Consider the following 70431-nt stretch of genomic DNA (forward strand, 5'->3'; position numbering starts at 1 on the left):
TGTGGAGTTGTTGGCATGTGAAACCCGGCTGTGGCCTTCGTTTGTGTGGGATGCTCAGCAAGCTGAATTTCAGGACAATGCACTCAAACGGCATTAAGCATAGTGTGCGAAATCAGAGTTTAATTGAGAGCCGCCTGTCAGCCTGATGGTGTGTGAAGCCAGTGAGCCAAATGGAGTTGTGCTGCCACAAGAACCACTCGGCTGATTCTTCTTCAATATGCAATTCAGCAACATGCAGTGTTGCTTGATGGAATTAGCCCTTACAGCAACATTTGCGTCTAGCACCTATTTATTTATGGCTAGCTGAAAACGACTTTGGCTCCGAAGTGGTTTCTGAATGTGGAGTTGGTGGCATGTGATTCCTGCCTGTGGAGCCTTCGTTTGTGTGGGATGCTCACCAAGCTGCATTTCAGGACAATGCACTCAAACGGCATTAAGCATAGTGTGCGAAATCAGAGTTTAATTGAGAGCTGCCTGTCAGTCTGATGGTGTGTGAAGTCAGTGAGCCAAATTAAGTTGTGCTGCCACAAGAACCACTCGGCTGATTCTTCTTCAATATGCAATTCAGCAACATGCAGTGCTGCTTGATGGAATTAGCTCTTACAGCAACATTTGCGTCTAGAGCCTTTGTATTTAGGGCTAGCTGAAAACGGCTTTGGCGCTGAAGTGGTTTCTGAATGTGGAGTTGGTGGCATGTGAAAACCGGCTGTGGAGCCTTCGTTTGTGTGGGATGCTCAGCAAGCTGCATTTCAGGACAATGCACTCAAACGGCATTAAGCATAGTGTGCGAAATCTAAGTTTACTTGAGAGCTGCAGTCAGCCTGATGGTGTGTGAAGCCAGTGAGCCAAATGGAGTTGTGCTACCACAAGAACCACTTGGCTGATTCTTCTTCAATATGCAGTTCAGCAACATGCAGTGCTGCTTGATGGAATTAGCTCTTACAGCAACATTTGCGTCTAGAGCCTTAATATTTAGGGCTAGCTGAAAACGGCTTTGGCGCTGAAGTGGTTTCTGAATGTGGAGTTGGTGGCATGTGAAACCCGCCAGTGGAGGCTTCGTTTGTGTGGGATGCTCACCAAGCTGCATTTCAGAACAATGCACTCAAACGGCATTAAGCATAGTGTGCGAAATCAGAGTTTGCTTGAGAGCTGCCTGTCAGCCTGATGGCGTGTGAAGTCAGTGAGCCAAATGGAGTTGTGCTGCCACAAGAACCACTCGGCTGATTCTTCTTCAATATGCAATTCAGCAACATGCAGTGTTGCTTGATGGAATTAGCTCTTACAGCAACATTTGCGTCTATAGCCTTTGTATTTAGGGCTAGCTGAAAACGGCTTTGGCGCTGAAGTGGTTTCTGAATGTGGAGTTGGTGGCATGTGAAACCCGCCTGTGGAGCCTTCGTTTGTGTGGGATGCTCACCAAGCTGCATTTCAGGACAATGCACTCAAACGGCATTAAGCACACTTTGCGAAATCTGAGTTTGCTTGAGAGCTGCCTGTCAGCCTGATGGTGTGTGAAGCCACTGAGCCAAATGGAGTTGTGCTGCCACAAGAACTACTCGGCTGATTCTTCTTCAATATGCAATTCAGCAACATGCCGTGTTGCTTGATGGAATTAGCTCTTACAGCAACATTTGCGTCTAGCGCCTTTGTATTTAGGGCTAGCTGAAAACGGCTTTGGCGCTGAAGGGGTTTCTGAATGTGGAGTTGGTGGCATGTGAATCCCGCCTGTGGAGCCTTCGTTTGTGTGGGATGCTCACCAAGCTGCATTTCAGGACAATGCACTTAAACGGCATTAAGCATAGTGTGCGAAATCAGAGTTTAATTGAGAGCTGCCTGTCAGCCTGATGGTGTGTGAAGCCAGTGAGCCAAATGGAGTTGTGCTGCCACAAGAACCACTCGGCTGATTCTTCTTCAATATGCAATTCAGCAACATGCAGTGTTGCTTGATGGAATTAGCTCTTACAGCAACATTTGCGTCTAGGTCCTTTGTATTTATGGCTAGTTGAAAACGGCTTTGGCGCTGAAGTGGTTTCTGAAGGTGGAGTTGGTGGCATGTGAAACCCGGCTGTGGAGCCTTCGTTTGTGTGGGATGCTCACCAAGCTGCATTTCAGGACAATGCACTCAAACGGCATTAAGCATAGTGTGTGAACTCATAATTTGCTTGAGAGCTGCCGTCAGCCTGATGGTGTGTGAAGTCAGTGAGCCAAATGGAGTTGTGCTGCCACAAGAACCACTCGGCTGATTCTTCTTCAATATGCAATTCAGCAACATGCCGTGTTGCTTGATGGAATTAGCTCTTACAGCAACATTTGCGTCTAGCGCCTTTGTATTTAGGGCTAGCTGAAAACGGCTTTGGCGCTGAAGTGGTTTCTGAATGTGGAGTTGGTGGCATGTGAAACCCGCCTGTGGAGCCTTCGTTTGTGTGGGATGCTCACCAAGCTGCATTTCAGAACAATGCACTCAAACGGCATTAAACATAGTGTGCGAAATTTAAGTTTACTTGAGAGCTGCCTGTCAGCCTGATGGTGTGTGAAGTCAGTGAGCCAAATGGAGTTGTGCTGCCACAAGAACCACTCGGCTGATTCTTCTTCAATATGCAATTCAGCAACATGCAGTGTTGCTTGATGGAATTAGCTCTTAGAGGAACATTTGCGTCTAGCGCCTTTGTATTTAGGGCTAGCTGAAAACGGCTTTGGCGCTGAAGTGGTTTCTGAATGTGGAGTTGGTGGCATGTGAAACCCGGCTGTGGAGCCTTCGTTTGTGTGGGATGCTCACCAAGCTGCATTTCAGGACAATGCACTCAAACGGCATTAAGCATAGTGTGCGAAATCTGAGTTTGCTTGAGAGCTGCCTGTCAGCCTGATGGTGTGTGAAGCCAGTGAGCCAAATGGAGTTGTGCTGCCACAAGAACCACTCGGCTGATTCTTCTTCAATATGCAATTCAGCAACATGCAGTGTTGCTTGATGGAATTAGCTCTTACAGCAACATTTGCGTCTAGGTCCTTTGTATTTATGGCTAGTTGAAAACGGCTTTGGCGCTGAAGTGGTTTCTGAAGGTGGAGTTGGTGGCATGTGAAACCCGGCTGTGGAGCCTTCGTTTGTGTGGGATGCTCACCAAGCTGCATTTCAGGACAATGCACTCAAACGGCATTAAGCATAGTGTGTGAACTCATAATTTGCTTGAGAGCTGCCGTCAGCCTGATGGTGTGTGAAGTCAGTGAGCCAAATGGAGTTGTGCTGCCACAAGAACCACTCGGCTGATTCTTCTTCAATATGCAATTCAGCAACATGCCGTGTTGCTTGATGGAATTAGCTCTTACAGCAACATTTGCGTCTAGCGCCTTTGTATTTAGGGCTAGCTGAAAACGGCTTTGGCGCTGAAGTGGTTTCTGAATGTGGAGTTGGTGGCATGTGAAACCCGCCTGTGGAGCCTTCGTTTGTGTGGGATGCTCACCAAGCTGCATTTCAGAACAATGCACTCAAACGGCATTAAACATAGTGTGCGAAATTTAAGTTTACTTGAGAGCTGCCTGTCAGCCTGATGGTGTGTGAAGTCAGTGAGCCAAATGGAGTTGTGCTGCCACAAGAACCACTCGGCTGATTCTTCTTCAATATGCAATTCAGCAACATGCAGTGTTGCTTGATGGAATTAGCTCTTAGAGGAACATTTGCGTCTAGCGCCTTTGTATTTAGGGCTAGCTGAAAACGGCTTTGGCGCTGAAGTGGTTTCTGAATGTGGAGTTGGTGGCATGTGAAACCCGGCTGTGGAGCCTTCGTTTGTGTGGGATGCTCACCAAGCTGCATTTCAGGACAATGCACTCAAACGGCATTAAGCATAGTGTGCGAAATCTGAGTTTACTTGAGAGCTGCCTGTCAGCCTGATGGTGTGTGAAGTCAGTGAGCCAAATTAAGTTGTGCTGTCACAAGAACCACTCGGCTGATTCTTCTTCAATATGCAATTCAGCAACATGCCGTGTTGCTTGATGGAATTAGCTCTTACAGCAACATTTGCGTCTAGCGCCTTTGTATTTAGGGCTAGCTGAAAACGGCTTTGGCGCTGAAGTGGTTTCTGAATGTGGAGTTGGTGGCATGTGAAACCTGACTGTGGAGCCTTCGTTTGTGTGGGATGCTCACCAAGCTGCATTTCAGGACAATGCACTCAAACGGCATTAAGCATAGTGTGCGAAATCAGAGTTTAATTGAGAGCTGCCTGTCAGCCTGATGGTGTGTGAAGCCAGTGAGCCAAATGGAGTTGTGCTGCCACAAGAACCACTCGGCTGATTCTTCTTCAATATGCAATTCAGCAACATGCAGTGTTGCTTGATGGAATTAGCTCTTACAGCAACATTTGCGTCTAGAGCCTTTGTATTTAGGGCTAGCTGAAAACGGCTTTGGCGCTGAAGTGGTTTCTGAATGTGGAGTTGGTGGCATGTGAAACCTGACTGTGGAGCCTTCGTTTGTGTGGGATGCTCACCAAGCTGCATTTCAGGACAATGCACTCAAATGGCATTAAGTATAGTGTGCGAAATCAGAGTTCAATTGATAGCTGCTGTCAGCCTGATGGTGTGTGAAGCCAGTGAGCCAAATGGAGTTGTGCTACCACAAGAACCACTTGGCTGATTCTTCTTCAATATGCAATTCAGCAACATGCAGTGCTGCTTGATGGAATTAGCTCTTACAGCAACATTTGCGTCTAGAGCCTTAATATTTAGGGCTAGCTGAAAACGGCTTTGGCGCTGAAGTGGTTTCTGAATGTGGAGTTGGTGGCATGTGAAACCCGCCAGTGGTGACTTCGTTTGTGTGGGATGCTCACCAAGCTGCATTTCAGGACAATGCACTCAAACGGCATTAAGCATAGTGTGCGAAATCAAAGTTTGCTTGAGAGCTGCATGTCAGGCTGATGGTGTGTGAAGTCAGTGAGCCAAATGGAGTTGTGCTGCCAAAAGAACCATTCGGCTGATTCTTCTTCAATATGCAATTCAGCAACATGCAGTGCTGCTTGATGGAATTAGCTCTTACAGCAACATTTGCGTCTAGAGCCTTTGTATTTAGGGCTAGCTGAAAACGGCTTTGGCGCTGAAGGGGTTTCTGAATGTGGAGTTGGTGGCATGTGAAACCCGCCTGTGGAGCCTTCGTTTGTGTGGGATGCTCACCAAGCTGCATTTCAGGACAATGCACTTAAACGGCATTAAGCATAGTGTGCGAAATCAGAGTTTAATTGAGAGCTGCCTGTCAGCCTGATGGTGTGTGAAGCCAGTGAGCCAAATGGAGTTGTGCTGCCACAAGAACCACTCGGCTGATTCTTCTTCAATATGCAATTCAGCAACATGCAGTGTTGCTTGATGGAATTAGCTCTTACAGCAACATTTGCATGTAGCACCTATTTATTTAGGGCTAGCTGAAAACGACTTTGGCGCTGAAGTGGTTTCTGAATGTGGAGTTGGTGGCATGTGATTCCTGCCTGTGGAGCCTTCGTTTGTGTGGGATGCTCACCAAGCTGCATTTCAGGACAATGCACTCAAACGGCATTAAGCAAGTGTGCGAAATCTGAGTTTACTTGAGAGCTGCCTGTCAGCCTGATGGTGTGTGAAGTCAGTGAGCCAAATGGTGTTGTGCTGCCACAAGAACCATTTGGCTGATTCTTCTTCAATATGCAATTCAGCAACATGCAGTGTTGCTTGATGGAATTAGCTCTTACAGCAACATTTGCGTCTATGTCCTTCATATTTAGGGCTAGCTGAAAACGGCTTTGGTGCTGAAGTGGTTTCTGAATGTGGAGTTGTTGGCATGTGAAACCCGGCTGTGGCCTTCGTTTGTGTGGGATGCTCAGCAAGCTGAATTTCAGGACAATGCACTCAAACGGCATTAAGCATAGTGTGCGAAATCAGAGTTTAATTGAGAGCCGCCTGTCAGCCTGATGGTGTGTGAAGCCAGTGAGCCAAATGGAGTTGTGCTGCCACAAGAACCACTCGGCTGATTCTTCTTCAATATGCAATTCAGCAACATGCAGTGTTGCTTGATGGAATTAGCCCTTACAGCAACATTTGCGTCTAGCACCTATTTATTTATGGCTAGCTGAAAACGACTTTGGCTCCGAAGTGGTTTCTGAATGTGGAGTTGGTGGCATGTGATTCCTGCCTGTGGAGCCTTCGTTTGTGTGGGATGCTCACCAAGCTGCATTTCAGGACAATGCACTCAAACGGCATTAAGCATAGTGTGCGAAATCAGAGTTTAATTGAGAGCTGCCTGTCAGTCTGATGGTGTGTGAAGTCAGTGAGCCAAATTAAGTTGTGCTGCCACAAGAACCACTCGGCTGATTCTTCTTCAATATGCAATTCAGCAACATGCAGTGCTGCTTGATGGAATTAGCTCTTACAGCAACATTTGCGTCTAGAGCCTTTGTATTTAGGGCTAGCTGAAAACGGCTTTGGCGCTGAAGTGGTTTCTGAATGTGGAGTTGGTGGCATGTGAAACCCGGCTGTGGAGCCTTCGTTTGTGTGGGATGCTCAGCAAGCTGCATTTCAGGACAATGCACTCAAACGGCATTAAGCATAGTGTGCGAAATCTAAGTTTACTTGAGAGCTGCAGTCAGCCTGATGGTGTGTGAAGCCAGTGAGCCAAATGGAGTTGTGCTACCACAAGAACCACTTGGCTGATTCTTCTTCAATATGCAGTTCAGCAACATGCAGTGCTGCTTGATGGAATTAGCTCTTACAGCAACATTTGCGTCTAGAGCCTTAATATTTAGGGCTAGCTGAAAACGGCTTTGGCGCTGAAGTGGTTTCTGAATGTGGAGTTGGTGGCATGTGAAACCCGCCAGTGGAGGCTTCGTTTGTGTGGGATGCTCACCAAGCTGCATTTCAGAACAATGCACTCAAACGGCATTAAGCATAGTGTGCGAAATCAGAGTTTGCTTGAGAGCTGCCTGTCAGCCTGATGGCGTGTGAAGTCAGTGAGCCAAATGGAGTTGTGCTGCCACAAGAACCACTCGGCTGATTCTTCTTCAATATGCAATTCAGCAACATGCAGTGTTGCTTGATGGAATTAGCTCTTACAGCAACATTTGCGTCTATAGCCTTTGTATTTAGGGCTAGCTGAAAACGGCTTTGGCGCTGAAGTGGTTTCTGAATGTGGAGTTGGTGGCATGTGAAACCCGCCTGTGGAGCCTTCGTTTGTGTGGGATGCTCACCAAGCTGCATTTCAGGACAATGCACTCAAACGGCATTAAGCATAGTGTGCGAAATCTGAGTTTGCTTGAGAGCTGCCTGTCAGCCTGATGGTGTGTGAAGTCAGTGAGCCAAATGGAGTTGTGCTGCCACAAGAACCACTCAGCTGATTCTTCTTCAATATGCAATTCAGCAACATGCAGTGTTGCTTGATGGAATTAGCTCTTACAGGAACATTTGCGTCTAGCTCCTTTGTATTTAGGGCTAGCTGAAAACGGCTTTGGCGCTGAAGTGGTTTCTGAATGTGGAGTTGGTGGCATGTGAAACCCGGCTGTGGAGCCTTCGTTTGTGTGGGATGCTCACCAAGCTGCATTTCAGGACAATGCACTCAAACGGCATTAAGCATAGTGTGTGAACTCGTGGTTTGCTTGAGACCTGCCTGTCAGCCTGATGGTGTGTGAAGTCAGTGAGCCAAATGGAGTTGTGCTGCCACAAGAACCACTCGGCTGATTCTTCTTCAATATGCAATTCAGCAACATGCAGTGTTGCTTGATGAATTAGCTCCTACAGCAACATTTGCATCTAGAACCTTTGTATTTAGGGCTAGCTGAAAATGGCTTTGGCGCTGAAGTGGTTTCTGAATGTGGAGTTGGTGGCATGTGAAACCCGCCTGTGGAGCCTTCGTTTGTGTGGGATGCTCACCAAGCTGCATTTCAGGACAATGCACTCAAACGGCATTAAGCATAGTGTGCTAAATCAGAGTTTAATTGACAGGTGCTGTCAGCCTGATGGTTTGTGAAGTCAGTGAGCCAAATGGAGTTGTGCTGCCACTAGAACCACTCAGCTGATTCTTCTTCAATATGCAATTCAGCAACATGCAGTGTTGCTTGATGGAATTAGCTCTTACAGCAACATTTGCGTCTAGGTCCTTTGTATTTAGGGCTAGCTGAAAACGGCTTTGGCGCTGAAGTGGTTTCGGAATGTGGAGTTGGTGGCATGTGAAACCCGGCTGTGGAGCCTTCGTTTGTGTGGGATGCTCACCAAGCTGCATTTCAGAACAATGCACTCAAACGGCATTAAGCATACTTGTGCGAACTCGTAGTATACTTGAGAGCTGCCTGTTAGCCTGATGGTGTGTGAAGTCAGTGAGCCAAATGGAGTTGTGCTGCCACAAGAACCATTTGGCTGATTCTTCTTCAATATGCAATTCAGCAACATGCAGTGTTGCTTGATAAATTAGCTCCTACAGCAACATTTGCATCTAGAGCCTTTGTATTTAGGGCTAGCTGAAAACGGCTTTGGCGCTGAAGTGGTTTCTGAATGTGGAGTTGGTGGCATGTGAAACCCGCCAGTGGAGGCTTTGTTTGTGTGGGATGCTCACCAAGCTGCATTTCAGAACAATGCACTCAAACGGCATTAAGCATAGTGTGCGAAATCAGAGTTTGCTTGAGAGCTGCCTGTCAGCCTGATGGCGTGTCAAGTCAGTGAGCCAAATGGAGTTGTGCTGCCACAAGAACCACTCGGCTGATTCTTCTTCAATATGCAATTCAGCAACATGCAGTGTTGCTTGATGGAATTAGCTCTTACAGCAACATTTGCGTCTAGCGCCTTTGTATTTAGGGCTAGCTGAAAACGGCTTTGGCGCTGAAGTGGTTTCTGAATGTGGAGTTGGTGGCATGTGAAACCCGCCTGTGGAGCCTTCGTTTGTGTGGGATGCTCACCAAGCTGCATTTCAGGACAATGCACTCAAACGGCATTAAGCATAATGTGCGAAATCAAAGTTTGCTTGAGAGCTGCCTGTCAGCCTGATGGTGTGTGAAGTCAGTGAGCCAAATGGAGTTGTGCTGCCACAAGAACCACTCAGCTGATTCTTCTTCAATATGCAATTCAGCAACATGCAGTGTTGCTTGATGGAATTAGCTCTTACAGCAACATTTGCGTCTAGCTCCTTTGTATTTAGGGCTAGCTGAATACGGCTTTGGCGCTGAAGTGGTTTCTGAATGTGGAGTTGGTGGCATGTGAAACCCGGCTGTGGAGCCTTCGTTTGTGTGGGATGCTCACCAAGCTGCATTTCAGGACAATGCACTCAAACGGCATTAAGCAGAGTGTGTGAACTCGTAGTTTGCTTGAGAGCTGCCTGTCAGCCTGATGCTGTGTGAAGTCAGTGAGCCAAATGGAGTTGTGCTGCCACAAGAACCACTCGGCTGATTCTTCTTCAATATGCAATTCAGCAACATGCAGTGTTGCTTGATGAATTTGCTCCTACAGCAACATTTGCATCTAGAGCCTTTGTATTTATGGCTAGCTGAAAACGGCTTTGGCACTGAAGTGGTTTCTGAATGTGGAGTTGGTGGCATGTGAAACCCGCCTGCGGAGCATTCGTTTGTGTGGGATGCTCACCAAGCTGCATTTCAGGACAATGCACTCAAACGGCATTAAGCATAGTGTGTGAACTCGTAGTTTGCTTGAGAGCTGCCTGTCAGCCTGATGGTGTGTGAAGTCAGTGAGCCAAATGGAGTTGTGCTGCCACAAGAATCACTCGGCTGATTCTTCTTCAATATGCAATTCAGCAACATGCAGCGTTGCTTGATGGAATTAGCTCTTACAGCAACATTTGAGTCTAGGTCCTTTGTATTTAGGGCTAGCTGAAAACGGCTTTGGCGCTGAAGTGGTTTCTGAATGTGGAGTTGGTGGCATGTGAAACCCGCCTGTGGAGCCTTCGTTTGTGTGGGATGCTCACCAAGCTGCATTTCAGGACAATGCACTCAAACGGCATTAAGCATAGTGTGCGAAATCTAAGTTTACTTGAGAGCTGCAGTCAGCCTGATGGTGTTTAAGCCAGTGAGCCAAATGGAGTTGTGCTGCCACAAGAACCACTCGGCTGATTCTTCTTCAATATGCAATTCAGCAACATGCAGCGTTGCTTGATGGAATTAGCTCTTACAGCAACATTTGTGTCTAGCGCCTTTGTATTTATGGCTAGCTGAAAACGGCTTTGGCGCTGAAGTGGTTTCTGAATGTGGAGTTGGTGGCATGTGAAACCTGCCTGTGGAGCCTTCAATTGTGTGGGATGCTCACCAAGCTGCATTTCAGGACAATGCACTCAAACGGCATTAAGCATACTTTGTGAAATCTGAGTTTGCTTGAGAGCTGCCTGTCAGCCTGATGGTGTGTGAAGTCAGTGAGCCAAATGGAGTTGTGCTGCCACAAGAACCACTCGGCTGATTCTTCTTCAATATGCAATTCAGCAACATGCAGTGTTGTTTGATGGAATTAGCTCTTACAGCAACATTTGCGTCTAGAGCCTTTGTATTTAGGGCTAGCTGATAACGGCTTTGGCGCTGAAGTGGTTTCTGAATGTGGAGTTGGTGGCAAGTGAAACCCGGCTGTGGAGCCTTCGTTTGTGTGGGATGCTCACCAAGCTGCATTTCAGGACAATGCACTCAAACGGCATTAAGCATAGTGTGTGAACTCGTAGTTTGCTTGAGAGCTGCTGTCAGCCTGATGGTGTGTGAAGTCAGTGAGCCAAATGGAGTTGTTCTGCCACAAGAACCACTCGGCTGATTCTTCTTCAATATGCAGTTCAGCAACATGCAGTGTTGCTTGATGGAATTAGCTCTTACAGCAACATTTGCGTCTAGGTCTTTTGTATTTAGGGCTAGCTGAAAACGACTTTGGCGCTGAAGTGGTTTCTGAATGTGGAGTTGGTGGCATGTGATTCCTGCCTGTGGAGCCTTCGTTTGTGTGGGATGCTCACCAAGCTGCATTTCAGAACAATGCACTCAAACGGCATTAAGCATAGTGTGCGAAATCAGAGTTTGCTTGAGAGCTGCCTGTCAGCCTGATGGTGTGTGAAGTCAGTGAGCCAAATGGAGTTGTGCTGCCACAAGAACCACTCAGCTGATTCTTCTTCAATATGCAATTCAGCAACATGCAGTGTTGCTTGATGGAATTAGCTCTTACAGGAACATTTGCGTCTAGCTCCTTTGTATTTAGGGCTAGCTGAAAACGGCTTTGGCGCTGAAGTGGTTTCTGAATGTGGAGTTGGTGGCATGTGAAACCCGGCTGTGGAGCCTTCGTTTGTGTGGGATGCTCACCAAGCTGCATTTCAGGACAATGCACTCAAACAGCATTAAGCAGAGTGTGTGAACTCGTAGTTTGCTTGAGAGCTGCCTGTCAGCCTGATGCTGTGTGAAGTCAGTGAGCCAAATGGAGTTGTGCTGCCACAAGAACCACTCGGCTGATTCTTCTTCAATATGCAATTCAGCAACATGCAGTGTTGCTTGATGAATTAGCTCCTACAGCATCATTTGCATCTAGAGTCTTTGTATTTATGGCTAGCTGAAAACGGCTTTGGCGCTGAAGTGGTTTCTGAATGTGGAGTTGGTGGCATGTGAAACCCGCCTGTGGAGCCTTCGTTTGTGTGGGATGCTCACCAAGCTGCATTTCAGGACAATGCACTCAAACGGCATTAAGCATAGTGTGTGAACTCGTAGTTTGCTTGAGAGCTGCCTGTCAGCCTGATGGTGTGTGAAGTCAGTGAGCCAAATGGAGTTGTGCTGCCACAAGAATCACTCGGCTGATTCTTCTTCAATATGCAATTCAGCAACATGCAGCGTTGCTTGATGGAATTAGCTCTTACAGCAACATTTGAGTCTAGGTCCTTTGTATTTAGGGCTAGCTGAAAACGGCTTTGGCGCTGAAGTGGTTTCTGAATGTGGAGTTGGTGGCATGTGAAACCCGCCTGTGGAGCCTTCGTTTGTGTGGGATGCTCACCAAGCTGCATTTCAGGACAATGCACTCAAACGGCATTAAGCATAGTGTGCAAAATCTAAGTTTACTTGAGAGCTGCAGTCAGCCTGATGGTGTTTAAGCCAGTGAGCCAAATGGAGTTGTGCTGCCACAAGAACCACTCGGCTGATTCTTCTTCAATATGCAATTCAGCAACATGCAGCGTTGCTTGATGGAATTAGCTCTTACAGCAACCTTTGCATCTAGCGCCTTTGTATTTATGGCTAGCTGAAAACGGCTTTGGCGCTGAAGTGGTTTCTGAATGTGGAGTTGGTGGCATGTGAAACCTGCCTGTGGAGCCTTCATTTGTGTGGGATGCTCACCAAGCTGCATTTCAGGACAATGCACTCAAACGGCATTAAGCATAGTGTGTGAACTCGTAGTTTGCTTGAGAGCTGCCTGTCAGCCTGATGGTGTGTGAAGTCAGTGAGCCAAATGGAGTTGTGCTGCCACAAGAACCACTCGGCTGATTCTTCTTCAATATGCAATTCAGCAACATGCCGTGTTGCTTGATGGAATTAGCTCTTAGAGGAACATTTGCGTCTAGCGCCTTTGTATTTAGGGCTAGCTGAAAACGGCTTTGGCGCTGAAGTGGTTTCTGAATGTGGAGTTGGTGGCATGTGAAACACGGCTGTGGAGCCTTCGTTTGTGTGGGATGCTCACCAAGCTGCATTTCAGGACAATGCACTCAAACGGCATTAAGCAGAGTGTGTGAACTCGTAGTTTGCTTGAGAGGTGCTGTCAGCCTGATGGTGTGTGAAGTCAGTGAGCCAAATGGAGTTGTGCTGCCACAAGAACCATTCGGCTGATTCTTCTTCAATATGCAATTCAGCAACATGCCGTGTTGCTTGATGGAATTAGCTCTTACAGCAACATTTGCGTCTAGAGCCTTTGTATTTAGGGCTAGCTGAAAACGGCTTTGGCGCTGAAGTGGTTTCTGAATGTGGAGTTGGTGGCATGTGAAACCCGCCTGTGGAGCCTTCGTTTGTGTGGGATGCTCACCAAGCTGCATTTCAGGACAATGCACTCAAACGGCATTAAGCACACTTTGCGAAATCTGAGTTTGCTTGAGAGCTGCCTGTCAGCCTGATGGTGTGTGAAGCCACTGAGCCAAATGGAGTTGTGCTGCCACAAGAACTACTCGGCTGATTCTTCTTCAATATGCAATTCAGCAACATGCCGTGTTGCTTGATGGAATTAGCTCTTACAGCAACATTTGCGTCTAGAGCCTTTGTATTTAGGGCTAGCTGAAAACGGCTTTGGCGCTGAAGTGGTTTCTGAATGTGGAGTTGGTGGCATGTGAAACCCGCCTGTGGAGCCTTCGTTTGTGTGGGATGCTCACCAAGCTGCATTTCAGGACAATGCACTCAAACGGCATTAAGCACACTTTGCGAAATCTGAGTTTGCTTGAGAGCTGCCTGTCAGCCTGATGGTGTGTGAAGCCACTGAGCCAAATGGAGTTGTGCTGCCACAAGAACTACTCGGCTGATTCTTCTTCAATATGCAATTCAGCAACATGCCGTGTTGCTTGATGGAATTAGCTCTTACAGCAACATTTGCGTCTAGCGCCTTTGTATTTAGGGCTAGCTGAAAACGACTTTGGCGCTGAAGGGGTTTCTGAATGTGGAGTTGGTGGCATGTGAATCCCGCCTGTGGAGCCTTCGTTTGTGTGGGATGCTCACCAAGCTGCATTTCAGGACAATGCACTTAAACGGCATTAAGCATAGTGTGCGAAATCAGAGTTTAATTGAGAGCTGCCTGTCAGCCTGATGGTGTGTGAAGCCAGTGAGCCAAATGGAGTTGTGCTGCCACAAGAACCACTCGGCTGATTCTTCTTCAATATGCAATTCAGCAACATGCAGTGTTGCTTGATGGAATTAGCTCTTACAGCAACATTTGCGTCTAGGTCCTTTGTATTTATGGCTAGTTGAAAACGGCTTTGGCGCTGAAGTGGTTTCTGAAGGTGGAGTTGGTGGCATGTGAAACCCGGCTGTGGAGCCTTCGTTTGTGTGGGATGCTCACCAAGCTGCATTTCAGGACAATGCACTCAAACGGCATTAAGCATAGTGTGTGAACACATAATTTGCTTGAGAGCTGCCGTCAGCCTGATGGTGTGTGAAGTCAGTGAGCCAAATGGAGTTGTGCTGCCACAAGAACCACTCGGCTGATTCTTCTTCAATATGCAATTCAGCAACATGCCGTGTTGCTTGATGGAATTAGCTCTTACAGCAACATTTGCGTCTAGCGCCTTTGTATTTAGGGCTAGCTGAAAACGGCTTTGGCGCTGAAGTGGTTTCTGAATGTGGAGTTGGTGGCATGTGAAACCCGCCTGTGGAGCCTTCGTTTGTGTGGGATGCTCACCAAGCTGCATTTCAGAACAATGCACTCAAACGGCATTAAACATAGTGTGCGAAATTTAAGTTTACTTGAGAGCTGCCTGTCAGCCTGATGGTGTGTGAAGTCAGTGAGCCAAATGGAGTTGTGCTGCCACAAGAACCACTCGGCTGATTCTTCTTCAATATGCAATTCAGCAACATGCAGTGTTGCTTGATGGAATTAGCTCTTAGAGGAACATTTGCGTCTAGCGCCTTTGTATTTAGGGCTAGCTGAAAACGGCTTTGGCGCTGAAGTGGTTTCTGAATGTGGAGTTGGTGGCATGTGAAACCCGGCTGTGGAGCCTTCGTTTGTGTGGGATGCTCACCAAGCTGCATTTCAGGACAATGCACTCAAACGGCATTAAGCATAGTGTGCGAAATCTGAGTTTACTTGAGAGCTGCCTGTCAGCCTGATGGTGTGTGAAGTCAGTGAGCCAAATTAAGTTGTGCTGTCACAAGAACCACTCGGCTGATTCTTCTTCAATATGCAATTCAGCAACATGCCGTGTTGCTTGATGGAATTAGCTCTTACAGCAACATTTGCGTCTAGCGCCTTTGTATTTAGGGCTAGCTGAAAACGGCTTTGGCGCTGAAGTGGTTTCTGAATGTGGAGTTGGTGGCATGTGAAACCTGACTGTGGAGCCTTCGTTTGTGTGGGATGCTCACCAAGCTGCATTTCAGGACAATGCACTCAAACGGCATTAAGCATAGTGTGCGAAATCAGAGTTTAATTGAGAGCTGCCTGTCAGCCTGATGGTGTGTGAAGCCAGTGAGCCAAATGGAGTTGTGCTGCCACAAGAACCACTCGGCTGATTCTTCTTCAATATGCAATTCAGCAACATGCAGTGTTGCTTGATGGAATTAGCTCTTACAGCAACATTTGCGTCTAGAGCCTTTGTATTTAGGGCTAGCTGAAAACGGCTTTGGCGCTGAAGTGGTTTCTGAATGTGGAGTTGGTGGCATGTGAAACCTGACTGTGGAGCCTTCGTTTGTGTGGGATGCTCACCAAGCTGCATTTCAGGACAATGCACTCAAATGGCATTAAGTATAGTGTGCGAAATCAGAGTTCAATTGATAGCTGCTGTCAGCCTGATGGTGTGTGAAGCCAGTGAGCCAAATGGAGTTGTGCTACCACAAGAACCACTTGGCTGATTCTTCTTCAATATGCAATTCAGCAACATGCAGTGCTGCTTGATGGAATTAGCTCTTACAGCAACATTTGCGTCTAGAGCCTTAATATTTAGGGCTAGCTGAAAACGGCTTTGGCGCTGAAGTGGTTTCTGAATGTGGAGTTGGTGGCATGTGAAACCCGCCTGTGGTGACTTCGTTTGTGTGGGATGCTCACCAAGCTGCATTTCAGGACAATGCACTCAAACGGCATTAAGCATAGTGTGCGAAATCAAAGTTTGCTTGAGAGCTGCATGTCAGGCTGATGGTGTGTGAAGTCAGTGAGCCAAATGGAGTTGTGCTGCCAAAAGAACCATTCGGCTGATTCTTCTTCAATATGCAATTCAGCAACATGCAGTGCTGCTTGATGGAATTAGCTCTTACAGCAACATTTGCGTCTAGAGCCTTTGTATTTAGGGCTAGCTGAAAACGGCTTTGGCGCTGAAGGGGTTTCTGAATGTGGAGTTGGTGGCATGTGAATCCCGGCTGTGGAGCCTTCGTTTGTGTGGGATGCTCACCAAGCTGCATTTCAGGACAATGCACTTAAACGGCATTAAGCATAGTGTGCGAAATCAGAGTTTAATTGAGAGCTGCCTGTCAGCCTGATGGTGTGTGAAGCCAGTGAGCCAAATGGAGTTGTGCTGCCACAAGAACCACTCGGCTGATTCTTCTTCAATATGCAATTCAGCAACATGCAGTGTTGCTTGATGGAATTAGCTCTTACAGCAACATTTGCATGTAGCACCTATTTATTTAGGGCTAGCTGAAAACGACTTTGGCGCTGAAGTGGTTTCTGAATGTGGAGTTGGTGGCATGTGATTCCTGCCTGTGGAGCCATCGTTTGTGTGGGATGCTCACCAAGCTGCATTTCAGGACAATGCACTCAAACGGCATTAAGCAAGTGTGCGAAATCTGAGTTTACTTGAGAGCTGCCTGTCAGCCTGATGGTGTGTGAAGTCAGTGAGCCAAATGGTGTTGTGCTGCCACAAGAACCATTTGGCTGATTCTTCTTCAATATGCAATTCAGCAACATGCAGTGTTGCTTGATGGAATTAGCTCTTACAGCAACATTTGCGTCTATGTCCTTCATATTTAGGGCTAGCTGAAAACGGCTTTGGTGCTGAAGTGGTTTCTGAATGTGGAGTTGTTGGCATGTGAAACCCGGCTGTGGCCTTCGTTTGTGTGGGATGCTCAGCAAGCTGAATTTCAGGACAATGCACTCAAACGGCATTAAGCATAGTGTGCGAAATCAGAGTTTAATTGAGAGCCGCCTGTCAGCCTGATGGTGTGTGAAGCCAGTGAGCCAAATGGAGTTGTGCTGCCACAAGAACCACTCGGCTGATTCTTCTTCAATATGCAATTCAGCAACATGCAGTGTTGCTTGATGGAATTAGCCCTTACAGCAACATTTGCGTCTAGCACCTATTTATTTATGGCTAGCTGAAAACGACTTTGGCTCCGAAGTGGTTTCTGAATGTGGAGTTGGTGGCATGTGATTCCTGCCTGTGGAGCCTTCGTTTGTGTGGGATGCTCACCAAGCTGCATTTCAGGACAATGCACTCAAACGGCATTAAGCATAGTGTGCGAAATCAGAGTTTAATTGAGAGCTGCCTGTCAGTCTGATGGTGTGTGAAGTCAGTGAGCCAAATTAAGTTGTGCTGCCACAAGAACCACTCGGCTGATTCTTCTTCAATATGCAATTCAGCAACATGCAGTGCTGCTTGATGGAATTAGCTCTTACAGCAACATTTGCGTCTAGAGCCTTTGTATTTAGGGCTAGCTGAAAACGGCTTTGGCGCTGAAGTGGTTTCTGAATGTGGAGTTGGTGGCATGTGAAACCCGCCTGTGGAGCCTTCGTTTGTGTGGGATGCTCAGCAAGCTGCATTTCAGGACAATGCACTCAAACGGCATTAAGCATAGTGTGCGAAATCTAAGTTTACTTGAGAGCTGCAGTCAGCCTGATGGTGTGTGAAGCCAGTGAGCCAAATGGAGTTGTGCTACCACAAGAACCACTTGGCTGATTCTTCTTCAATATGCAGTTCAGCAACATGCAGTGCTGCTTGATGGAATTAGCTCTTACAGCAACATTTGCGTCTAGAGCCTTAATATTTAGGGCTAGCTGAAAACGGCTTTGGCGCTGAAGTGGTTTCTGAATGTGGAGTTGGTGGCATGTGAAACCCGCCTGTGGTGACTTCGTTTGTGTGGGATGCTCACCAAGCTGCATTTCACGACAATGCACTCAAACGGCATTAAGCATAGTGTGCGAAATCAAAGTTTGCTTGAGAGCTGCCTGTCAGCCTGATGGTGTGTGAAGTCAGTGAGCCAAATGGAGTTGTGCTGCCACAAGAACCACTCGGCTGATTCTTCTTCAATATGCAATTCAGCAACATGCAGTGCTGCTTGATGGAATTAGCTCTTACAGCAACATTTGCGTCTAGAGCCTTTGTATTTAGGGCTAGCTGAAAACGGCTTTGGCGCTGAAGGGTTTTCTGAATGTGGAGTTGGTGGCATGTGAATCCCGCCTGTGGAGCCTTCGTTTGTGTGGGATGCTCACCAAGCTGCATTTCAGGACAATGCACTTAAACGGCATTAAGCATAGTGTGCGAAATCAGAGTTTAATTGAGAGCTGCCTGTCAGCCTGATGGTGTGTGAAGCCAGAGAGCCAAATGGAGTTGTGCTGCCACAAGAACCACTCGGCTGATTCTTCTTCAATATGCAATTCAGCAACATGCAGTGTTGCTTGATGGAATTAGCTCTTACAGCAACATTTGCGTCTAGAGCCTTTGTATTTAGGGCTAGCTGAAAACGGCTTTGGCGCTGAAGTGGTTTCTGAATGTGGAGTTGGTGGCATGTGAAACCCGCCTGTGGAGCCTTCGTTTGTGTGGGATGCTCACCAAGCTGCATTTCAGGACAATGCACTCAAACGGCATTAAGCATAGTGTGCGAAATCAGAGTTCAATTGATAGCTGCTGTCAGCCTGATGGTGTGTGAAGCCAGTGAGCCAAATAGAGTTGTGCTACCACAAGAACCACTTGGCTGATTCTTCTTCAATATGAAGTTCAGCAACATGCAGTGCTGCTTGATGGAATTAGCTCTTACAGCAACATTTGCGTCTAGAGCCTTTGTATTTAGGGCTAGCTGAAAACGGCTTTGGCGCTGAAGTGGTTTCTGAATGTGGAGTTGGTGGCATGTGAAACCCGCCTGTGGTGACTTCGTTTGTGTGGGATGCTCACCAAGCTGCATTTCAGGACAATGCACTCAAACGGTATTAAGCATAGTGTGCGAAATCAAAGTTTGCTTGAGAGCTGCCTGTCAGCCTGATGGTGTGTGAAGTCAGTGAGCCAAATGGAGTTGTGCTGCCAGAAGAACCATTCAGCTGATTCTTCTTCAATATGCAATTCAGCAACATGCAGTGCTGCTTGATGGAATTAGCTCTTACAGCAACATTTGCGTCTAGAGCCTTTGTATTTAGGGCTAGCTGAAAACGGCTTTGGCGCTGAAGGGGTTTCTGAATGTGGAGTTGGTGGCATGTGAATCCCGGCTGTGGAGCCTTCGTTTGTGTGGGATGCTCACCAAGCTGCATTTCAGGACAATGCACTCAAACGGCATTAAGCATAGTGTGCGAAATCAGAGTTTAATTGAGAGCTGCCTGTCAGCCTGATGGTGTGTGAAGCCAGTGAGCCAAATGGAGTTGTGCTGCCACAAGAACCATTCGGCTGATTCTTCTTCAATATGCAATTCAGCAACATGCAGTGTTGCTTGATGGAATTAGCTCTTACAGCAACATTTGCATGTAGCAATTATTTATTTAGGGCTAGCTGAAAACGACTTTGGCGCTGAAGTGGTTTCTGAATGTGGAGTTGGTGGCATGTGATTCCTGCCTGTGGAGCCTTCGTTTGTGTGGGATGCTCACCAAGCTGCATTTCAGGACAATGCACTCAAACGGCATTAAGCATAGTGTGCGAAATCAGAGTTTAATTGAGAGCTGCCTGTCAGCCTGATGGTGTGTGAAGCCAGTGAGCCAAATGGAGTTGTGCTGCCACAAGAACCATTTGGCTGATTCTTCTTCAATATGCAATTCAGCAAATTGCAGTGCTGCTTGATGGAATTAGCTCTTACAGCAACATTTGCGTCTAGAGCCTTTGTATTTAGGGCTAGCTGAAAACGGCTTTGGCGCTGAAGTGGTTTCTGAATGTGGAGTTGGTGGCATGTGAAACCCGGCTGTGGAGCCTTCGTTTGTGTGGGATGCTCACCAAGCTGCATTTCAGGACAATGCACTCAAACGGCATTAAGCAGAGTGTGCGAAATCTAAGTTTACTTGAGGGCTGCAGAAAGCCTGATGGTGTGTGAAGCCAGTGAGCCAAATGGAGTTGTGCTACCACAAGAACCACTTGGCTGATTCTTCTTCAATATGCACTTCAGCAACATGCAGTGCTGCTTGATGGAATTAGCTCTTACAGCAACATTTGCGTCTAGAGCCTTAATATTTAGGGCTAGCTGAAAACGGCTTTGGCGCTGAAGTGGTTTCTGAATGTGGAGTTGGTGGCATGTGAAACCCGCCTGTGGTGACTTCGTTTGTGCGGGATGCTCACCAAGCTGCATTTCAGGACAATGCACTCAAACGGCATTAAGCATAGTGTGCGAAATCAAAGTTTGATTGAGAGCTGCCTGTCAGCCTGATGGTGTGTGAAGTCAGTGAGCCAAATGGAGTTGTGCTGCCAGAAGAACCACTCGGCTGATTCTTCTTCAATATGCAATTCAGCAACATGCAGTGCTGCTTGATGGAATTAGCTCTTACAGCAACATTTGCGTCTAGAGCCTTTGTATTTAGGGCTAGCTGAAAACGGCTTTGGCGCTGAAGGGGTTTCTGAATGTGGAGTTGGTGGCATGTGAAACCCGGCTGTGGAGCCTTCGTTTGTGTGGGATGCTCACCAAGCTGCATTTCAGGACAATGCACTTAAACGGCATTAAGCATAGTGTGCGAAATCAGAGTTTAATTGAGAGCTGCTTGTCAGCCTGATGGTGTGTGACGCTAGTGAGCCAAATGGAGTTGTGCTGCCACAAGAACCACTCGGCTGATTCTTCTTCAATATGCAATTCAGCAACATGCAGTGTTGCTTGATGGAATTAGCTCTTACAGCAACATTTGCGTGTAGCACCTATTTATTTAGGGCTAGCTGAAAACGACTTTGGCGCTGAAGTGGTTTCTGAATGTGGAGTTGGTGGCATGTGATTCCTGCCTGTGGATCCTTCGTTTGTGTGGGATGCTCACCAAGCTGCATTTCATTACAATGCACTCAAACGGCATTAAGCATAGTGTGCGAAATCTGAGTTTACTTGAGAGCTGCCTGTCAGCCTGATGGTGTGTGAAAGTCAGTGAGCCAAATGGAGTTGTGCTGCCACAAGAACCATTTGGCTGATTCTTCTTCAATATGCAATTCAGCAACATGCAGTGTTGCTTGATGGAATTAGCTCTCACAGCAACATTTGCGTCTATGTCCTTCATATTTAGGGCTAGCTGAAAACGGCTTTGGTGCTGAAGTGGTTTCTGAATGTGGAGTTGGTGGTATGTGAATCCCGGATGTGGAGCCTTCGTTTGTGTGGGATGCTCAGCAAGCTGCATTTCAGGACAATGCACTCAAACGGCATTAAGCATAGTGTGCGAAATCAGAGTTTAATTGAGAGCCGCCTGTAAGCCTGATGGTGTCTGAAGTCAGTGAGCCAAATGGAGTTGTGCTGCCACAAGAACCACTCGGCTGATTCTTCTTCAATATGCAATTCAGCAACATGCAGTGTTGCTTGATGGAATTAGCTCTTACAGCAACATTTGCGTCTAGCACCTATTTATTTATGGCTAGCTGAAAACGACTTTGGCTCCGAAGTGGTTTCTGAATGTGGAGTTGGTGGCATGTGATTCCTGCCTGTGGAGCCTTCGTTTGTGTGGGATGCTCACCAAGCTGCATTTCAGGACAATGCACTCAAACGGCATTAAGCATAGTGTGCGAAATCAGAGTTTAATTGAGAGCTGCCTGTCAGTCTGATGGTGTGTGAAGTCAGTGAGCCAAATGGATTTGTGCTGCCACAAGAACCACTCGGCTGATTCTTCTTCAATATGCAATTCAGCAACATGCAGTGTTGCTTGATGGAATTAGCTCTTACAGCAACATTTGCGTCTAGCGCCTTTTTATTTATGGCTAGCTGAAAACGGTTTTGGCGCTGAAGTGGTTTCTGAATGTGGAGTTGGTGGCATGTGAATCTAGCCTGTGGAGCCTTCGTTTGTGTGGGATGCTCACCAAGCTGCATTTCAGAACAATGCACTCAAACGGCATTAAACATAGTGTGCGAAATTTAAGTTGACTTGAGAGCTGCCTGTCAGCCTGATGGTGTGTGAAGCCAGTGAGCCAAATGGAGTTGTGCTGCCACAAGAACCACTCGGCTGATTCTTCTTCAATATGCAATTCAGCAACATGCAGTGTTGCTTGATGAAATTAGCTCTTACAGCAACATTTGCGTTTAGAGCCTTTGTATTTAGGGCTAGCTGAAAACGGCTTTGGCGCTGAAGTGGTTTCTGAATGTGGAGTTGGTGGCATGTGAAACCCGCCTGTGGAGCCTTCGTTTGTGTGGGATGCTCACCAAGCTGCATTTCAGGACAATGCACTCAAACGGCATTAAGCATACTTTGCGAAATCTGAGTTTGCTTGAGAGCTGCTGTCCGCCTGATGGTATGTGAAGTCACTGAGCCAAATGGAGTTGTGCTGCCACAAGAACCACTCGGCTGATTCTTCTTCAATATGCAATTCAGCAACATGCAGTGTTGCTTGATGGAATTAGCTCTTACAGCAACATTTGCGTCTAGAGCCTTTGTATTTATGGCTAGCTGAAAACGGCTATGGCGCTGAAGTGGTTTCTGAATGTGGAGTTGGTGGCATGTGAAACCCGGCTGTGGAGCCTTCGTTTGTGTGGGATGCTCACCAAGCTGCATTTCAGGACAATGCACTCAAACGGCATTAAGCATAGTGTGCGAAATCAGAGTTCAATTGATAGCTGCTGTCAGCCTGATGGTGTGTGAAGCCAGTGAGCCAAATGGAGTTGTGCTACCACAAGAGCCACTTGGCTGATTCTTCTTCAATATGCAGTTCAGCAACATGCAGTGCTGCTTGATGGAATTAGCTCTTACAGCAACATTTGCGTCTAGAGCCTTTGTATTTAGGGCTAGATGAAAACGGCTTTGGCGCTGAAGTGGTTTCTGAATGTGGAGTTGGTGGCATGTGAAACCCGCCTGTGGAGCCTTCGTTTGTGCGGGATGCTCACCAAGCTGCATTTCAGGACAATGCACTCAAACGGCATTAAGCATAGTGTGAGAAATCAAAGTTTGCTTGAGAGCTGCCTGTCAGCCTGATGGTGTGTGAAGTCAGTGAGCCAAATGGAGTTGTGCTGCCAGAAGAACCACTTGGCTGATTCTTCTTCAATATGCAATTCAGCAACATGCAGTGCTGCTTGATGGAATTAGCTCTTACAGCAACATTTGCGTCTAGAGCCTTTGTATTTAGGGCTAGCTGAAAACGGCTTTGGCGCTGAAGGGGTTTCTGAATGTGGAGTTGGTGGCATGTGAATCCCAGCTGTGGAGCCTTCGTTTGTGTGGGATGCTCACCAAGCTGCATTTCAGGACAATGCACTTAAACGGCATTAAGCATAGTGTGCGAAATCAGAGTTTAATTGAGAGCTGCCTGTCAGCCTGATGGTGTGTGAAGCCAGTGAGCCAAATGGAGTTGTGCTGCCACAAGAACCACTCGGCTGATTCTTCTTCAATATGCAATTCAGCAACATGCAGTGCTGCTTGATGGAATTAGCTCTTACAGCAACATTTGCGTCTAGAGCCTTTGTATTTAGGGCTAGCTGAAAATGGCTTTGGCGCTGAAGTGGTTTCTGAATGTGGAGTTGGTGGCATGTGAATCCCATCTGTGGAGCCTTCGTTTGTGTGGGATGCTCACCAAGCTGCATTTCAGGACAATGCACTTAAACGGCATTAAGCATAGTGTGCGAAATCAGAGATTAATTGAGAGCTGCCTGTCAGCCTGATGGTGTGTGAAGCCAGTGAGCAAAATGGAGTTGTGCTGCCACAAGAACCACTCGGCTGATTCTTCTTCAATATGCAATTCAGCAACATGCAGTGCTGCTTGATGGAATTAGCTCTTACAGCAACATTTGCATGTAGCACCTATTTATTTACGGCTAGCTGAAAACGACTTTGGCGCTGAAGTGGTTTCTGAATGTGGAGTTGGTGGCATGTGATTCCTGCCTGTGGAGCCTTCGTTTGTGTGGGATGCTCACCAAGCTGCATTTCAGGACAATGCACTCAAACGGCATTAAGCATAGTGTGCGAATTCTGAGTTTACTTGAGAGCTGCCTGTCAGCCTGATGGTGTGTGAAGTCAGTGAGCCAAATGGAGTTGTGCTGCCACAAGAACCATTTGGCTGATTCTTCTTCAATATGCAATTCAGCAACATGCAGTGTTGCTTGATGGAATTAGCTCTTACAGCAACATTTGCGGCTATGTCCTTCATATTTAGGGCTAGCTGAAAACGGCTTTGGTGCTGAAGGGGTTTCTGAATGTGGAGTTGGTGGTATGTGAATCCCGGATGTGGAGCCTTCGTTTGTGTGGGATGCTCAGCAAGCTGCATTTCAGGACAATGCACTCAAATGGCATTAAGCATAGTGTGCGAAATCAGAGTTTAATTGAGAGCTGCTGTCAGCCTGATGGTGTGTGAAGCCAGTGAGCCAAATGGAGTTGGGCTAACACAAGAACCACTTGGCTGATTCTTCTTCAATATGCAGTTCAGCAACATGCAGTGCTGCTTGATGGAATTAGCTCTTACAGCAACATTTGCGTCTATGTCCTTCATATTTAGGGCTAGCTGAAAACGGCTTTGGCGCTGAAGGGTTTTCTGAATGTGGAGTTGGTGGTATGTGAATCCCGGATGTGGAGCCTTCGTTTGTGTGGGATGCTCAGCAAGCTGCATTTCAGAACAATGCACTCAAACGGCATTAAGCATAGTGTGCGAAATCAGAGTTTAATTGAGAGCCGCCTGTCAGCCTGATGGTGTGTGAAGTCAGTGAGCCAAATGGAGTTGTGCTGCCAGAAGAACCACTCGGCTGATTCTTCTTCAATATGCAATTCAGCAACATGCAGTGTTGCTTGATGGAATTAGCTCTTACAGCAACATTTGCGTCTAGCACCTATTTATTTATGGCTAGCTGAAAACAACTTTGGCTCCGAAGTGGTTTCTGAATGTGGAGTTGGTGGCATGTGATTCCTGCCTGTGGAGCCTTCGTTTGTGTGGGATGCTCACCAAGCTGCATTTCAGGACAATGCACTCAAACGGCATTAAGCATAGTGTGCGAAGTCTGAGTTTAATTGAGAGCTGCCTGTCAGCCTGATGGTGTGTGAAGTCAGTGAGCCAAATGGAGTTGTGCTGCCACAAGAACCACTCGGCTGATTCTTCTTCAATATGCAATTCAGCAACATGCAGTGTTGCTTGATGGAATTAGCTCTTACAGCAACATTTGCGTCTAGGTCCTTTGTATTTAGGGCTAGCTGAAAACGGCTTTGGTGCTGAAGTGGTTTCTGAATGTGGAGTTGGTGGCATGTGAAACCCGGCTGTGGAGCCTTCGTTTGTGTGGGATGCTCACCAAGCTGCATTTCAGGACAATGCACTCAAACGGCATTAAGCATAGTGTGTGAACGCGTAATTTGCTTGAGAGCTGCCGTCAGCCTGATGGTGTGTGAAGTCAGTGAACCAAATGGAGTTGTGCTGCCACAAGAACCACTCGGCTGATTCTTCTTCAATATGCAATTCAGCAACATGCCGTGTTGCTTGATGGAATTAGCTCTTACAGCAACATTTGCGTCTATCGCCTTTGTATTTAGGGCTAGCTGAAAACGGCTTTGGCGCTGAAGTGGTTTCTGAATGTGGAGTTGGTGTCATGGGAAACCCGCCTGTGGAGCCTTCATTTGTGTGGGATGCTCACCAAGCTGCATTTCAGGACAATGCACTCAAACGGCATTAAGCATAGTGTGCGAAATCTGAGTTTGCTTGAGAGCTGCCTGTCAGCCTGATGGTGTGTGAAGTCAGTGAGCCAAATGGAGTTGTGCTGCCACAAGAACCACTCGGCTGATTCTTCTTCAATATGCAATTCAGCAACATGCAGTGCTGCTTGATGGAATTAGCACTTACAGCAACATTTGCGTCTAGAGCCTTTGTATTTAGGGCTAGCTGAAAACGGCTTTGGCGCTGAAGTGGTTTCTGAATGTGGAGTTGGTGGCATGTGAAACCCGCCTGTGGTGATTTCGTTTGTATGGGATGCTCACCAAGCTGCATTTCAGGACAATGCACTCAAACGGCATTAAGCATAGTGTGCGAAATCAGAGTTCAATTGATAGCTGCTGTCAGCCTGATGGTGTGTGAAGTCAGTGAGCCAAATGGGGTTGTGCTGCCACAAGAACCACTCGGCTGATTCTTCTTCATTATGCAATTCAGCAACATGCAGTGCTGCTTGATGGAATTAGCTCTTACAGCAAGATTTGCGTCTAGAGCCTTTCTATTTATGGCTACCTGAAAACGGCTTTGGCGCTGAAGTGGTTTCTGAATGTGGAGTTGGTGGCATGTGAAACCCGCCTGTGGAGCCTTCGTTTGTGTGGGATGCTCACCAAGCTGCATTTCAGGACAATGCACTCAAACGGCATTAAGCATACTTTGCGAAATCTGAGTTTGCTTGAGAGCTGCCTGACAGCCTGATGGTGTGTGAAGATAGTGAGCCAAATGGAGATGTGCTGCCACAAGAACCACTCGGCTGATTCTTCTTCAATATGCAATTCAGCAACATGCAGTGTTGCTTGATGGAATTAGCTCTTACAGCAACATTTGCGTCTAGCGCCTTTGTATTTATGGCTAGTTGAAAACGGCTTTGGCGCTGAAGTGGTTTCTGAATGTGGAGTTGGTGGCATGTGAAACCCGGCTGTGGAGCCTTCGTTTGTGTGGGATGCTCACCAAGCTGCATTTCAGGACAATGCACTCAAACGGCATTAAGCATAGTGTGCGAAATCAGAGTTCAATTGATAGCTGCTGTCAGCCTGATGGTGTGTGAAGCCAGTGAGCCAAATGGAGTTGTGCTACCACAAGAGCCACTTGGCTGATTCTTCTTCAATATGCAGTTCAGCAACATGCAGTGCTGCTTGATGGAATTAGCTCTTACAGCAACATTTGCGTCTAGAGCCTTTGTATTTAGGGCTAGATGAAAACGGCTTTGGCGCTGAAGTGGTTTCTGAATGTGGAGTTGGTGGCATGTGAAACCCGCCTGTGGAGCCTTCGTTTGTGCGGGATGCTCACCAAGCTGCATTTCAGGACAATGCACTCAAACGGCATTAAGCATAGTGTGCGAAATCAAAGTTTGCTTGAGAGCTGCCTGTCAGCCTGATGGTGTGTGAAGTCAGTGAGCCAAATGGAGTTGTGCTGCCAGAAGAACCACTCGGCTGATTCTTCTTCAATATGCAATTCAGCAACATGCAGTGCTGCTTGATGGAATTAGCTCTTACAGCAACATTTGCGTCTAGAGCCTTTGTATTTAGGGCTAGCTGAAAACGGCTTTGGCGCTGAAGGGGTTTCTGAATGTGGAGTTGGTGGCATGTGAATCCCAGCTGTGGAGCCTTCGTTTGTGTGGGATGCTCACCAAGCTGCATTTCAGGACAATGCACTTAAACGGCATTAAGCATAGTGTGCGAAATCAGAGTTTAATTGAGAGCTGCCTGTCAGCCTGATGGTGTGTGAAGCCAGTGAGCCAAATGGAGTTGTGCTGCCACAAGAACCACTCGGCTGATTCTTCTTCAATATGCAATTCAGCAACATGCAGTGCTGCTTGATGGAATTAGCTCTTACAGCAACATTTGCGTCTAGAGCCTTTGTATTTAGGGCTAGCTGAAAATGGCTTTGGCGCTGAAGTGGTTTCTGAATGTGGAGTTGGTGGCATGTGAATCCCATCTGTGGAGCCTTCGTTTGTGTGGGATGCTCACCAAGCTGCATTTCAGGACAATGCACTTAAACGGCATTAAGCATAGTGTGCGAAATCAGAGTTTAATTGAGAGCTGCCTGTCAGCCTGATGGTGTGTGAAGCCAGTGAGCAAAATGGAATTGTGCTGCCACAAGAACCACTCGGCTGATTCTTCTTCAATATGCAATTCAGCAACATGCAGTGCTGCTTGATGGAATTAGCTCTTACAGCAACATTTGCATGTAGCACCTATTTATTTACGGCTAGCTGAAAACGACTTTGGCGCTGAAGTGGTTTCTGAATGTGGAGTTGGTGGCATGTGATTCCTGCCTGTGGAGCCTTCGTTTGTGTGGGATGCTCACCAAGCTGCATTTCAGGACAATGCACTCAAACGGCATTAAGCATAGTGTGCGAATTCTGAGTTTACTTGAGAGCTGCCTGTCAGCCTGATGGTGTGTGAAGTCAGTGAGCCAAATGGAGTTGTGCTGCCACAAGAACCATTTGGCTGATTCTTCTTCAATATGCAATTCAGCAACATGCAGTGTTGCTTGATGGAATTAGCTCTTACAGCAACATTTGCGGCTATGTCCTTCATATTTAGGGCTAGCTGAAAACGGCTTTGGTGCTGAAGGGGTTTCTGAATGTGGAGTTGGTGGTATGTGAATCCCGGATGTGGAGCCTTCGTTTGTGTGGGATGCTCAGCAAGCTGCATTTCAGGACAATGCACTCAAATGGCATTAAGCATAGTGTGCGAAATCAGAGTTTAATTGAGAGCCGCCTGTCAGCCTGATGGTGTGTGAAGCCAGTGAGCCAAATGGAGTTGGGCTAACACAAGAACCACTTGGCTGATTCTTCTTCAATATGCAGTTCAGCAACATGCAGTGCTGCTTGATGGAATTAGCTCTTACAGGAACATTTGCGTCTATGTCCTTCATATTTAGGGCTAGCTGAAAACGGCTTTGGTGCTGAAGGGTTTTCTGAATGTGGAGTTGGTGGTATGTGAATCCCGGATGTGGAGCCTTCGTTTGTGTGGGATGCTCAGCAAGCTGCATTTCAGAACAATGCACTCAAACGGCATTAAGCATAGTGTGCGAAATCAGAGTTTAATTGAGAGCCGCCTGTCAGCCTGATGGTGTGTGAAGTCAGTGAGCCAAATGGAGTTGTGCTGCCAGAAGAACCACTCGGCTGATTCTTCTTCAATATGCAATTCAGCAACATGCAGTGTTGCTTGATGGAATTAGCTCTTACAGCAACATTTGCGTCTAGCACCTATTTATTTATGGCTAGCTGAAAACAACTTTGGCTCCGAAGTGGTTTCTGAATGTGGAGTTGGTGGCATGTGATTCCTGCCTGTGGAGCCTTCGTTTGTGTGGGATGCTCACCAAGCTGCATTTCAGGACAATGCACTCAAACGGCATTAAGCATAGTGTGCGAAGTCTGAGTTTAATTGAGAGCTGCCTGTCAGCCTGATGGTGTGTGAAGTCAGTGAGCCAAATGGAGTTGTGCTGCCACAAGAACCACTCGGCTGATTCTTCTTCAATATGCAATTCAGCAACATGCAGTGTTGCTTGATGGAATTAGCTCTTACAGCAACATTTGCGTCTAGGTCCTTTGTATTTAGGGCTAGCTGAAAACGGCTTTGGTGCTGAAGTGGTTTCTGAAGGTGGAGTTGGTGGCATGTGAAACCCGGCTGTGGAGCCTTCGTTTGTGTGGGATGCTCACCAAGCTGCATTTCAGGACAATGCACTCAAACGGCATTAAGCATAGTGTGTGAACGCGTAATTTGCTTGAGAGCTGCCGTCAGCCTGATGGTGTGTGAAGTCAGTGAACCAAATGGAGTTGTGCTGCCACAAGAACCACTCGGCTGATTCTTCTTCAATATGCAATTCAGCAACATGCCGTGTTGCTTGATGGAATTAGCTCTTACAGCAACATTTGCGTCTATCGCCTTTGTATTTAGGGCTAGCTGAAAACGGCTTTGGCGCTGAAGTGGTTTCTGAATGTGGAGTTGGTGTCATGGGAAACCCGCCTGTGGAGCCTTCATTTGTGTGGGATGCTCACCAAGCTGCATTTCAGGACAATGCACTCAAACGGCATTAAGCATAGTGTGCGAAATCTGAGTTTGCTTGAGAGCTGCCTGTCAGCCTGATGGTGTGTGAAGTCAGTGAGCCAAATGGAGTTGTGCTGCCACAAGAACCACTCGGCTGATTCTTCTTCAATATGCAATTCAGCAACATGCAGTGCTGCTTGATGGAATTAGCACTTACAGCAACATTTGCGTCTAGCGCCTTTGTATTTAGGGCTAGCTGAAAACGGCTTTGGCGCTGAAGTGGTTTCTGAATGTGGAGTTGGTGGCATGTGAAACCCGCCTGTGGTGATTTCGTTTGTATGGGATGCTCACCAAGCTGCATTTCAGGACAATGCACTCAAACGGCATTAAGCATAGTGTGCGAAATCAGAGTTCAATTGATAGCTGCTGTCAGCCTGATGGTGTGTGAAGTCAGTGAGCCAAATGGGGTTGTGCTGCCACAAGAACCACTCGGCTGATTCTTCTTCAATATGCAATTCAGCAACATGGAGTGTTGCTTGATGGAATTAGCTCGTACAGCAAGATTTGCGTCTAGAGCCTTTCTATTTATGGCTACCTGAAAACGGCTTTGGCGCTGAAGTGGTTTCTGAATGTGGAGTTGGTGGCATGTGAAACCCGCCCGTGGAGCCTTCGTTTGTGTGGGATGCTCACCAAGCTGCATTTCAGGACAATGCACTCAAACGGCATTAAGCATACTTTGCGAAATCTGAGTTTGCTTGAGAGCTGCCTGTCAGCCTGATGGTGTGTGAAGATAGTGAGCCAAATGGAGATGTGCTGCCACAAGAACCACTCGGCTGATTCTTCTTCAATATGCAATTCAGCAACATGCAGTGTTGCTTGATGGAATTAGCTCTTACAGCAACATTTGCGTCTAGCGCCTTTGTATTTATGGCTAGTTGAAAACGGCTTTGGCGCTGAAGTGGTTTCGGAATGTGGAGTTGGTGGCATGTGAAACCCGGCTGTGGAGCCTTCGTTTGTGTGGGATGCTCACCAAGCTGCATTTCAGGATAATGCACTCAAACGGCATTAAGCATAGTGTGCGAAATCAGAGTTTAATTGAGAGCTGCTGTCAGCCTGATGGTGTGTGAAGTCAGTGAGCCAAATGGAGTTGTGCTGCCACAAGAACCACTCGGCTGATTCTTCTTCAATATGCAATTCAGCAACATGCAGTGTTGCTTGATGGAATTAGCTCTTACAGCAACATTTGCGTCTAGAGCCTTTGTATTTAGGGCTAGCTGAAAACGGCTTTGGCGCTGAAGTGGTTTCTGAATGTGGAGTTGGTGGCATGTGAATCCCGCCAGTGGAGCCTTCATTTGTGTGGGAATGCTCACCAAGCTGCATTTCAGGACAATGCACTCAAACGGCATTAAGCATAGTGTGTGAACTCGTAGTTTGCTTGAGAGCTGCCTGTCAGCCTGATGGTGTGTGAAGATAGTGAGCCAAATGGAGATGTGCTGCCACAAGAACCACTCGGCTGATCCTTCTTCTTCAATATGCAATTCAGCAACATGCAGTGTTGCTTGATGGAATTAGCTCTTACAGCAACATTTGCGTCTAGCGCCTTTGTATTTACGGCTAGCTGAAAACGGCTTTGGCGCTGAAGTGGTTTCTGAATGTGGAGTTGGTGGCATGTGAAACCCGGCTGTGGAGGCTTCGTTTGTGTGGGATGCTCACCAAGCTGAATTTCAGAACAATGCACTCAGATGTCATTAAGTATACTCTCCGAAATCTGAGTTTGCTTGAGAGCTGCCTGTCAGCCTGATGGTGTGTGAAGTCAGTGAGCCAAATGGGGTTGTGCTGCCACAAGAACCATTCGGCTGATTCTTCTTCAATATGCAATTCAGCAACATGCAGTGTTGCTTGATGGAATTAGCTCTTACAGCAACATTTGCATCTAGCACCTATTTATTTAGGGCTAGCTGAAAACGGCTTTGGCGCTGAAGTGGATTCTGAATGTGGAGTTGGTGGCATGTGAAACCCGCCTGTTTAGCCTTCGTTTGTGTGGGATGCTCACCAAGCTGCATTTCAGGACAATGCACTCAAACGGCATTAAGCATAGTGTGCGAAATCAGAGTTTAATTGAGAGCCGCCTGTCAGCCTGATGGTGTGTGAAGTCAGTGAGCCAAATGGAGTTGTGCTGCCACAAGAACCACTCGGCTGATTCTTCTTCAATATGCAATTCAGCAACATGCAGTGTTGCTTGAAGGAATTAGCTCTTACAGCAACATTTGCGTCTAGCACCTATTTATTTATGGCTAGCTGAAAACGACTTTGGCTCCGAAGTGGTTTCTGAATGTGGAGTTGGTAGCATGTGATTCCTGCCTGTGGAGCCTTCGTTTGTGTGGGATGCTCACCAAGCTGCATTTCAGGACAATGCACTCAAACGGCATTAAGCATAGTGTGCGAAATCAGAGTTTAATTGAGAGCTGCCTGTCAGTCTGATGGTGTGTGAAGTCAGTGAGCCAAATGGATTTGTGCTGCCACAAGAACCACTCGGCTGATTCTTCTTCAATATGCAATTCAGCAACATGCAGTGCTGCTTGATGGAATTAGCTCTTACAGCAACATTTGCGTCTAGCGCCTTTGTATTTAGGGCTAGCTGAAAACGGCTTTGGCGCTGAAGTGGTTTCTGAATGTGGAGTTGGTGGCATGTGATACCCGCCTGTGGAGCCTTCGTTTGTGTGGGATGCTCACCAAGCTGCATTTCAGGACAATGCACTCAAACGGCATTAAGCATAGTGTGCGAACTCGTAGTATGCTTGATAGCTGCCTGTCAGCCTGATGGTGTGTGAAGTCAGTGAGCCAAATGGAGTTGTGCTGCCAAGAACCATTCGGCTGATTCTTCTTCAATATGCAATTCAGCAACATGCAGTGCTGCTTGATGGAATTAGCTCTTACAGCAACATTTGCGTCTAGCGCCTATTTATTTAGGGCTAGCTGAAAACGGCTTTGGCGCTGAAGTGGTTTCTGAATGTGGAGTTGGTGGCATGTGAATCCCGCTTGTGGAGCCTTCGTTTGTGTGAGAATGCTCACCAAGCTGCATTTCAGGACAATGCACTCAAACGGCATTAAGCATAGTGTGTGAACTCGTAGTTTGCTTGAGAGCTGCCTGTCAGCCTGATGGTGTGTGAAGTCAGTGAGCCAAATGGAGTTGTGCTGCCACAAGAACCACTCGGCTGATTCTTCTTCAATATGCAATTCAGCAACATGCAGTGTTGCTTGATGGAATTCGCTCTTACAGCAACATATGCGTCCTGATGGTGTGTGAAGTCAGTGAGCCAAATGGAGATGTGCTGCCACAAGAACCACTCGGCTGATTCTTCTTCAATATGCAATTCAGCAAAATGCAGTGTTGCTTGATGGAATTAGCTCTTACAGCAACATTTGCATCTAGCGCCTTTGTATTTATGGCTAGCTAAAAACGGCTTTGGCGCTGAAGTGGTTTCTGAATGTGGAGTAGGTGGCATGTGAAACCCGGCTGTCGAGCCTTCGTTTGTGTGGGATGCTCACCAAGCTGCATTTCAGGACAATGCACTCAAACGGCATTAAGCATACTTTGCGAAATCTGAGTTGCTTGAGAGCTGCCTGTCAGCCTGATGGTGTGGGAAGACAGTGAGCCAAATGGAGTTGTGCTGCCACAAGAACCACTCGGCTGATTCTTCTTCAATATGCAATTCAGCAACATGCAGTGTTGCTTGATGGAATTAGCTCTTACAGCAACATTTGCGTCTAGCGCCTTTGTATTTATGGCTAGCTGAAAACGGCTTTGGCGCTGAAGTGGTTTCTGAATGTGGAGTAGGTGGCATGTGAAACCCGCCCGTGGAGCCTTCGTTTGTGTGGGATCCTCACCAAGCTGCATTTCAGGACAATGCACTCAAACGGCATTAAGCATAGTGTGCGAACTCGTAGTTTGCTTGAGAGCTGCCTGTCAGCCTGATGGTGTGTGAAGTCAGTGAGCCAAATGGAGTTGTGCTGCCACAAGAACCATTTGGCTGATTCTTCTTCAATATGCAATTCAGCAACATGCCGTGTTGCTTGATGGAATTAGCTCTTACAGCAACATTTGCGTCTAGCGCCTTTGTATTTAGGGCTAGCTGAAAACGGCTTTGGCGCTGAAGTGGTTTCTGAATGCGGAGTTGGTGGCATGTGAAACCCGCCTGTGGAGCCTTCGTATGTGTGGGATCCTCACCAAGCTGCATTTCAGGACAATGCACTCAAACGGCATTAAGCATAGTGTGTGAACTCGTAGTTTCCTTGAGAGCTGCCTGTCAGCCTGATGGTGTGTGAAGTCAGTGAGCCAAATGGAGTTGTGCTGCCACAAGAACCACTTGGCTGATTCTTCTTCAATATGCAATTCAGCAACATGCAGTGTTGCTTGATGGAATTAGCTCTTAGAGCAACATTTGCGTCTAGCGCCTTTGTATTTAGGGCTAGCTGAAAACGGCTTTGGCGCTGAAGTGGTTTCTGAATGTGGAGTTGTTGGCATGTGAATCCCGGATGTGGAGCCTTCGTTTGTGTGGGATGCTCACCAAGCTGCATTTCAGGACAATGCACTCAAACGGCATTAAGCATAGTGTGCGAACTCGTAGTTTGCTTGAGAGCTGCCTGTCAGCCTGATGGTGTGTGAAGTCAGTGAGCCAAATGGAGTTGTGCTGCCACAAGAACCACTCGGCTGATTCTTCTTCAATATGCAATTCAGCAACATGCCGTGTTGCTTGATGGAATTAGCTCTTACAGCAACATTTGCGTCTAGCGCCTTTGTATTTAGGGTAGCTGAAAACGGCTTTGGCGCTGAAGTGGTTTCTGAATGTGGAGTTGGTGTCATGTGAAACCCGCCTGTGGAGCCTTCGTTTGTGTGGGATGCTCACCAAGCTGCATTTCAGGACAATGCACTCAAACGGTATTAAGCATAGTGTGCGAAATCAAAGTTTGCTTGAGAGCTGCCTGTCAGCCTGATGGTGTGTGAAGTCAGTGAGCCAAATGGAGTTGTGCTGCCAGAAGAACCATTCAGCTGATTCTTCTTCAATATGCAATTCAGCAACATGCAGTGCTGCTTGATGGAATTAGCTCTTACAGCAACATTTGCGTCTAGAGCCTTTGTATTTAGGGCTAGCTGAAAACGGCTTTGGCGCTGAAGGGGTTTCTGAATGTGGAGTTGGTGGCATGTGAATCCCGGCTGTGGAGCCTTCGTTTGTGTGGGATGCTCACCAAGCTGCATTTCAGGACAATGCACTCAAACGGCATTAAGCATAGTGTGCGAAATCAGAGTTTAATTGAGAGCTGCCTGTCAGCCTGATGGTGTGTGAAGCCAGTGAGCCAAATGGAGTTGTGCTGCCACAAGAACCATTCGGCTGATTCTTCTTCAATATGCAATTCAGCAACATGCAGTGCTGCTTGATGGAATTAGCTCTTACAGCAACATTTGCATGTAGCAATTATGTATTTAGGGCTAGCTGAAAACGACTTTGGCGCTGAAGTGGTTTCTGAATGTGGAGTTGGTGGCATGTGATTCCTGCCTGTGGAGCCTTCGTTTGTGTGGGATGCTCACCAAGCTGCATTTCAGGACAATGCACTCAAACGGCATTAAGCATAGTGTGCGAAATCAGAGTTTAATTGAGAGCTGCCTGTCAGCCTGATGGTGTGTGAAGCCAGTGAGCCAAATGGAGTTGTGCTGCCACAAGAACCATTTGGCTGATTCTTCTTCAATATGCAATTCAGCAAATTGCAGTGCTGCTTGATGGAATTAGCTCTTACAGCAACATTTGCGTCTAGAGCCTTTGTATTTAGGGCTAGCTGAAAACGGCTTTGGCGCTGAAGTGGTTTCTGAATGTGGAGTTGGTGGCATGTGAAACCCGGCTGTGGAGCCTTCGTTTGTGTGGGATGCTCACCAAGCTGCATTTCAGGACAATGCACTCAAACGGCATTAAGCAGAGTGTGCGAAATCTAAGTTTACTTGAGGGCTGCAGTCAGCCTGATGGTGTGTGAAGCCAGTGAGCCAAATGGAGTTGTGCTACCACAAGAACCACTTGGCTGATTCTTCTTCAATATGCACTTCAGCAACATGCAGTGCTGCTTGATGGAATTAGCTCTTACAGCAACATTTGCGTCTAGAGCCTTAATATTTAGGGCTAGCTGAAAACGGCTTTGGCGCTGAAGTGGTTTCTGAATGTGGAGTTGGTGGCATGTGAAACCCGCCTGTGGTGACTTCGTTTGTGTGGGATGCTCACCAAGCTGCATTTCAGGACAATGCACTCAAACGGCATTAAGCATAGTGTGCGAAATCAAAGTTTGCTTGAGAGCTGCCTGTCAGCCTGATGGTGTGTGAAGTCAGTGAGCCAAATGGAGTTGTGCTGCCAGAAGAACCACTCGGCTGATTCTTCTTCAATATGCAATTCAGCAACATGCAGTGCTGCTTGATGGAATTAGCTCTTACAGCAACATTTGCGTCTAGAGCCTTTGTATTTAGGGCTAGCTGAAAACGGCTTTGGCGCTGAAGGGGTTTCTGAATGTGGAGTTGGTGGCATGTGAAACCCGGCTGTGGAGCCTTCGTTTGTGTGGGATGCTCACCAAGCTGCATTTCAGGACAATGCACTTAAACGGCATTAAGCATAGTGTGCGAAATCAGAGTTTAATTGAGAGCTGCTTGTCAGCCTGATGGTGTGTGACGCCAGTGAGCCAAATGGAGTTGTGCTGCCACAAGAACCACTCGGCTGATTCTTCTTCAATATGCAATTCAGCAACATGCAGTGTTGCTTGATGGAATTAGCTCTTACAGCAACATTTGCGTGTAGCACCTATTTATTTAGGGCTAGCTGAAAACGACTTTGGCGCTGAAGTGGTTTCTGAATGTGGAGTTGGTGGCATGTGATTCCTGCCTGTGGAGCCTTCGTTTGTGTGGGATGCTCACCAAGCTGCATTTCATTACAATGCACTCAAACGGCATTAAGCATAGTGTGCGAAATCTGAGTTTACTTGAGAGCTGCCTGTCAGCCTGATGGTGTGTGAAAGTCAGTGAGCCAAATGGAGTTGTGCTGCCACAAGAACCATTTGGCTGATTCTTCTTCAATATGCAATTCAGCAACATGCAGTGTTGCTTGATGGAATTAGCTCTTACAGCAACATTTGCGTCTATGTCCTTCATATTTAGGGCTAGCTGAAAACGGCTTTGGTGCTGAAGGGGTTTCTGAATGTGGAGTTGGTGGTATGTGAATCCCGGATGTGGAGCCTTCGTTTGTGTGGGATGCTCAGCAAGCTGCATTTCAGGACAATGCACTCAAACGGCATTAAGCATAGTGTGCGAAATCAGAGTTTAATTGAGAGCCGCCTGTAAGCCTGATGGTGTCTGAAGTCAGTGAGCCAAATGGAGTTGTGCTGCCACAAGAACCACTCGGCTGATTCTTCTTCAATATGCAATTCAGCAACATGCAGTGTTGCTTGATGGAATTAGCTCTTACAGCAACATTTGCGTCTAGCACCTATTTATTTATGGCTAGCTGAAAACGGCTTTGGCTCCGAAGTGGTTTCTGAATGTGGAGTTGGTGGCATGTGATTCCTGCCTGTGGAGCCTTCGTTTGTGTGGGATGCTCACCAAGCTGCATTTCAGGACAATGCACTCAAACGGCATTAAGCATAGTGTGCGAAATCAGAGTTTAATTGAGAGCTGCCTGTCAGTCTGATGGTGTGTGAAGTCAGTGAGCCAAATGGATTTGTGCTGCCACAAGAACCACTCGGCTGATTCTTCTTCAATATGCAATTCAGCAACATGCAGTGTTGCTTGATGGAATTAGCTCTTACAGCAACATTTGCGTCTAGCGCCTTTTTATTTATGGCTAGCTGAAAACGGTTTTGGCGCTGAAGTGGTTTCTGAATGTGGAGTTGGTGGCATGTGAATCTAGCCTGTGGAGCCTTCGTTTGTGTGGGATGCTCACCAAGCTGCATTTCAGGACAATGCACTCAAATGGCATTAACCGTACTTTGCGAAATCTGAGTTTGCTTGAGAACTGCCTGTCAGCCTGATGGTGTGTGAAGTCAGTGAGCCAAATGGAGTTGTGCTGCCACAAGAACCACTCGGCTGATTCTTCTTCAATATGCAATTCAGCAACATGCAGTGTTGCTTGATGGAATTAGCTCTTACAGCAACATTTGCGTTTAGAGCCTTTGTATTTAGGGCTAGCTGAAAACGGCTTTGGCGCTGAAGTGGTTTCTGAATGTGGAGTTGGTGGCATGTGAAACCCGCCTGTGGAGCCTTCGTTTGTGTGGGATGCTCACCAAGCTGCATTTCAGGACAATGCACTCAAACGGCATTAAGCATACTTTGCGAAATCTGAGTTTGCTTGAGAGCTGCTGTCCGCCTGATGGTATGTGAAGCCACTGAGCCAAATGGAGTTGTGCTGCCACAAGAACCACTCGGCTGATTCTTCTTCAATATGCAATTCAGCAACATGCAGTGTTGCTTGATGGAATTAGCTTTGACAGCAACATTTGCGTCTAGAGCCTTTGTATTTATGGCTAGCTGAAAACGGCTATGGCGCTGAAGTGGTTTCTGAATGTGGAGTTGGTGGCATGTGAAACCCGGCTGTGGAGCCTTCGTTTGTGTGGGATGCTCACCAAGCTGCATTTCAGGACAATGCACTCAAACGGCATTAAGCATAGTGTGCGAAATCAGAGTTCAATTGATAGCTGCTGTCAGCCTGATGGTGTGTGAAGCCAGTGAGCCAAATGGAGTTGTGCTACCACAAGAGCCACTTGGCTGATTCTTCTTCAATATGCAGTTCAGCAACATGCAGTGCTGCTTGATGGAATTAGCTCTTACAGCAACATTTGCGTCTAGAGCCTTTGTATTTAGGGCTAGATGAAAACGGCTTTGGCGCTGAAGTGGTTTCTGAATGTGGAGTTGGTGGCATGTGAAACCCGCCTGTGGAGCCTTCGTTTGTGCGGGATGCTCACCAAGCTGCATTTCAGGACAATGCACTCAAACGGCATTAAGCATAGTGTGAGAAATCAAAGTTTGCTTGAGAGCTGCCTGTCAGCCTGATGGTGTGTGAAGTCAGTGAGCCAAATGGAGTTGTGCTGCCAGAAGAACCACTTGGCTGATTCTTCTTCAATATGCAATTCAGCAACATGCAGTGCTGCTTGATGGAATTAGCTCTTACAGCAACATTTGCGTCTAGAGCCTTTGTATTTAGGGCTAGCTGAAAACGGCTTTGGCGCTGAAGGGGTTTCTGAATGTGGAGTTGGTGGCATGTGAATCCCAGCTGTGGAGCCTTCGTTTGTGTGGGATGCTCACCAAGCTGCATTTCAGGACAATGCACTTAAACGGCATTAAGCATAGTGTGCGAAATCAGAGTTTAATTGAGAGCTGCCTGTCAGCCTGATGGTGTGTGAAGCCAGTGAGCCAAATGGAGTTGTGCTGCCACAAGAACCACTCGGCTGATTCTTCTTCAATATGCAATTCAGCAACATGCAGTGCTGCTTGATGGAATTAGCTCTTACAGCAACATTTGCGTCTAGAGCCTTTGTATTTAGGGCTAGCTGAAAATGGCTTTGGCGCTGAAGTGGTTTCTGAATGTGGAGTTGGTGGCATGTGAATCCCATCTGTGGAGCCTTCGTTTGTGTGGGATGCTCACCAAGCTGCATTTCAGGACAATGCACTTAAACGGCATTAAGCATAGTGTGCCAAATCAGAGTTTAATTGAGAGCTGCCTGTCAGCCTGATGGTGTGTGAAGCCAGTGAGCAAAATGGAGTTGTGCTGCCACAAGAACCACTCGGCTGATTCTTCTTCAATATGCAATTCAGCAACATGCAGTGCTGCTTGATGGAATTAGCTCTTACAGCAACATTTGCATGTAGCACCTATTTATTTACGGCTAGCTGAAAACGACTTTGGCGCTGAAGTGGTTTCTGAATGTGGAGTTGGTGGCATGTGATTCCTGCCTGTGGAGCCTTCGTTTGTGTGGGATGCTCACCAAGCTGCATTTCAGGACAATGCACTCAAACGGCATTAAGCATAGTGTGCGAATTCTGAGTTTACTTGAGAGCTGCCTGTCAGCCTGATGGTGTGTGAAGTCAGTGAGCCAAATGGAGTTGTGCTGCCACAAGAACCATTTGGCTGATTCTTCTTCAATATGCAATTCAGCAACATGCAGTGTTGCTTGATGGAATTAGCTCTTACAGCAACATTTGCGTCTATGTCCTTCATATTTAGGGCTAGCTGAAAACGGCTTTGGTGCTGAAGGGGTTTCTGAATGTGGAGTTGGTGGTATGTGAATCCCGGATGTGGAGCCTTCGTTTGTGTGGGATGCTCAGCAAGCTGCATTTCAGGACAATGCACTCAAATGGCATTAAGCATAGTGTGCGAAATCAGAGTTTAATTGAGAGCCGCCTGTCAGCCTGATGGTGTGTGAAGCCAGTGAGCCAAATGGAGTTGGGCTAACACAAGAACCACTTGGCTGATTCTTCTTCAATATGCAGTTCAGCAACATGCAGTGCTGCTTGATGGAATTAGCTCTTACAGCAACATTTGCGTCTATGTCCTTCATATTTAGGGCTAGCTGAAAACGGCTTTGGTGCTGAAGGGTTTTCTGAATGTGGAGTTGGTGGTATGTGAATCCCGGATGTGGAGCCTTCGTTTGTGTGGGATGCTCAGCAAGCTGCATTTCAGAACAATGCACTCAAACGGCATTAAGCATAGTGTGCGAAATCAGAGTTTAATTGAGAGCCGCCTGTCAGCCTGATGGTGTGTGAAGTCAGTGAGCCAAATGGAGTTGTGCTGCCAGAAGAACCACTCGGCTGATTCTTCTTCAATATGCAATTCAGCAACATGCAGTGTTGCTTGATGGAATTAGCTCTTACAGCAACATTTGCGTCTAGCACCTATTTATTTATGGCTAGCTGAAAACAACTTTGGCTCCGAAGTGGTTTCTGAATGTGGAGTTGGTGGCATGTGATTCCTGCCTGTGGAGCCTTCGTTTGTGTGGGATGCTCACCAAGCTGCATTTCAGGACAATGCACTCAAACGGCATTAAGCATAGTGTGCGAAGTCTGAGTTTAATTGAGAGCTGCCTGTCAGCCTGATGGTGTGTGAAGTCAGTGAGCCAAATGGAGTTGTGCTGCCACAAGAACCACTCGGCTGATTCTTCTTCAATATGCAATTCAGCAACATGCAGTGTTGCTTGATGGAATTAGCTCTTACAGCAACATTTGCGTCTAGGTCCTTTGTATTTAGGGCTAGCTGAAAACGGCTTTGGTGCTGAAGTGGTTTCTGAAGGTGGAGTTGGTGGCATGTGAAACCCGGCTGTGGAGCCTTCGTTTGTGTGGGATGCTCACCAAGCTGCATTTCAGGACAATGCACTCAAACGGCATTAAGCATAGTGTGTGAACGCGTAATTTGCTTGAGAGCTGCCGTCAGCCTGATGGTGTGTGAAGTCAGTGAACCAAATGGAGTTGTGCTGCCACAAGAACCACTCGGCTGATTCTTCTTCAATATGCAATTCAGCAACATGCCGTGTTGCTTGATGGAATTAGCTCTTACAGCAACATTTGCGTCTATCGCCTTTGTATTTAGGGCTAGCTGAAAACGGCTTTGGCGCTGAAGTGGTTTCTGAATGTGGAGTTGGTGTCATGGGAAACCCGCCTGTGGAGCCTTCATTTGTGTGGGATGCTCACCAAGCTGCATTTCAGGACAATGCACTCAAACGGCATTAAGCATAGTGTGCGAAATCTGAGTTTGCTTGAGAGCTGCCTGTCAGCCTGATGGTGTGTGAAGTCAGTGAGCCAAATGGAGTTGTGCTGCCACAAGAACCACTCGGCTGATTCTTCTTCAATATGCAATTCAGCAACATGCAGTGCTGCTTGATGGAATTAGCACTTACAGCAACATTTGCGTCTAGAGCCTTTGTATTTAGGGCTAGCTGAAAACGGCTTTGGCGCTGAAGTGGTTTCTGAATGTGGAGTTGGTGGCATGTGAAACCCGCCTGTGGTGATTTCGTTTGTATGGGATGCTCACCAAGCTGCATTTCAGGACAATGCACTCAAACGGCATTAAGCATAGTGTGCGAAATCAGAGTTCAATTGATAGCTGCTGTCAGCCTGATGGTGTGTGAAGTCAGTGAGCCAAATGGGGTTGTGCTGCCACAAGAACCACTCGGCTGATTCTTCTTCAATATGCAATTCAGCAACATGGAGTGTTGCTTGATGGAATTAGCTCGTACAGCAAGATTTGCGTCTAGAGCTTTTCTATTTATGGCTACCTGAAAACGGCTTTGGCGCTGAAGTGGTTTCTGAATGTGGAGTTGGTGGCATGTGAAACCCGCCCGTGGAGCCTTCGTTTGTGTGGGATGCTCACCAAGCTGCATTTCAGGACAATGCACTCAAACGTCATTAAGCATACTTTGCGAAATCTGAGTTTGCTTGAGAGCTGCCTGTCAGCCTGATGGTGTGTGAAGATAGTGAGCCAAATGGAGATGTGCTGCCACAAGAACCACTCGGCTGATTCTTCTTCAATATGCAATTCAGCAACATGCAGTGTTGCTTGATGGAATTAGCTCTGACAGCAACATTTGCGTCTAGCGCCTTTGTATTTATGGCTAGTTGAAAACGGCTTTGGCGCTGAAGTGGTTTCGGAATGTGGAGTTGGTGGCATGTGAAACCCGGCTGTGGAGCCTTCGTTTGTGTGGGATGCTCACCAAGCTGCATTTCAGGATAATGCACTCAAACGGCATTAAGCATAGTGTGCGAAATCAGAGTTTAATTGAGAGCTGCTGTCAGCCTGATGGTGTGTGAAGTCAGTGAGCCAAATGGAGTTGTGCTGCCACAAGAACCACTCGGCTGATTCTTCTTCAATATGCAATTCAGCAACATGCAGTGTTGCTTGATGGAATTAGCTCTTACAGCAACATTTGCGTCTAGAGCCTTTGTATTTAGGGCTAGCTGAAAACGGCTTTGGCGCTGAAGTGGTTTCTGAATGTGGAGTTGGTGGCATGTGAATCCCGCCTGTGGAGCCTTCATTTGTGTGGGAATGCTCACCAAGCTGCATTTCAGGACAATGCACTCAAACGGCATTAAGCATAGTGTGTGAACTCGTAGTTTGCTTGAGAGCTGCCTGTCAGCCTGATGGTGTGTGAAGATAGTGAGCCAAATGGAGATGTGCTGCCACAAGAACCACTCGGCTGATTCTTCTTCAATATGCAATTCAGCAAAATGCAGTGTTGCTTGATGGAATTAGCTCTTACAGCAACATTTGCATCTAGCGCCTTTGTATTTATGGCTAGCTAAAAACGGCTTTGGCGCTGAAGTGGTTTCTGAATGTGGAGTAGGTGGCATGTGAAACCCGGCTGTCGAGCCTTCGTTTGTGTGGGATGCTCACCAAGCTGCATTTCAGGACAATGCACTCAAACGGCATTAAGCATACTTTGCGAAATCTGAGTTGCTTGAGAGCTGCCTGTCAGCCTGATGGTGTGGGAAGACAGTGAGCCAAATGGAGTTGTGCTGCCACAAGAACCACTCGGCTGATTCTTCTTCAATATGCAATTCAGCAACATGCAGTGTTGCTTGATGGAATTCGCTCTTACAGCAACATATGCGTCCTGATGGTGTGTGAAGTCAGTGAGCCAAATGGAGATGTGCTGCCACAAGAACCACTCGGCTGATTCTTCTTCAATATGCAATTCAGCAAAATGCAGTGTTGCTTGATGGAATTAGCTCTTACAGCAACATTTGCATCTAGCGCCTTTGTATTTATGGCTAGCTAAAAACGGCTTTGGCGCTGAAGTGGTTTCTGAATGTGGAGTAGGTGGCATGTGAAACCCGGCTGTCGAGCCTTCGTTTGTGTGGGATGCTCACCAAGCTGCATTTCAGGACAATGCACTCAAACGGCATTAAGCATACTTTGCGAAATCTGAGTTGCTTGAGAGCTGCCTGTCAGCCTGATGGTGTGGGAAGACAGTGAGCCAAATGGAGTTGTGCTGCCACAAGAACCACTCGGCTGATTCTTCTTCAATATGCAATTCAGCAACATGCAGTGTTGCTTGATGGAATTAGCTCTTACAGCAACATTTGCGTCTAGCGCCTTTGTATTTATGGCTAGCTGAAAACGGCTTTGGCGCTGAAGTGGTTTCTGAATGTGGAGTAGGTGGCATGTGAAACCCGCCCGTGGAGCCTTCGTTTGTGTGGGATGCTCACCAAGCTGCATTTCAGGACAATGCACTCAAACGGCATTAAGCATAGTGTGCGAACTCGTAGTTTGCTTGAGAGCTGCCTGTCAGCCTGATGGTGTGTGAAGTCAGTGAGCCAAATGGAGTTGTGCTGCCACAAGAACCACTCGGCTGATTCTTCTTCAATATGCAATTCAGCAACATGGAGTGTTGCTTGATGGAATTAGCTCTTACAGCAACATTTGCGTCTAGCGCCTTTGTATTTAGGGCTAGCTGAAAACGGCTTTGGCGCTGAAGTGGTTTCTGAATGCGGAGTTGGTGGCATGTGAAACCCGCCTGTGGAGCCTTCGTATGTGTGGGATCCTCACCAAGCTGCATTTCAGGACAATGCACTCAAACGGCATTAAGCATAGTGTGTGAACTCGTAGTTTGCTTGAGAGCTGCCTGTCAGCCTGATGGTGTGTGAAGTCAGTGAGCCAAATGGAGTTGTGCTGCCACAAGAACCACTTGGCTGATTCTTCTTCAATATGCAATTCAGCAACATGCAGTGTTGCTTGATGGAATTAGCTCTTAGAGCAACATTTGCGTCTAGCGCCTTTGTATTTAGGGCTAGCTGAAAACGGCTTTGGCGCTGAAGTGGTTTCTGATTGTGGAGTTGTTGGCATGTGAATCCCGGATGTGGAGCCTTCGTTTGTGTGGGATGCTCACCAAGCTGCATTTCAGGACAATGCACTCAAACGGCATTAAGCATAGTGTGCGAACTCGTAGTTTGCTTGAGAGCTGCCTGTCAGCCTGATGGTGTGTGAAGTCAGTGAGCCAAATGGAGTTGTGCTGCCACAAGAACCACTCGGCTGATTCTTCTTCAATATGCAATTCAGCAACATGCCGTGTTGCTTGATGGAATTAGCTCTTACAGCAACATTTGCGTCTAGCGCCTTTGTATTTAGGGCTAGCTGAAAACGGCTTTGGCGCTGAAGTGGTTTCTGAATGTGGAGTTGGTGGCATGTGAAACCCGGCTGTGGAGCCTTCGTTTGTGTGGGATGCTCACCAAGCTGCATTTCAGGACAATGCACTCAAACGGCATTAAGCATACTTTGCGAAATCTGAGTTGCCTGAGAGCTGCCTGTCAGCCTGATGGTGTGTGAAGACAGTGAGCCAAATGGAGATGTGCTGCCACAAGAACCACTCGGCTGATTCTTCTTCAATATGCAATTCAGCAACATGCAGTGTTGCTTGATGGAATTAGCTCTTATAGCAACATTTGCATCTAGCGCCTTTGTATTTATGGCTAGCTGAAAACGGCTTTGGCGCTGAAGTGGTTTCTGAATGTGGAGTAGGTGGCATGTGAAACCCGCCTGTGGAGCCTTCGTATGTGTGGGATCCTCACCAAGCTGCATTTCAGGACAATGCACTCAAACGGCATTAAGCAGAGTGTGTGAACTCGTAGTTTGCTTGAGAGCTGCCTGTCAGCCTGATGGTGTGTGAAGTCAGTGAGCCAAATGGAGTTGTGCTGCCACAAGAATCATTCGGCTGATTCTTCTTCAATATGCAATTCAGCAACATGCAGTGTTGCTTGATGGAATTAGCTCTTGCAGCAACATTTGCATCTAGCGCCTATTTATTTATGGCTAGCTGAAAACGGCTTTGGCGCTGAAGTGGTTTCTGAATGTGGAGTTGGTGGCATGTGAAACCCGCCTGTGGAGCCTTCGTTTGTGTGGGATGCTCACCAAGCTGCATTTCAGGACAATGCACTCAAACGGCATTAAGCATAGTGTGCGAAATCAGAGTTTAATTGAGTGCTGCCTGTCAGCCTGATGGTGTGGGAAGACAGTGAGCCAAATGGAGTTGTGCTGCCACAAGAACCACTCGGCTGATTCTTCTTCAATATGCAATTCAGCAACATGCAGTGTTGCTTGATGGAATTAGCTCTTACAGCAACATTTGCGTCTAGGTCCTTTGTATTTAGGGCTAGTTGAAAACAGCTTTGGCGCTGAAGTGGTTTCTGAATGTGGAGTTGGTGGCATGTGAATTCCGCCTGTGGAGCCTTCGTTTGTGTGGGATGCTCACCAAGCTGCATTTCAGGACAATGCACTCAAACGGCATTAAGCATAGTGTGTGAACTCATAGTTTGCTTGAGAGCTGCCTGTCAGCCTGATGGTGTGTGAAGTCAGTGAGCCAAATGGAGATGTGCTTCCACAAGAACCACTCGGATGATTCTTCTTCAATATGCAATTCAGCAACATGCAGTGTTGCTTGATGGAATTAGCTCTTACCGCAACATTTGCGTCTAGCGCCTTTGTATTTAGGGCTAGTTGAAAACAGCTTTGGCGCTGAAGTGGTTTCTGAATGTGGAGTTGGTGGCATGTGAAACCCGCCTGTGGAGCCTTCGTTTGTGTGGGATGCTCACCAAGCTGCATTTCAGGACAATGCACTCAAACGGCATTAAGCATAGTGTGCGAAATCAGAGTTTAATTGAGAGCTGCCTGTCAGCCTGATGGTGTTGGAAGACAGTGAGCAAAATGGAGTTGTGCTGCCACAAGAACCACTTGGCTGATTCTTCTTCAATATGCAATTCAGCAACATGCAGTGTTGCTTGATGGAATTAGCTCGTACAGCAACATTTGTGTCTAGGGCCTTTGTATTTAGAGCTAGCTGAAAACGGCTTTGGCGCTGAAGTGGTTTCTGAATGTGGAGTTGGTGGCATGTGAAACCCGGCTGTGGAGCCTTCGTTTGTGTGGGATGCTCACCAAGCTGCATTTCAGGACAATGCACTCAAACGGCATTAAGCATAGTGTGTGAACTCGTAGTTTGCTTGAGAGCTGCTGTCAGCCTGATGGTGTGTGAAGACAGTGAGCCAAATGGAGTTGTGCTGCCACAAGAACCACTCGGCTGATTCTTCTTCAATATCAATTCAGCAACATGCAGTGTTGCTTGATGGAATTAGCTCTTACAGCAACATTTGCATGTAGCAATTATGTATTTAGGGCTAGCTGAAAACGGCTTTGGCGCTGAAGTGGTTTCTGAATGTGGAGTTGTTGGCATGTGAAACCCGCCTGTGGAGCCTTCGTTTGTGTGGGATGCTCACCAAGCTGCATTTCAGGACAATGCACTCAAACGGCATTAAGCATACTTTGCGAAATCTGAGTTGCTTGAGAGCTGCCTGTCAGCCTGATGGTGTGTGAAGACAGTGAGCCAAATGGAGATGTGCTGCCACAAGAACCACTCGGCTGATTCTTCTTCAATATGCAATTCAGCAACATGCAGTGTTGCTTGATGGAATTAGCTCTTATAGCAACATTTGCGTCTAGCGCCTTTGTATTTATGGCTAGCTGAAAACGGCTTTGGCGCTGAAGTGGTTTCTGAATGTGGAGTAGGTGGCATGTGAAACCCGCCCGTGGAGCCTTCGTTTGTGTGGGATGCTCACCAAGCTGCATTTCAGGACAATGCACTCAAACAGCATTAAGCATAGTGTGCGAACTCGTAGTTTGCTTGAGAGCTGCCTGTCAGCCTGATGGTGTGTGAAGTCAGTGAGCCAAATGGAGTTGTGCTGCCACAAGAACCACTCGGCTGATTCTTCTTCAATATGCAATTCAGCAACATGCCGTGTTGCTTGATGGAATTAGCTCTTACAGCAACATTTGCCTCTAGCGCCTTTGTATTTATGGCTAGCTGAAAACAGCTTTGGCGCTGAAGTGGTTTCTGAATGTGGAGTTGGTGGCATGTGAAACCCGCCTGTGGAGCCTTCGTATGTGTGGGATCCTCACCAAGCTGCATTTCAGGACAATGCACTCAAACGGCATTAAGCATAGTGTGTGAACTCGTAGTTTGCTTGAGAGCTGCCTGTCAGCCTGATGGTGTGTGAAGTCAGTGAGCCAAATGGAGTTGTGCTGCCACAAGAACCATTCGGCTGATTCTTCTTCAATATGCAATTCAGCAACATGCAGTGTTGCTTGATGGAATTAGCTCTTGCAGCAACATTTGCGTCTAGGTCCTTTGTATTTAGGGCTAGCTGAAAACGGCTTTGGCGCTGAAGTGGTTTCTGAATGTGGAGTTGGTGGCATGTGAAACCCGCCTGTGGAGCCTTCGTTTGTGTGGGATGCTCACCAAGCTGCATTTCAGGACAATGCACTCAAACGGCATTAAGCATAGTGTGTGAACTCGTAGTTTGCTTGAGAGCTGCCTGTCATCCTGATGGTGTGTGAAGTCAGTGAGCCAAATGGAGTTGTGCTGCCACAAGAACCACTCGGCTGATTCTTCTTCAATATGCAATTCAGCAACATGCAGTGTTGCTTGATGGAATTAGCTCTTACAGCAACATTTGCGTCTAGGTCCTTTGTATTTAGGGCTAGTTGAAAACAGCTTTGGCGCTGAAGTGGTTTCTGAATGTGGAGTTGGTGGCATGTGAATTCCGCCTGTGGAGCCTTCGTTTGTGTGGGATGCTCACCAAGCTGCATTTCAGGACAATGCACTCAAACGGCATTAAGCATAGTGTGTGAACTCGTAGTTTGCTTGAGAGCTGCCTGTCAGCCTGATGGTGTGTGAAGTCAGTGAGCCAAATGGAGATGTGCTTCCACAAGAACCACTCGGATGATTCTTCTTCAATATGCAATTCAGCAACATGCAGTGTTGCTTGATGGAATTAGCTCTTACCGCAACATTTGCGTCTAGCGCCTTTGTATTTAGGGCTAGTTGAAAACAGCTTTGGCGCTGAAGTGGTTTCTGAATGTGGAGTTGGTGGCATGTGAAACCCGCCTGTGGAGCCTTCGTTTGTGTGGGATGCTCACCAAGCTGCATTTCAGGACAATGCACTCAAACGGCATTAAGCATAGTGTGCGAAATCAGAGTTTAATTGAGAGCTGCCTGTCAGCCTGATGGTGTGGGAAGACAGTGAGCCAAATGGAGTTGTGCTGCCACAAGAACCACTCGGCTGATTCTTCTTCAATATGCAATTCAGCAACATGCAGTGTTGCTTGATGGAATTAGCTCGTACAGCAACATTTGTGTCTAGGGCCTTTGTATTTAGGGCTAGCTGAAAACGGCTTTGGCGCTGAAGTGGTTTCTGAATGTGGAGTTGGTGGCATGTGAAACCCGGCTGTGGAGCCTTCGTTTGTGTGGGATGCTCACCAAGCTGCATTTCAGGACAATGCACTCAAACGGCATTAAGCATAGTGTGTGAACTCGTAGTTTGCTTGAGAGCTGCCTGTCAGCCTGATGGTGTGTGAAGTCAGTGAGCCAAATGGAGTTGTGCTGCCACAAGAACCACTTGCCTGATTCTTCTTCAATATGCAATTCAGCAACATGCAGTGTTGCTTGATGGAATTAGCTCCTACAGCAACACTTGCGTCTAGGGCCTTTGTATTTAGGGCTAGCTGAAAACGCGTTTGGCGCTGAAGTGGTTTCTGAATGTGGAGTTGGTGGCATGTGAAACCCGCCTGTGGAGCCTTCGTTTGTGTGGGATGCTCACCAAGCTGCATTTCAGGACAATGCACTCAAACGGCATTAAGCATAGTGTGTGAACTCGTAGTTTGCTTGAGAGCTGCTGTCAGCCTGATGGTGTGTGAAGACAGTGAGCCAAATGGAGTTGTGCTGCCACAAGAACCACTCGGCTGATTCTTCTTCAATATCAATTCAGCAACATGCCGTGTTGCTTGATGGAATTCGCTCTTACAGCAACATTTGCGTCTAGCGCCTTTGTATTTAGGGTAGCTGAAAACGGCTTTGGCGCTGAAGTGGTTTCTGAATGTGGAGTTGGTGGCATGTGAAACCCGGCTGTGGAGCCTTCGTTTGTGTGGGATGCTCACCAAGCTGCATTTCAGGACAATGCACTCAAACGGCATTAAGAATACTTTGCGAAATCTGAGTTGCTTGAGAGCTGCCTGTCAGCCTGATGGTGTGTGAAGACAGTGAGCCAAATGGAGATGTGCTGCCACAAGAACCACTCGGCTGATTCTTCTTCAATATGCAGTTCAGCAACATGCAGTGTTGCTTGATGGAATTAGCTCTTATAGCAACATTTGCGTCTAGCGCCTTTGTATTTATGGCTAGCTGAAAACGGCTTTGGCGCTGAAGTGGTTTCTGAATGTGGAGTAGGTGGCATGTGAAACCCGCCCGTGGAGCCTTCGTTTGTGTGGGATGCTCACCAAGCTGCATTTCAGGACAATGCACTCAAACGGCATTAAGCATAGTGTGCGAACTCGTAGTTTGCTTGAGAGCTGCCTGTCAGCCTGATGGTGTGTGAAGTCAGTGAGCCAAATGGAGTTGTGCTGCCACAAGAACCACTCGGCTGATTCTTCTTCAATATGCAATTCAGCAACATGCAGTGTTGCTTGATGGAATTAGCTCTTACAGCAACATTTGCATCTAGCGCCTATTTATTTATGGCTAGCTGAAAACGGCTTTGGCACTGAAGTGGTTTCTGAATGTGGAGTTGGTGGCATGTGAAAACCGGCTGACGAGCCTTCGTTTGTGTGGGATGCTCACCAAGCTGCATTTCAGGACAATGCACTCAAACGGCATTAAGCATAGTGTGTGAACTCGTAGTTTGCTTGAGAGCTGCCTGTCAGCCTGATGGTGTGTGAAGTCACTGAGCCAAATGGAGATGTGCTGCCACAAGAACCACTCGGATGATTCTTCTTCAATATGCAATTCAGCAACATGCAGTGTTGCTTGATGGAATTAGCTCTTACAGCAACATTTGCGTCTAGCGCCTTTGTATTTAGGGCTAGTTGAAAACAGCTTTGGCGCTGAAGTGGTTTCTGAATGTGGAGTTGGTGGCATGTGAAACCCGCCTGTGGAGCCTTCGTTTGTGTGGGATGCTCACCAAGCTGCATTTCAGGACAATGCACTCAAACGGCATTAAGAATAGTGTGCGAAATCAGAGTTTAATTGAGAGCTGCCTGTCAGCCTGATGGTGTGGGAAGACAGTGAGCCAAATGGAGTTGTGCTGCCACAAGAACCACTCGGCTGATTCTTCTTCAATATGCAATTCAGCAACATGCAGTGTTGCTTGATGGAATTAGCTCTTACAGCAACATTTGTGTCTAGGGCCTTTGTATTTAGGGCTAGCTGAAAACGGCTTTGGCGCTGAAGTGGTTTCTGAATGTGGAGTTGGTGGCATGTGAAACCCGGCTGTGGAGCCTTCGTTTGTGTGGGATGCTCACCAAGCTGCATTTCAGGACAATGCACTCAAACGGCATTAAGCATAGTGTGTGAACTCGTAGTTTGCTTGAGAGCTGCCTGTCAGCCTGATGGTGTGTGAAGTCAGTGAGCCAAATGGAGTTGTGCTGCCACAAGAACCACTTGCCTGATTCTTCTTCAATATGCAATTCAGCAACATGCAGTGTTGCTTGATGGAATTAGCTCCTACAGCAACATTTGCGTCTAGGGCCTTTGTATTTAGGGCTAGCTGAAAACGCGTTTGGCGCTGAAGTGGTTTCTGAATGTGGAGTTGGTGACATGTGAAACCCGCCTGTTGAGCCTTCGTTTGTGTGGGATGCTCACCAAGCTGCATTTCAGGACAATGCACTCAAACGGCATTAAGCATAGTGTGTGAAATCGTAGTTTGCTTGAGAGCTGCTGTCAGCCTGATGGTGTGTGAAGTCAGTGAGCCAAATGGAGTTGTGCTGCCACAAGAACCACTCGGCTGATTCTTCTTCAATATGCAATTCAGCAACATGCCCTGTTGCTTGATGGAATTAGCTCTTACCGCAACATTTGCGTCTAGCGCCTTTGTATTTAGGGCTAGCTGAAAACGGCTTTGGCGCTGAAGTGGTTTCTGAATGTGGAGTTGGTGGCATGTGAAACCCGCCTGTGGAGCCTTCGTATGTGTGGGATCCTCACCAAGCTGCATTTCAGGACAATGCACTCAAACGGCATTAAGCATAGTGTGCGAACTCGTAGTTTGCTTGAGAGCTGCCTGTCAGCCTGATGGTGTGTGAAGTCAGTGAGCCAAATGGAGTTGTGCTGCCACAAGAACCACTCGGCTGATTCTTCTTCAATATGCAATTCAGCAACATGCCGTGTTGCTTGATGGAATTAGCTCTTACAGCAACATTTGCGTCTAGCGCCTTTGTATTTAGGGTAGCTGAAAACGGCTTTGGCGCTGAAGTGGTTTCTGAATGTGGAGTTGGTGGCATGTGAAACCCGGCTGTGGAGCCTTCGTTTGTGTGGGATGCTCACCAAGCTGCATTTCAGGACAATGCACTCAAACGGCATTAAGCATACTTTGCAAAATCTGAGTTGCTTGAGAGCTGCCTGTCAGCCTGATGGTGTGTGAAGACAGTGAGCCAAATGGAGATGTGCTGCCACAAGAACCACTCGGCTGATTCTTCTTCAATATGCAATTCAGCAACATGCAGTGTTGCTTGATGGAATTAGCTCTTATAGCAACATTTGCATCTAGCGCCTTTGTATTTAGGGCTAGCTGAAAACGGCTTTGGCGCTGAAGTGGTTTCTGATTGTGGAGTAGGTGGCATGTGAAACCCGCCTGTGGAGCCTTCGTATGTGTGGGATCCTCACCAAGCTGCATTTCAGGACAATGCACTCAAACGGCATTAAGCAGAGTGTGTGAACTCGTAGTTTGCTTGAGAGCTGCCTGTCAGCCTGATGGTGTGTGAAGTCAGTGAGCCAAATGGAGTTGTGCTGCCACAAGAACCATTCGGCTGATTCTTCTTCAATATGCAATTCAGCAACATGCAGTGTTGCTTGATGGAATTAGCTCTTGCAGCAACATTTGCATCTAGCGCCTATTTATTTATGGCTAGCTGAAAACGGCTTTGGCGCTGAAGTGGTTTCTGAATGTGGAGTTGGTGGCATGTGAAACCCGCCTGTGGAGCCTTCGTTTGTGTGGGATGCTCACCAAGCTGCATTTCAGGACAATGCACTCAAACGGCATTAAGCATAGTGTGTGAACTCGTAGTTTGCTTGAGAGCTGCCTGTCAGCCTGATGGTGTGTGAAGTCAGTGAGCCAAATGGAGATGTGCTTCCACAAGAACCACTCGACTGATTCTTCTTCAATATGCAATTCAGCAACATGCAGTGCTGCTTGATGGAATTAGCTCTTGCAGCAACATTTGCATCTAGCGCCTAATTATTTATGGCTAGCTGAAAACGGCTGTGGCGCTGAAGTGGTTTCTGAATGTGGAGTTGGTGGCATGTGAAACCCGGCTGACGAGCCTTCGTTTGTGTGGGATGCTCACCAAGCTGCATTTCAGGACAATGCACTCAAACGGCATTAAGCATAGTGTGCGAAATCAGAGTTTAATTGAGAGCTGCCTGTCAGCCTGATCTTGTGTGAAGTCAGTGAGCCCAATGGAGTTGTGCTGCCACAAGAACCACTCGGCTGATTCTTCTTCAATATGCAATTCAGCAACATGCCGTGTTGCTTGATGGAATTAGCTCTTACAGCAACATTTGCGTCTAGCGCCTTTGTATTTAGGGCTAGCTGAATACAGCTTTGGCGCTGAAGTGGTTTCTGAATGTGGAGTTGGTGGCATGTGAAACCCGGATGAGGAGCCTTCGTTTGTGTGGGATGCTCACCAAGCTGCATTTCAGGACAATGCACTCAAACGGCATTAAGCATAGTGTGCGAAATCTGAGTTTACTTGAGAGCCGCAGTCAGCCTGATGGTGTGTGAAATCAGTGAGCCAAATGGAGTTGTGTTGCCACAAGAACCACTCGGCTGATTCTTCTTCAATATGCAACTCAGCAACATGCAGTGCTGCTTGATGGAATTAGCTCTTACAGCAACATTTGCGTCTAGCGCCTTTGTTTTTAGGGCTAGCTGAAAACGGCTTTGGCGCTGAAGTGGTTTCTGAATGTGGAGTTGGTGGCATGTGAAACCCGCCTGTGGAGCCTTCGTTTGTGTGGGATGCTCACCAAGCTGCATTTCAGGACAATGCACTCAAACGGCATTAAGCATAGGGTTAGGATTAGGGTTAGGGTTGGTGTCAGCATTAGATTTAGTGTTAGGGTTAGGGTTTGTGTTAGGATTAGGGATAGGGTTAGGTTTAGTGTTGGGATTTGTGTTAGGGTTAGGGTTAGAGTTAATGTTATGGTTAGTGTTGGTGTAAGCATTAGCTTTAGGGTTAAGGTTTGTGTTATGGTTAGGGTTAGGTTTAGGGTTAAAGAGTGTTAGGGTTAGGGTTAGGCTTGGTGTAAGCATTTTGGTCAGTTTGGTTTATGGTTCCATGTAGGCTTAGGGTTAGGGTTAGGGTGAGGGTGAGGGTTAGGGTTGGCGCAAGCATTAGTGTTAGGGTTTGGGTTAGGGTGAAGTTTCGGGTTAGGGATAGAGTTTGTGTAAGCATTAGTGTTATGGTTAGGTTTGTGGTAAGGTTAGGGTTTGTGTTAGGGTTAGGAATAGGTTTAGGGTTAGGGTTAGGTTTAGAGAATGTTAGGGTAGGTTTAGTGTTGGGGTAAGTAATTGGGTTACAGTTGTGGTTAGGGTTTGTGTTAGGGTTTGTGTTATGGTTAGGGTTAGGTTTAGGGTTAGGATTATTGTTAGAGAGTGTTAGGGTTAGAGTTAGTGTTGTTGTAAGCATCTGGTTTACGGTTAGGGTTAGGGTTCCTGGTAGGTTTAGAGTTCATGTTAGGGTCAGGGTTAGGGTTAGGGTTAGGGTTAGGGTTTGTGTTAGGGTTAGTGTTAGGGTTTGTGTTAGGGTTAGAGTTAGAAGTAGGGTTAGGGTTGGTGTAATTCTTTGGGTTACGGTTGGCGTTAGGGTTCCAGGTAGTTTTAGGGGTAATGTTAGGGTTAGGAATTATTTTAGGGTTTGTGTTAGGGTTAGGGTTAGTGTTAGGGTTAGGTTTTGTGTAAGCATTAGTGTTAGGTGTAGGGTTTGTGTTAGGGTTAGGGTTAGAGTTAGAGTTAGGGTTAGGTTTGGTGTTAGTATTAGGTGTAGTGTTAGGTTTTGTGTTAGGGCCAGGGTTAGGCTTAGGGTTAGAGAGTGTTAGGTTTGGGTTAGGCTTGGTGTAAGCGTTTGAGTTACAGTTTGGGTTAGGGTTCCTGGTAGGCTTATTGTTAGGGTTAGGCTTAGTGTTATGGTGGCGTAAGCATTAGTGTTAGGGTGAGGGTTAGGCTTAGGGTTAGGGTGAGGGTTAGGGTTAGGGATAGGGTTGGTGTAACCTTAGTGTTATGGTTAGGTTTAGGGTTATTGTTAGGTTTCGGGTTAGGCATAGGGTTAGGGTTAGTGTTAGGGTTTTTGTTTGGTTTAGGGTAAGGCTTAGGTTTAGAGAGTGTTAGGCTTAGGATTAGGCATGGTTTAAGCATTTGGGTTAATGTTGAGGTTACAGTTGCAGTTAGGCTTAGGGTTAGGGTTAGGGTTTGTGTTAGGGCCAGGGTTAGGCTTAGGGTTAGAGAGTGGTAAGGTTAGGGTTTGGCTAGGAGTAAGCATTTGGGTTACAGTTGTGTTTAGGTTTCCAGATAGGCTTAGGGTTAGGGTTAGCGTTAGGCTGAGCTTTAGGCTTTTTGTTAGGGTTAATGTTTGGGTTAGGGTTGGTGTAAGCATTAGGGTTAGGGTTAGTGTTAGGGTTAGTGTTAGGGTTAGTGTAAGGGTTAGGGTTAGCATTAGGGCTGGTGTAAGCATTAGGTTTAGGGTTAGGGTTAGGGTTTGTATTAGGGTTAGCTTTATCTTTAGAGTTACAGAGTGTTAGGGTTAGGGTTAGGGTTGTGTAAGCATTTGGGTTACAGTTTTGTTAGGGTTCCAGGTAGGCTTAGGGTTAGGGTTAGGGTTAGGGTTAGGGTTAGGGTTTGGGTTTGTGTTATTGTTAGGGTGAGAGTGAGGGTTGGTTTAAGCATTAGGTTTAGGGTTAGTTTTAAGATTTTGTGTTAGGGTTAGTGTTAGGGTTAGGATTAGGGTTAGGATTTGTGTAAGCATTAGGTTTAGGGTTAGTGTTAGTGTTAGTGTTAGGCTTAGGGTTAGGTTAAGGGTGAGGGTTTGGGTTAGGGTTCGTGTAAGCATTAGGGTTAGGGTTAGGGTTTCTGTTAGGTTTAGGCTTAGGGTTAGGTTTTGTGTTAGGGTTAGGCTTAGGGTTGATGTAAGCATTAGGTTTAGGTTTATGGTTTTGGTTTATGCTAGGGATAGGGTTAGTTTTAGGGTTAGAGAATGTTAAGTTTAGGGTTCGGCTTGGTGTAAGCATTTGGGTTACAGTTTGGGTTAGGGTTCCAGGTAGGCTTAGGGTAAGGGTTAGGGTTAGGGTGAGGGTGTGAGGGTTAGGGTTAGGGTTTCATTTAGGGTTGGAGTTAGATTTAGCGTTAGGGTAAGCGTTAGGGTTAGGGTGAGGGTGAGGGTTAGGGTTAGGGTTGGTGTAAGCAATATGTTTAGGGTTAGGCTGAGGGTTTGTGTTAGTGTTAGGGTTAGGGTTAGTGTTGGTGTAAGCATTAGATTTAGGGTTAGGGTTAGGGTTTGTCTTAGGGTTAGGGTTAGGCTTAGAGTTAGAGAGTGTTGGGGTTAGGGTTAGGCTTGGTGTAAGCATTAGGGTTGTGGTTAGTGTTAGAGAAGTTTTGTGTTAGGGTTAGTGTTAGTGTTATGGTTAGGGTCAGGGTTCGGGTTAGGGTTCGGGTAAGGGTGATGGTTAGGGTTATGTTTGGGTGATGTATGCATTCGGTTTAGGGTTTGGGTTAGGTTTTGTGTTAGGGTTAGGGTTAGGGATATGGTTAGGGTTAGGGTTAGTGTTTGTGTTAGTGATAGGGTTATAGTTAGGATTAGGGTTAGGTTTCTTGAAAGCATTACGTTTAGGCTTAGGATTAGTGTTTGTGTTAGGGTTAGGGTTAGGCTTGGGGTTAGAGAGTATTAGGTTTGGAGATAGGCTTGGTGTAAGCATTTGGGTTTCAAATTCGGTTAGGTTTCTAGGTAGGTTTAGGGTTTATGTTAGGTTTAGGGTTAGGCTTACGGTTTGTGTGAGGGTTAAGGTAGAGTTAAGGTTAGGTTTAGGGTTGGTGTAAGCATTAAGTTTAGGGTTAGCGTTAGGGTTTGTGTTAGGGTTAAGGTTAGGCTTAGATACAGAGAGTGTTAGGGTTAGGGTTAGGGTTGGTGTAAGCCTTTGGGTTACGGTTGGGTTAGGGTTCCAGGTAGGCTTAGGGTTAGGGTTAGGGTTAGGGTTAAGCTTTGTTTAGGGTTAGGGTGAGGGTTAGGGTTAGGCTTATTGTTGTTGTAAGCATTAAGGTTAGGGTTAGGGTTAGGGTTAGGGTTTGTGTTAGGGTTAGTGTTAGGCATTAGGGTTAGGTTTAGGGTGAGGGTTAGGGTTAGGGTTAGGGTTTATGTTAGGGTTTGAGTTATGGTTTGTGTTAGGGTTAGGTTTAAATATATGGTTAGGGTTAGGATTGGTGTAGGCATTAGGTTTAGGGTTAGGCTTAGGGTTTTTTTAGGGTTAGGGTTAATCTTAGGGTTAGAGAATCTTAGGGTTAAGTTTAGGCTTTGTGTAAGCATTTGGGGTACAGTTTGGCTTAGGGTTCAAGGTAAGGTTAGGGTTAGGGTTAGGATTTTTGTTAGGTTTTGTGTTAGGGTTAGTGTTAGGTTTTGTTTTATAATTGTTGTTAGGGTTAAGTTTAGGGTTAGTGTTATGGTTAGGGTCAGGGTTAGGGTTTTTGTAAACAATAGGTTTATGGTTAGGGTAGGGTTTGTGTTAGGGTTAGGGTTAGAGTTGGTGTAAGCATTAGGTTTAGGGTTAGGGTTAGGGTTTGTGTTAGGGTTAAGGTTAGGCTTAGAGTTAGAGAGTGTTAGGATTAGGGTTAGGGATTGTGTAAGCCTTTGGGTTAAGTTTGGGTTAGGATTCCAGGTAGGCTTAGGGTTAGGGTTAGGGTTAGGGTTAGGCTTTGTTTAGGGTTAGGGTTTGTGTTATGGTTAGGGTTATTGTTGGTGTAAGCTAATGTTAGGGTTAGGGTTAGTGTTTGTGTTAGGGTTAGTGTTATTGTTAGGGTTAGGGTTAGTTTTGGGGTTAGGCTTAGGGTTTTTGTTAGGGTTAGGGTTAATTTTAGGGTTAGAGAATGTTAGGGTTAAGTTTAGGCTTTGTGTAAGCATTTGGGTTACAGTTTGGCTTAGGTTTCAAGGTAGGGTTAGGGTTAGGCTTAGATTTATGGTTAGGGTTAGGGTTAGGTTTTGTTTTATAATTGGTGTTAGGTTTAAGGTTAGGGTTAGTGTTATGGTTAGGGTTAGGGTTAGGTTTAGGGGTGGTGTAAGCAATAGGTTTATGGTTAGGGTAGGGTTTGTGTTAGGGTTAGGGTTAGGCTTGGTGTAAGCATTAGGTTTATGGTTACGGTTAGGTTTTGTGTTATATTAGGGTTAGCGTTAGGGTTAGGGTTAGAGATTTAGGATTAGTATTAGGCCTGGTATAAGCATTAGGTTTAGAGTTAAGGTTATAGAGTGTTAGTGTTAGTGTTAGACTTGGTGTAAGTTTTAGTGTTTGGGTTAGGCTTGGTGTAAGCCTTAGGCTTAGTTTTAGGGTTAATGTTTGTGTTAGGGTTAGGGTTAGGGTTAGAGTTAGAGTTAGGGTTAGAGTTAGGTTTAGGGTAAGGATGAGGGTTATGATTAGGGTTAGGGTTGGTGTCAGCATTAGATTTAGTGTTAGGGTTAGGGTTTGTGTTAGGATTAGGGATAGGGTTAGGTTTAGGGTTGGGGTTTGTGTTAGGGTTAGGGTTAGAGTTAGTGTTATGGTTAGTGTTGGTGTAAGCATTAGCTTTATGGTTAGGGTTTGTGTTATGGTTAGGGTTAGGCTTGGTGTAAGCATTTTGGTCAGTTTGGTTTATGGTTCCATGTAGGCTTAGGGTTAGGGTTAGGGTGAGGGTGAGGGTTAGGATTGGCGCAAGCATTAGTGTTAGGGTTTGGGTTAGGGTGCGGTTTCGGGTTAGGGATAGGGTTGGTGTAAGCATTAGTGTTATGGTTAGGTTTGTGGTAAGGTTAGGGTTTGTGTTAAGTTTAGGAATAGCGATAGGGTTAGGGTTAGGTTTAGAGAATGTTAGGGTAGGGTTAGTGTTGGGGTAAGTAATTGGGTTACAGTTGTGGTTAGGGTTTGTGTTAGGGTTTGTGTTATGGTTAGGGTTAGGTTTAGGGTTAGGATTATTGTTAGAGAGTGTTAGGGTTAGAGTTAGTGTTGTTGTAAGCATCTGGTTTACGGTTAGGGTTAGGGTTCCTGGTAGGTTTAGAGTTCATGTTAGGGTCAGGGTTAGGGTTAGGGATATGGTTTGTGTTAGGGTTAGTGTCAGGGTTTGTGTTAGGGTTAGAGTTAGAAGTAGGGTTAGGGTTGGTGTAATCCTTTGGGTTACGGTTGGGGTTAGGGTTCCAGGTAGTTTTAGGGGTAATGTTAGGGTTAGGAATTATTTTAGGGGTAATGTTAGGGTTAGGGTTAGTGTTAGGGTTAGGTTTTGTGTAAGCATTAGTGTTAGGTGTAGGGTTTGTGTTAGGGTTAGGGTTAGTGTTTGTGTTAGGGTTAGGGTTAGAGTTAGAGTTAGGGTTAGGTTTGGTGTTAGTATTAGGTGTAGTGTTAGGTTTTGTGTTAGGGCCAGGGTTAGGCTTAGGGTTAGAGAGTGTTAGGTTTGGGTTAGGCTTGGTGTAAGCGTTTGAGTTACAGTTTGGGTTAGGGTTCCTGGTAGGCTTATTGTTAGGGTTAGGCTTAGTGTTATGGTGGCGTAAGCATTAGTGTTAGGGTGAGGGTTAGGCTTAGGGTTAGGGTGAGGGTTAGGGTTAGGGATAGGGTTGGTGTAACCTTAGTGTTATGGTTAGGTTTAGGGTTATTGTTAGGTTTCGGGGTAGGCATAGGGTTAGGGTTAGTGTTAGGGTTTTTGTTTGGTTTAGGGTAAGGCTTAGGTTTAGAGAGTGTTAGGCTTAGGATTAGGCATGGTTTAAGCATTTGGGTTAATGTTGAGGTTACAGTTGCAGTTAGGCTTAGGGTTAGGGTTAGGGTTAGGGTTTGTGTTAGGTTTAGGCTTAGGCTTAGTGTTATAGAGTGTTATGGTTAGGGTTTGGCTAGGAGTAAGCATTTGGGTTACAGTTGTGTTTAGGTTTCCAGATAGGCTTAGGGTTAGGGTTAGCGTTAGGCTGAGCTTTAGGCTTTTTGTTAGGGTTAATGTTTGGGTTAGGGTTGGTGTAAGCATTAGGGTTAGGGTTAGTGTTAGGGTTTGTGTTAGGGTTAGTGTAAGGGTTAGGGTTAGCATTAGGGCTGGTGTAAGCATTAGGTTTAGGGTTAGGGTTTGTATTAGGGTTAGCTTTATCTTTAGAGTTACAGAGTGTTAGGGTTAGGGTTAGGGTTGTGTAAGCATTTGGGTTACGGTTTTGTTAGGGTTCCAGGTAGGCTTAGGGTTAGGGTTAGGGTTAGGGTTAGGGTTTGGGTTTGGGTTTGTGTTATTGTTAGGGTGAGGGTCCGGGTTGGTTTAAGCATTAGGTTTAGGGTTAGGGTTAGGGTTTCTGTTAGGTTTAGGCTTATGGTTAGGTTTTGTGTTAGGGTTAGGGTTAGGGTTGGTGTAAGCATTAGGTTTAGGTTTATGGTTTTGGTTTATGCTAGGGATAGGGTTAGTTTTAGGGTTAGAGAATGTTAAGGTTAGGGTTCGGCTTGGTGTAAGCATTTGGGTTACAGTTTGGGTTAGGGTTCCAGGTAGGCTTAGGGTTAGGGTTAGGGTTAGGGTTAGGGTGAGGGTGTGTGTTAGGGTTAGGGTTAGGGTTTCCTTTAGGTTTGGAGTTAGATTTAGCGTTAGGGTAAGCGTTAGGGTTAGGGTGAGTGTTAAGGTTGGGGTTGGTGTAAGCAATAGGTTTAGGGAGAGGGTTAGGGTTTGTGTTAGGGTTATGGTTAGGGTTAGGTAAAGGGTTGGTGTAAGCATTAGGTTTAGGGTTAGGGTTAGGGTTTGTGTTAAGTTTAGGGTTAGGCTTAGGGTTAGAGAGTGATAGGGCTAGGATTAGGCTTGGTATAAGCATTAGGGTTAGGGATATGGTTAGAGAGTGCTAGGGTTAGGATTGGGCTTGGTGTATGCATTAGGTTTAGGGTTAGTGTTGGTGTAAGCATTAGGTTTAGGGTTAGTGTTAGGGTTTGTGTTATGGTTTGTGTTAGGGTTAGGTTTAGGCTTAGGGTTAGAGAGTGTTAAGGTTAGGGTTAGGCTTGATGCAAGCATTTGAGTTACTGTTTGGGTTAGGGTACCAGGTAGGCCTAGGGTAAGGTTTAGTGTTAGGGTTAGGGTTAGCGTTGGCGGAAGCATTAGATTTAGGGTTTGGGTTAGGGTGAGATTTAGCGTTAGGGATAGGGTTGGTGTATGCATTAGTGTTCTGGTTAGGTTTATCGTGAGGGTTAGGGTTTGTGTTAGGGTGAGGTTTAGGGATAGGGTTAGGGTTAGGTTTTTTCTAAGGGTTAGGAATAGGTTTAGGATTAGAGAGGGTTAGGCTTCGGGTTATGCTTGGTGTAAGCATATGGGTTACAGTTGGAGTTAGGGTTCCAGGTAGGGTTAGGGTTAGGGATAGGGTTAGGGTTTGTGTTAGGGTTATGTTGGTGCCTGTGTTACGTTTAGGGTTAGGGTTAGGTTTGGTTTAAGCTTTAGATTTAGGGTTAGGGATAGGGTTAGTGTTAGGGTTAGTGTTAGGGTTGGGGTAAGCGTTAGTGTAGGGTTAGGTTTATAATAAGGTTAGGGTTTGTGTTATGGTTAGGGATAGGGATTGGGTTAGTGTTAGGCTTAGGGTTTGTGTTAGGCTTAGGGCTAGGCTTAGGGTGAGAGAGTGTTAGGTTTAGGGTTAGGGTTAACCTTGGTGTAAGCATTTGGGTTATGGTTGGGTTTAGAGTTCCAGGTAGGCTTAGTGTTGGGGTTAGGGTTAGGGTTAGTGTTAGCGTTTGTCTTAGGGTTAGGATTAGGCTTAGGGTTATGATTGGTGAAAGCATTAGGATGAGGGTTATGGTTAGAGGTTGTGTTAGGATTAGTGTTAGGGTTAGTGTTAGGGTTAGTGTTTTGGTTGGTGTAAGCAATAGGTTTACGGTTTTTGTCAGGGTTTGTGTTAGGGTTAGGGTTAGGGTTATGTTTAGGGTTGGTGTAAGCATTAGGTTTAGGGTTAGCTTTATTGTTTCTGTTAGCGTTAGGGTTAGGGTTAGGGTTGGTGTAAGCTTTAGGGTTAGGGATAAGGTTAGGTTTAGGTTTAGGGTTAGGGTTAGGGTTGGTGTAAGCATTAGGTTTAGGGTTAGGGTTAAGGTTTGTGTTAGGTTTAGGGTTAGTGTTAGGGTTTGGGTTAGGGTTAGGGTAACGGTGATGGTTAGGGTTAGGTTTAGAGTTTGTGTAAGCAATAAGTTTAGGGTTAGGGTTAGTGTTTGAGTTAGGGATAGGTTTAGGGTTAGGGTTAGAGATAGGGTTAGGGTTAGGGTTAGGGTTAAGGTTGGTTTAAGCATTAGGTTTATTGTTTGGATTAGTGTTTGTGTTAGTGTTAGGGTTAGGCTTAGGGTTAGAGGGTGTTATGGTTATGCTTTGTGTAAGCATCTGTGTTAAGGTTGAAGTTAGGGTTACAGATAGGATTAGTATAAGCATTAGGTTTAGGGTTAGAGTTTGTGTTAGGGTTAGGGTTATGGGTTGGTGTAAGAATTAGGGTTAGGTTTAGGATTAGGGTTGGTGTAAGCATAAGTTTTAGGGTTAGAGTTAGAGATTGTGTTAGGGTTATGTTTAGGCTTAGAGTTAGAGAGTTTTGGGGGTTTGTTAGAGTTAGGGTAGGGTTAGTTTTAGGGTTTGTGTAAGCATTAGTGTTATGGTTAGGTTTATGGTTAGGGTTAGTGTTAGGGTTAGGGTTGGTGTAAGCATTAGTTTTAAGGTTAAGGTTAAGGTTTGTGTTAGGTTAGGAATAGGGTTAGGGTTAGGGTTAGAGAATGTTAGGGTAGGGTTTGTTTTGGTGTAAGCATTTGGGTTACAGTTGGAGTTAGGGTTTGTGTTAGGGTTAGTGTTAGGTTTAGGGTTATGTTTAGGGTTAGGGTTATGGTTAGAGAGTGTTAGGGTTAGGGTAGTGTTGGTGTAAGCATCTGGCTTACGGTTAGGGTTAGCGTTCCTGGTAGGTTTAGGGTTAATGTTAGGGTCAGGGTTAGGGTTAGGGTTTGTGTTAAGGTTAGCGTTTGTGTTAGGGTTAGTGTTTGGGTTTGTGTTAGGGTTAAGGTTAGAGTTAGAGTTAGGCTTGGTGTAATCATTTGGGTTACGGTTGGGGTTAGGGTTCCAGGTAGTTTTAGGGTTAATGTTAGGGTTAGGGATAGAGTTAGGGTTTGTGTTATGGTTAGGATTAGGGATAGGGTTAGGTTTGGTGTAAGCATTAGTGTTAGGGTTAGGGTTAGTGTTAGATTTAGTTTTAGGTTTTGTGTTAGGGCTAGGGTTAGACTTATTGTTATAGAGTTTAGGGTTAGGGTTAGGCTTGGTGTAACCATTTGAGTACAGTTTGTGTTAGGGTTCCAGATAGGCTTATTGTTATGGTTAGGCTTAGTGTAGGGTTGGCGTAAGCATTAGCGTTAGGGTGAGGGTGAGGCTTAGGGTTTAGGGTGAGAGTTAGGGTTAGGAATAGTGTTGGTGCAACCTTAGTGTTATGGTTAAGTTTAGGGTTATTGTTAGGGTTTGTGTTAGGGTTACCTTTAGGGATAGGGTTAGGGTTAGGGTTTTTGTTTGGGGTAGGGTAAGGCTTAGTCTTAGAGATTGTTAGGCTTAGGATTAGGCATGGTGTAAGCATTTCGTTAATGTTGGGGTTAGGATTAGGGTAGGCTTGTGGTTAGGGTTAGGGTTAGTGTTAGGGTTTGTGTTAGGTTCGGGTTAGGGTTGGTGTAAGCTTTAGGGTTAGAGTTAGGGTTAGGATTTGTGTTAGTGTTAGGGTTAGGTTTAGCGTTAGGGTTAGGGTGAGTGTTAGGGTTGGTGTAAGCATTAGATTTAGCGTAGGGTTTGGGTTTTTGTTAGGGTTATGGTGAGTGTTAAGGTTAGGGTTGGTGTTAGCGTTACGTTACTGTTAGTGTTAGGGTTTGTGTTAGGTTTAGGGTTAGGCTTAGGGTTAGAGAGTGTTAGGGTTACTGTTATGCTTTGTGTTAGCATTAAAGTTAGGGTTTAGGTTAGGGTTAGGATTAGGGTGAGGGTCAGGGTTAAGGTTGGTGTAACATTAGGTTTACGGTTAGGGTTAGGGTTTGTGTTAGGGTTAGGGTTAGTGTTAGGGTTAGGGTTAGGGCAGGGTAAAGGTGATGGTTAGGGTTAGGTTTAGAGTTCGTGTAAGCAATAGGTTTAGTGCTAGGGTTAGGGTTTGTCATAGGTTACGGATAGGGTTAGGGTTAGGGTTAGTGTTTATGTTAGGGTTAGGGTTAGGCTTAGGGATAGAGATTGTTACGTTTAGGGTTCTGCTTGGTGTAAGCATTTGGGTTACAGTTGTAGTTAGTTCTCCAGGTAGGTTAGGGTTAATATTAGGGTTAGGGTTAGGGTTAGGGTTTGTGTTATCGTTACGGTTAGGGTTTGTGTTAAGGTTAGGGTTAGAGTTAGGGTTAGTGTTAGGTTTGGTGTAAGCATTAGATTTATGGTTAGGGTTAGTGTTTGTGTTAGGGTTAGGGTTAGGCTTAGGGTTAGAGAGTGCTACTGTTAGGGTAAGGCTTGGAGTAAGCATTTAGGTTCTGGTTGGGGTTAGGGTTCCAGGTAGGCTTAGGGTCAGTGTTATTGTTAGTGTTAGGGTCAGGGTTTGTGTTAGGGTTAGAGTGAGAGTTAAGGTTAGGGTTAGGGTTGGTGTAAGCATTACATTTAGTGTTAGGGTTAAGGTTTACTTTAGGGTTATGGTTAGTGTTAGTGTTGGTGTAAGCATTAGGTTTAGGTTTAGGGTCAGGGTTTGTGTTAGGGTTATGGTTAGGGTTACAGTTATGGTAAGGGTTAGTGTAAGCATTAGGTTTAGGGTTAGGGTTAGGGTTTGTTGAAGGTTTAGGGTTAATATTAGGGTTAGGGTTAGAGTTAGGGTGAAATTGATGGTTAGGGTTAAGATTAAGGTTGGTGTAAGCATTAGGTTTAGGGTTAATGTTAGGGTTTGTTTTAAGGTTAGGGATAGGTGTAGTTTTAGGGTTTGTGTTAGGGTTTGGGTTAGGGTTAAGGTTGGTGTAAGAATTAGGTTTAAGTTTAAGATTAGTGTTTGTGTTAGGGTTAGGGTTAGGCTTGCTGTAAGCTTTTAGGTTAGGGTTTGGGTTAGGGTTTGTTTTAGGGTAATGGTTAATGTTAGGGTTAGGGTTTGTTTTAGGGTTAAGGTTAGGGATAGGGTTAGGGTTCGACTTAGGGTTAGGGTTAGAGTTGGTGTACGCATTAGGTTTAGGGTTAAGTTTAGGCTTTGTGTTAGAGTTAGGGTTAGGCTTAGAGTTAAAGTGTGTTAGGGTTAGGGTTAGGCTTGGAGTAATCATTTGTGTTAAGGTTGAAGTTAGGGTTCCAGATAGGCATAGGGTTACGGTTAGTGTTAGTGTTAGGGTTTGTGTTAGGGTTAGGGTTAGGGTTAGGTTAAGGGTTATTGTTTGTGTAAGCATTAGGGTTATTGTTAGGGTTAGGGTTAGTGTTAGTGTTAGGGTTAGGGTTAGGTTTTGGGTTGGTGTAAGCATTAGTTTATGGTTAGGGTTAGGGTTTGTGTTAGGGTTTTGGTTAGGCTTAGAGTTAGAGAATGTTAGGGTTTAGGGTTAGGGTAGGGGAGGTTTAAGGTTGGTGTAAGCATTAGGGTTAAGGGTTAGGGTTAGGTTTTGTGTTAGGGTTAGGGATAGCATTAGAGTTAGGGTTAGAGAATGTTAGGGTAGTGTTAGGTTTGGTGGAAGTTATTGGTTTACAGTTGGGGTTAGGGTTAGGGTTGGGGTTAGGGTTATGGTTAGGGTTTGGGTTTGTTTAGGGTTAGGTTTAGGTTTAGGGTTAGGGTTAGGGTTAGAGAGTGTTAGGTTTAGGGTTAGTGTTGGTGTAAGCATTTGTTTTATGGTAGGGTTAGTGTTCGATGTATTTTTAGGGTTAATGTTGGGGTTAGGGATAGGGTTAGGGCTTGTGTTAGGGTTAGGGTTAGGGTTAGTGTTAGAGAGTGTTAGGGTTAGGGTTAGGCTTGGTGTAAGCATTTAAGTTACAGTTTGTGTTAGGGTTCCAGGTAGGCTTATTGTTACGATTATGGTTAGTGTTAAGGTTTGCGTAAGCGTTAGTTTTAGGGTGAAGGTGAGGGTTAATTTGAGGGTTACGGTTAGGGATAGGGTGGTGTATGCTTAGTGTTATTGTTAGGTTTAGTGATATTGTTAGGGTTTATGTTAGGGTTAGGGTTAGGGATAGGGTTAGGGTTAGGTTTAGGGTTTGTGTTAGGGTTAGGGTTAGGATTAGGGTTAGAGAGAGTTAAGCTTAGGGTTAGGCTTTTTGTAAGCATTTGGATAAATGTTGGTGTTAGGGTTCCAGGTTGGCTTAGGGTTAGGGTTAGGGTTTATGCTAGGGTTAGTGTTGGTGTAAGCATTAGTGTTAGGGTTAGGCTTAGTGTTTGTGTTAGGGCTAGGGTTAGGGTTAGGGTTAGGATTAGGGTGAGGTTTAGGGTTAGGGTTGGTGTAAGCATTAGATTTTGCATTAGGGTTTGGGTTTATATTAGCGTTATGGTTGCTGTTAGGGTTAGTGTTGGTGTAAGCATTAGGTTAGGGTTAGGGTTAGGGTTTGTGTTAGGGTTAGGGTTAGGCTTAGGGTCAGAGAGTGTTAGGGTTAGGGTTAGGCTTGGCGTAAGCATTTGGGTTAGGGTTTAGGATAGGGTTAGGGTTAGGTGAGGGTTAGGGTTAGGGTTAGTGTAAGCATTAGGTTTAGGGTTGGGCTTAGGGTTTGTGTTAGGGTTAGGGTTAGTGTTAGTGTTAGCGTTAGGGTTAGGGTAAGGTTGATGATTAGGCTTAGCTCTTGGGTTGGTGTAAGCATTACGTTAGGGTTAGGGTTTTTCTTAGGGTTACGGATAGGGTTGGGGTTAGGGTTAGTGTTTGTGTTAGGGTTAGCGCTAGGCTTAGGGATAGAGATTGTTAAGTTTAGGGTTAGGCTTGGTGTAAGCATTTGGGTTATAGTTGCGGTTATTTTTCCAGTTAAGTTTAGGGTTAATGTTAAGGTTAGGGTTAGGGTTTTTGTTAGGGTTAAGTTTAGGGTTAGTGTTACTGTAAGCATTAGGGTTAGGTTTAAGGTTAGGGTTAGGGTGAGGGTTTGTGTTAGGGTAAGGGTTAGGGTTAGGGTTAGGTTTAGGGTTGGTGTAAGCATTAGGTTTAAGGTTAAGGTTAGGGTTTGTGTTAGGGTTAGGCTTAGGGTTAGGGTTAGTGTTAAGGTATGGGTTAAGTTTAGGTTTATGGTTAGGGTTTGTGTTAGGGTTAGGGTTAGTTTAGGGTTTGGGTTAGTTTTAAGGTTAGGGTTAGTGTTGGTGTAAGCAATTGGCTTACAGTTGGCGTTAGGTTTTCAGGTAGGCTTAGGGTTTTGGTTAGGTTTAGGGTTTCAATTAGGGTTAGGGTTGGTTTTATGGTCTGGGTTCCTTTAAGATTAAGGGTTAAGGTTTGTGTTAGGGTTTGTGTTAGAGTTAGGGTTAGGGTTAGGGTTTGGGTGAGGGTGATGGTGAGGTTTAGGTTTAGGGCCATGGTTAGTGTGAGGTTAGGGTTAGTGTTATGTTGGTGTAAGCATTAGGATGAGGGTTAGGGTTAGGCTTAGGGTTTGTGTTAGGGTTGGTGTAAGCATTAGTTTTAGGGTTAGGGTGGGGTTTATGTTAGGTTTAGGGTTAGTTTTGGGTTAGTGTTAGAGTTAGGGTAAGGGTGATGGTTAGGGTTAAGAGTTGGGCTTGTGTAAGCATTAGTTTTAGGTTTAGGGTTAGGGTTTGTTTTAGGGTTAGGAATAGGTTTAGGTTTAGGGTTTTTGTTAAGGTTAGGCTTAGTGTTAGGGTTAGTGTAATAATTAGGTTTAAGTTTAGGATTAGTGTTTGTGTTAGGGTTATGGTTATGCTTAGTTTTAGAGAGTGTTAGGGTTAGGGTTAGGCTTAGTGTAAGCATTTGGGTTAGGGTTAGGTTTAGGGTTTGTGTTAGGGTTAGGGATAGGGTTTGTGTTAGGGTTAGACTTAGGGATAGGGTTAGGGTTGGTGTACACATTAGGTTTAGGGTTAATGTTAGGGTTTGTGTTAGAGTAAGGGTTAGACTTAGGGTTAGAGTGTGTTAGGGTTAGGGATAGGCTTGGAGTAATCACTTGTGTTATGGTTGAATTTAGGGTTCCTGATAGGCTTAGGGTTACGGTTAGGGTTAGTGTTAGGGTTTGTGTTAGCGTTAGGGTTAGCGTTAAGGTTAGGGTTGGTGTAAGCATTAGGGTTAAAGGTTAGTGTTAGGTTTTGTGTTAGCGTTAGGGATATCATTAGGGTTAGGGTTAGAGAATGTTAGGGTAGGGGTATGGTTGGTGGGAGCATTTGGGTTACAGTTGGGGTTAGGGTTAGGGTTAGGGTTTGTTTTAGGTTTAGGGTTAGGTTTAGGGTTAGGTTTAGGGTTAGAGAGTTTAGGGTTAGTGTTAGTGTTGGTGTAAGCATTTGGTTTATGGTTAGGGTTAGGGTTCGAGGTAGGTTTAGTGTTGATGTTGGGGTTAGGGATAGGGTTAGGGTTTGTGTTAGGGTTAGGGTTAGGGTTGGTGTTAGAGAGTGTTAGTGTGAGTTAGGCTTGGTGTAAGCTTTTGAGTTACAGTTTTTGTTCGGGGTCCAGGTAGGCTTATTGTTACGGTTAGGGCTAGTGTTAGGGTTGGGGTAAGCATTAGTTTTAGGGTGAGGGTGAGGGTGAGGATTAGGTTGAGGGTTATGTTTAGGGATAGGGTGGTGTGAGCTTAGTGTTATTGTTAGGTTTAGGGTTATTGTTAGGGTTTGTGTTACGGTTAGGGTTAGGGATAGGGTTAGGGTTAGGTTTAGGGTTTGTGTTAGGGTTAGGGTTAGGATTAGGTTTAGAGAGAGTTAGGCTTAGGGTTAGGGTTTTTTAAAGGTTCGGGTTAGGGTTAGTGTTAGGGTTGGTGTAAGCATTAGGTTTAGTGTTAAGGTTAGGGTTTGTGTTAGTGTTAGGGTTAGGGTTAGTGTTAAGGTATGGGTTAAGTTTCGGGTTAGGGTTAGGGTTTGTGTTAGGGTTAGGTTTAGTTTAGGGTTAGGGTTAGTGTTAAGGTTAGGGTTAGTGTTGTAAGTAATTGGGTTACGGTTGGGGTTAGGTTTCCAGGTAGGCTTAGGGTTTTGTTTAGGGTTAGGGTTTCAATTAGGGTTAGGGTTGACTTTATGGTCTGGGTTCGTGTAGGATTTAGGGTTAAGATTACAGTTAGGGTTTGTGTTAGTGTTAAGGTTAGGGTGATGGTGAGGTTTAGGGTTAGGGTTAATGTAAGCATTAGGTTTAGGTTTAGGGTTAAGGTTAGGGTGAGGTTTTGTGTTAGGGTAAGGGTTAGGGTTACGGTTAGAGTTAGGGTAAATGTTACGATTGGTATAAGCATTAGGCTTAGGGTTAAGGTTAGGGTTTGTGTTAGGCTTAGGGTTAGGGTTAGAGTTAGTGTTAAGGTTTGTGTTAAGTTTAGGGTTAGAGTTAATGTTTTTGTTATGGCTAGGGTTAGTTTAGGGTTATGGTTAGTGTTAAGGTTTTGGTTAGTGTTGGTGTAAGCAATTGGGTTACGGTTCGGGTTAGGTTTCCAGCTATGCTTAGGGTTTTGTGTAGGGTTAGGATTTGATTTTTAGGTTAGGTTTGTCTTTATGATCTGGGTTCGTGTAAGATTTAGGGTTAAGGTTAGGGTTAGGGTTTGTGTTAGGGTTAGGGTTAGTGTGAGGTTTAGGGTTAGGGTTAGGGTTAGTGTGAGGTTAGGGTTAGGGTTAAGTTTGGTGTAAGCATTAGGTTTAGGGTTAGGGTTAAGGTGTGCTACGGTTAGGGTTAGGTTTAGGGTTAGAGTGTGTAACTGTTAGTGTTAGGTTTGGTGTAAGCATTTGTAAAATGATTGGAGTTAGGGTTCCAGGTAGGTTTAGGGTTAATGTTACGTTCTGTGTTTGGGTTAGGGTTTGTGTTAGGGAGAGTGTTAGGGTTAGTGTTGGTGTCAGCATTATTGTTAGTGTTAGGGTTAGGTTTAGGGTTAGGGTTTGTGTTAGGGTTAGGGTTATGGTTAGGGTTCTGATTAGGGTTAGGGTTAGAAAGTGTTAGGGTTAGGGTTAGGGTTGCAGTAAGCATTTGGGTTATGGTTGGGGTTAGGGTTCCTGGTAGGCTTAGGGTTAAGGTTAGCGTTTGGGTTTGTGTTAGGGTTTGGGTTATGATTAGGGTTAGGGTTTGTGTTAGGGTTAGGTTTAGGTTTAGTTTTAGTGTGAGGGTTTGTGTTAGGGTTAGGGTTTAGGTTTGGTGTAAGCATTAGGTTTAGTGTAAGGCTAGGGTTTCTGTTAGGGTTATGTTTAAGCTTAGGGATAGAGAATGTTAGGGTTAGGGTTATTGTTGCTGTAAGCATTAGGTTTAGGGTTAGATTTAGGGTTTGTGTTAGGGTTAGGGATAGTCTTATGGTTAATGTTATCGTTTGTGTTAGGGTTAGGGTTAGGGTTAGTATTAGGGTTAGGGTTGATGTTAGCATTAGGTTTAAGGTTAGGGTGGGGATTTGTGTTAGGGTGAGGGTTAGACTTAATGTTAGAGAGTGTTGAGTTATCATTAGGCTTGGTGTAAGCATTTGGGTTAGGGTTAGTTTTAGGGTTAGCGTTAGTGTTTGTGTTAGGGTTAGGGTTAGTGTTG

Source organism: Ochotona princeps, chromosome 3 (genome assembly GCF_030435755.1).
Source record: "Ochotona princeps isolate mOchPri1 chromosome 3, mOchPri1.hap1, whole genome shotgun sequence".
NCBI classification, from domain to species: domain Eukaryota; kingdom Metazoa; phylum Chordata; class Mammalia; order Lagomorpha; family Ochotonidae; genus Ochotona; species Ochotona princeps.